At 44.8% G+C, this 61,296-nt stretch overlaps 1 protein-coding gene across 1 annotated transcript; it reads right to left on the reverse strand.

Annotated features, from left to right (window-relative positions):
- Positions 1-5,680: 5,680 nt before the first annotated feature.
- Positions 5,681-59,832, reverse strand: LOC122924214 (aminopeptidase NAALADL1-like; the record flags this gene model as incomplete). Its single annotated transcript, XM_044275133.1, has 18 exons — positions 5,681-6,469; positions 8,121-8,213; positions 16,813-16,900; positions 20,699-20,869; positions 22,626-22,707; positions 30,425-30,515; positions 34,101-34,189; positions 34,624-34,691; positions 37,754-37,817; positions 40,612-40,697; positions 40,782-40,901; positions 40,978-41,063; positions 44,617-44,715; positions 46,635-46,728; positions 47,125-47,314; positions 50,808-50,927; positions 53,582-53,703; positions 59,660-59,832. Coding segments are annotated over 18 exons (2,023 nt in total), but the record flags the coding sequence as incomplete, so codon positions are not given.
- Between the last annotated feature and the right edge of the window lie 1,464 nt (positions 59,833-61,296).

The following is a 61,296-nucleotide window of genomic DNA, read 5'->3' on the forward strand; positions in this document are numbered from 1 at the left end:
CGTAATATTCTAAAACAAGAATATATAGCGAATATTCGGAAAAAAATTATGAATGTAGAACAATTTAGCTAATATAGTGCTATAATCTTTTTTTTTTTATAGTTGTAATTTTTTTCCAATCTGAACTTCAGGTGACAAAAAATTACAACTATTAGACAAAGAAGATTATAGCAGTATATTAGCTAAATTGCTCTATATTCGTTTTTTTCGCTATATTGCTAAAACAAGAATATATAACAATATAGCGAATTATTATATTACGAAAATTCGCATTACGAAAATTCACATTACAAAAATTTGCAATCAACACTACTCCTAAAGTCAAAGGTATTGCAGCCTTCTCATTGGCCCACAAGCTAGAAGCAGGGAGGGATCATGTGTACTGATTTAAAAAAAATCTCAAAATCTCATAATGAGAATTTTCGTAATGCAAATTTTCATAATGAGAATTTTCGTAATATTATATTTTGCTATATTGCTATATATTCTTAGTTTAGAATATTACGAATATTCTAAAAAATGAATATATAGCAAAATAGCGAATAGTCGAACAAAAAACGAATTTAGCTAATATAGTGCTATAATTTTCTTTGTCTAATAGTTAAAAATTACAACTATTAAAAAAAATGATTATAGCACTATATTAGCTAAATTGTTCTACATTTGTTTTTGTTTTGTTTTTTCGAATATTCGCTATATTGCTATATATTCTTGTTTTAGAATATTACAAATATTCTAAAAAAACAAATATATTAGTTTTTTTGAATATTCATTTTTTTTTTTTTTTATCTGTACAGTTGTTCCACTTTGGCATACTCCTCCCCGACAAGGTCCCTGTCACCATGGGAACGCCTGGGGGTTAGAATATACCATTGGATCTGAGTTTTCACGATCTCTTTGATTCTCATTACAATAGCAGGGAGGGATCATGTGTACTGTGTACTGATTTAAAAAAATCTCGAATATTCGGAATCACGAATATATATCACTATATTCTAAATATTCGCGAATTCTCGAAGTGCCGATATTCGCAATAAAAATTCGCAATTCGAATATTCGTGATCAACACTAATTATCACCACATACTGAAAGCAAAGGTTCACATACTTTTACCACTCACAGATATTGGATTATTTTCCTCATTAAATAGATGACCAATTCAAAAAAAAAATTATTCATTTGTTTTATTTGGTTAGCTTTATCTACTTTTGGGACTTGTGTGAAAATGTGACGTAGATTTAGGTCAAAAAAGGTCAGTCAGCCTCTTGTGGAATCAGAATGCTTAAAAGGGTTCAACAAGAATAGTCACCCCTTTTGATACTGCCAGGCAGGTTGCTGGGGTTAAAAAAAAACTCACTTGTCACCAGTGGCGTAGCTATAGGGGTCGCAGCGGTCGCAATTGCGACCGGGCCCCTAAGTCAGGGGGGCCCACGGGGCCCCCCAGGAGATAAGCAGTACAGCCCTGGCACGGGTAGTTTACAACACTTGCGCGCTGCAGGCGGCGCCGGCGGCTAAGTTCACAGAGGGGCGGAGGCTCAGCCAGAGGAGGGAGGTCCCGCTCCCGTGGCAGTACTGGCCGGACGTGGAGGAGAAGATGCGACTCGCAAGTGAGTGAGGTGAGGGTGGTGGCGTGACGAGAAGAGACTTGGAGATCTCTCTAGGTCACGGTCAGGACCTGTGTATGAGGAGCGTAAGGGTCAAGTTGGCGGCCTCCACTGCTCAGTGTCGATGGAACGTCACCTCAACCACTGACACTGGGAGGTGAAGATCGTCTACCTGATAATTTACTAGCTTTGGGCAGGGCCGGTTCTAGGCGAAATGGGGCCCTGGAGCGGAAAACAATAAGGGGGGCCCCCCCCTTCATCATGGCAGCACACTTCCTATCCTCCACCCCCCCCCCCCCCCGCCCCCCCAAATGCACATTTCTCCAGTCCAATTGACTCCAAACAGAACCAGGGCGGGCTAGTACACCACTGGCACGGGTGAGATGGTGCCTGGGATGGATCCGATCCAGTTTAATCAACCAACTTACCAGACTGGGATGGATCACATTCCAGTTTAATCAACCAACCAGTTACTGGTAGGTTGGTTGATTAAACTGGATCGGATCCATCCCAGGCACCATCTCACCCGTCCCAGTGCCAGTATACTAGCCCACCCTGGTTCTGTTTGGACAGTTGGACTGGAGAAATGTGCATTTTGGGTTGGATGGGGCAGTTACTGGCAGTACCAGTAACTGCCACCCCCCGGCCCCCCAAATGCACATTTCTCCAGTCCAACTGACTCCAAACACAAACAGAACCGGGCTAGTACACCACTGGGACGAGTGAGATTGTGCCTGGGATGGATCCGATCCAGTTTAATCAACCAACCTACCAGACTGGGATGGACCACAATCCAGTTTAATCAACCAACCAGTTACTAGTAGGTTGGTTGATTAAACTGGATCGGATCCATCCATCCCAGGCACCATCTCACCCGTCCCAGTGCCAGTATACTAGCCCGCCCTGGTTCTGTTTGGAGTCAGTTGGACTGGAGAAATGTGCATTTGGGGGAAGGGGGGGCAGTTACGGGTAGTACCAGTAACTACCCCCCCCCCCCCCAAATGCACATTCCTCCAGTCCAACTGACTCCAAACACAAACAGAACCAGGGCCGCAGGCCGGGCTATTAGTACACTGGGACGGCCCGGACGGGTGAGATGATGCCGGACAAAGTAAGTCAGTGAGTGGGAAACACTGAGAATGGATGGATGGATCATGGATTCATTAACAACAACAACAAAACAAGGCTACTTTCACACTTGCGGCAGGACGGAGCCGGCAGGCTGGTCTCCCTGTCGGATCCGTCCTTCCGCTGTTTCGCTGCTCCGTCCCTATTGACTATAATGAGGACGGGGGCTGAGCTCCGGCGCAGCACGGCGGTGCACGGCGAAAGCCGCCGGACTAAAAAGTCGGACATGCAGGACTTTTTAGTCCGGCGGCTTTCGCCGCGCACCGCCGTGCTGCGCCAGAGCTCAGCCCCTGTCCCATTATAGTCAATGGGGACGGAGCAGCGATACGGCGAAACAGCCGAAGTACGGATCCGACAGGGAGACCAGCCTGCCGGATCCGTCCTGCCGCAAGTGTGAAAGTACCCTAACCAATGAATTATGAACCTAGCAGACTGGGACTTGGCTGGGGGCGGCAGGCCTTCTGACTGTGGGCGGCGGGCCTTCCCTGGCACTGCTGTCACACTGGGCTTGCTGGGCTGTGGCTGGCAAATGCCAATGGTATCCAACAATCTGTATCCGCTTGCTTGATTTTCTTGCTTGCTTTGCTTTTTAGTTGCTCCTTCTCCTTGCCTCATTGCTAATGCCTCCTGGCACTGCTCAGTGCAACTGCTCTGGCCTCTGGGCGAGGGGGCGGAGCCTGTGGCAGACGTGCCTGCCTGTGCCGTGCATGCCGCTGCTGCTCCAGACAGTCTTGAATCTCTTAAAGAGACAGAAGCAGCGGCGCAGGCACAGTCAGCAGCCACCTGCGCCCAGCGGGGCGGCCCCCTCCCTCCAGACCACACTGCAGTCGTAAGTGAGAGACACTCCAATCAACAAGCCGCGGCCGCCTGCGCCCGGCGGGGGGCCCCTTCAACACTTGGCTGCTCACTGCAGACTAGCCGCCCACCCCAGTGAGTAACTTAGTTAAATGTATTTTAATTACATTACATTAGGCCTGGCTGCCTGAGTGTAGTGTCAGTGAGTGTGACAAGTCACTCACAACTGTCTGACAATAAGATAATAGGCCGGGCCGGCGCTAGGGGCCCCCTAAGGAGCGGGGGCCATTGCCCCCCTTGCCTCTATGGTAGCGCCGGCCCTGGCTTTGGGCTCTGAAACTAACGGCACCAATTGCGGGCAAACATAGGGGGGCAAAAATAGAGAATAAAGAAAGCACTGGAACCAGTGATGAGCTAGATCTGTAAAGGTTTACAGTTACAGTTCTGTGAGGACACGGCAGGTCCTCTTTATGTAAACTATTGTCTTACCATAAGACAGGGGCCGAAAGATTCACCTCCGGAATGTCATGCTCCAACATTGATGCTGCTGGACAGTGCAGCCATGTTTAATAGTAGGGCGGTGTGCCGCTCCAGCACGGAAGATATAGAAGTGTCCTCTCCTCTCATTATAAGGCCTCATGCACACAACTGTATGAATTTTGCAGTCCACAAAACGTGTATCCGCAAAATACGGATGACTTCAATCGGCCCGTGGTCCACATTTTGCAGCCAAGAATAGCCAATGTTCTATCTTTTGCAGACTGAACATACAGATGCACAAAGCACACAGATCATTGGTAAAAAAGATAGAACATGTCCTATACTTGGCTGCAAAATGTGGACCACAGGCCCATTGAAGTCAATGGGGCCACAAAAAAAAAAAAGATGCAACATGGACATCATTCGTATTTTGTGGATCGGCAATTTGCAGACCACAAATACATACAGTCGTTTGCATGAGGCCATCTCAGAAGATGGAAGGAGGAGCCCAGCAGGAAAGATAGAAGGAGGGGTCCAACTGAGAAGATGGAAGAAATGGTCCAACTGAGAAGATGAAAGGAGGGGTCAAGCTGAGAAGATGGAAGGAGGGGTCCACATGAGAAGATGGAGGGAGGGGTCCAGCTGAGAAGATGGAAGAATGGGTTCAACTGAGAAGATGAAAGGAGGGGTCCAAATGAGAATATGGAAGGAGTCGTCTGACTAAAAAGATGGAAGGAATGGTCCAACTGAAAAGATGGAAGGAGAGGTCCAACTGAGAAGATGGATGGAGGGTTCCAGCTGAGAAGATGGAAGGAGGGGTCCAACTGAGAAGATAAAAGCAGGAGTCCAATACAGTATAGAATCAGGGGGGTAGCTATAGGGGGTGCAGAGGTAGCAGTCGCTACCGGGCCTGAGGGGGCCCAAAGACCCTTGTGTCGCATAAGAAGATACAGTATAATAGAAAGTGCATGCTGGTCAAAATACACCTCTGACTGGAGGGAAGGGGTTAGGTCAAGAATTAGGCATGGGGGGGCCGTTTCAATTTTTGCCTTAGGCTACTTTCACCCTAGCGTTTTTACTGGATCCGGCAGGGTTCAGTAAAAACGCTTCCATTACTGATAATACAACCATCTGCATCCGTTCTGAACGGATCCGGTTGTATTATCTGTAACATAGCCAAGGCGTATCCATCATGAACTCCATTAAAAGTCAATGGGGGACGGATCCGTTTTCTATTGTGGCAGATTGTGGCAGAGAAAACAGATCCGTACTCATTGACTTGCATTGGGGGTCATGCCGGATCCGTCTTGCTTCGCATCCCAGGACGGAAAGTAAACTACAACATGTTGCGGTTTGCTCTCCGGTATGGGAACGCAACTAAACGGAACGGAATGCATTTTGGAGCATTCCGTTCTGTTCAGTTCAGTTTTGTCCCCATTGACGATGAATGGGGACAAAACTGAAGCTTTTTTTTTTCCGGTATTGAGCCCCTATGACGGATCTCCATACCGGAAAACTAAAACGCTAGTGTGAAAGTAGCCTTAGGCAGCACAAAGGCTATGTGCTTACCTGCCCCTGGTCAGAAAGCACTGAGGGAAGGGGGGCCCAAGCTGAACTCTTGCACCAGGGCCCATGAGCCTTTAGCTACGCCCCTGCTTGTCACCAATAATCTGGTTTCAGCGCCAAGCTCCATTCTTCTCCACTTCCGATCCTCGCTGGAATGGAATGTGATGTGAGCTTGGGGCTGGAAACAGAGTGCCGGTGACAGCTGAGTCTTTTTCTATTAAAACCCTGTACCCTGCATGTGCATATGAAAAAGGGTGCCTGGTCTTGAAAAACCCCTTTAAGCCCTTAAAAGGAAAGTTCTTCATTTTTAGGGCCAAAATTTTATGAAGATTGATTTCTTAGTAGATTTTTAAAGCGCTTGGAGTTCTGTGTTTCTGATATAGAGCTCCTAACCTCCTTTACAGATATACAGTAAAACTTTCCGCCTGAAGTCACCACTAGGGGGCGCTTAGGGGATTACTGCATACAGTGTTCAATGTATAACCAGTTTGCAGTAAGCTCCTTCTATTGGTGGCTGCAGAAAGCCAGAATTGTCATGTAACTCCATGTGTTTGCAATCTCTACCAGAAAAATGATGCACTACCCTAAAAGACAAAGGATATTTATATTTAAAATGTGCATTTAAGGAAGTCTATATATGTATCAAACCAAATCAGAAATCAAAATGTGGAGGGAGAGGGTTTTCAGTTGTACTAGATCCTTTCCCATATTATAGTTTGGTGACAGTCTCAAGGGTTGATGCAGCGTTTTCCACAGCCTGGATGGCGATGGTTAACTGGTGATGGACAAGATCCCAGTCATGTTTGTGGTTGCTTTCGATGGCTGTCTGATAGGCATCTGCAAGACCTGGGAAGGTTGCCACAGAAGAAGAAATCCGGGTGGCCCAGAGGACATGGCTACATATGAAAGACAAACAGGGAACTTTTGTGATTATTACAGTCAGGGAAAACAGATGAAAGACAAGCATGTAGAGCCTTGGTCACAAATTAAAAAAATCCTATCAGGTTCATTACAGTAAGTTTTCAGGACTAGGTCGCCATTGTGCGGCATAATGTTAGGTACACGGAAACCTACTGTATCACTGGAGTGAAACACAGTATGAAAGCATGGTGAGGAATGAGGAGTATTGGTGGACGAAACTAAAAAGCCTGGTGATGTCAATTAGGACCCATGGAAACGGCATGGTGGAAAGACATCTTAACCAGGTTTTGTGAGTCCTTTACCAGGAGTTATGGTGGTCTCGAACTGTAGGCAAAGTGAGCTCAATCCAATCTTATGATAAGATTAACCACAATTCATGGAGATCTCAATCAGTTTAATGGTGATTTTAGTCCGAACACATGGTCTACTCTGCTAGGAGTCAGCACCAACTCAAGTCCTACTGAGCAACTCCAATAAGTTACAAATGAAAAGAGAGATGCTCACTTAAAACAAGCCCTAAAACTCTTTATGTAGCTAGGATCAGGTTGAGGGACGTAACTTGGGATACGCCGCAGTTGTTGTTGGAGGTGACAACAAGCAGCACGTTTTTGGATGGGTATATAGATACAGACCTAGAGCAGCAAACTGAATCCACATGGCTGCTATGTGACCTGTAGAGAGGGCTCTTGGTTGGTCGCATGTCCTTTTGCTATGGGAGCACATTACTTATGTATGACACAGAAGAAAGCCTAGTTACAACTAACCCCTGGCAATTAGCCTGCAGCCGACCATATACCACCAAGGGAACCCATGGCTGTCCACATACCACCAGGGGAACCTGCAGCCATCGACATACCACCAAGGGAACCTGGAGCCATCCACATATCACAAAGGGAACCTGTTGCTGCCCACATACCACCAAGGGAAGCTGCAACTGTCCACATATAACCAAGGGTACCTGCAGCTGTTCACATACCACCAAGGCAACCCGCGGCAGTCCACATACCAACAAGGAAACCTGAAGCTGTCCACATACCACCAAGGGAACCTGTGGCCGTCCACATCCCACCAAGGGAACCTGCTGATACCCACATACCACCAAGGGAACCTGCAGCTGTCCACATACCACCAAGGGAACATGCTGATATCAACATAGCACCAAGGGAACCTATGGCTATCCACATACCACCAAGATATCCTGCAGCTGTCCCCATACCACCAATAGAATCTTAGGCCATCCAAATATTAACCTAGATCAAGACCATCTCCATAGAGTAGTTTACTGCCTGCATGTGACCAAAAAAATTATAATGTACTTAACCAACATTTAAAAAGTAAAAATTGGACCATTCAAGCCCCCCTGAACCCCTAAAACACCCCAGAACGCCAACTTACATAGGCCCTCACCTTTTTTCAAGGCCCAATTCTAAGAATTGTCCTAGGAAAATCAGGACTATTGCCAAGTGTGTTATAGTAATATAGTAATAGTAACTTTAAGCCATAAAAAGCCATAAAATAATGTAATGTCTAGGCAGAAGTGCTAGTGAATTAGAAATAATATATTTATATATAAATAAGGACAATTAATTAGTTCACATGCAGAAGCAGTTGGATAAAGCGGTCTACCTGAAGTACAGTCGGTCTGGAAAAGCAAACTGGTTTAAGAAGGCTCTGTCCAAGAGCATAAGCTGGTCATTAATCATCCGAATCTTCAGTGGCCTAGAAATACAGATAGATCACGTGTACATTAATATATACATGTTACAGCTCCAAAGGCCAAAAAATTATATTTCACAGGTCAACCTTGAACATGAATCGACTATCAGTGTCTAATAGTGGGAGTCTGACCCCTGAGGACCACCACCGAACAGCAGCCAGCTTCCCATTGTCATGGTCTTACCTTCGTTTGACATGTGCTGGCGGCCATCTTGGTTTCTGGGTTTCTTGTAGCCTCCCACCCTGCGGCTTCTCCTTCCCACTGGGAGGAGCTGGATGCCTAGCTCATATATATAGAAGGTCTGTGGCTTCAGTTCCTTGCTTGGTCCTCCTGTGTTCACATGCTTCTAAGACTGCTGCTGCTTCTGGTTCCTGATCCTGGCCTCGTCTGACTACCCCGTTGGTTCCTGATCCTGGCTTCGTCTGACTACCCCGTTGGTTCCTGATCCTGGCTTCGTCTGACTACCCCGTTGGTTCCTGATCCTGGCTTCGTCTGACCACCCTCCTGGTTCCTGACCTCTGTCTACGCAAGACCCTGCTTCGGTTTAGCCATCCGTTTGGACTTTTGCTACGGCTTGATTTCCAATAAAGCCTTCTTATTTCCACTCATCTCTGTTGTACGTCTGGTTCATGGTTCCATGACATTAGGACCAAGCCATGAATTCTGACGGTACAGGGCCATCCTCGCTACCTACGCTGGTTGCCAGACTTGATCAGCAGGATCACCTGTTGGGTCGGTTCGCTGTGGCGTTGCAAACCCTGCTTGAACGCACGGCTCATTTCGCTTCCGTTGCCGATGGGTCGGTTGTCGCTCCTGGGCCCGCTCCTACTGCCGCCCCGGTTGTTGCGCCAGAGTCTACCCCGACACCTGTTGCTGCGCCTGCGGTGTCTCGGGGTATGACCGGTTCTGCCCCCCTTCCACAGCGCTTTGGGGGAGAGCCAACTCAGTGCCGAGGTTTCCTTAACCAGGTGGGCATTTATTTCGAGTTGCTGCCACATGCCTTTCCTACTGAGAGATCAAAGGTGGGCTTCTTGATCTCGCTGCTCTCGGACAAGGCCTTGGCCTGGGCCAGCCCTTTATGGGAGAACAACAATCCGGTGGTTGCCGAGTTTTCCGGTTTTGTTGCTTCTCTTCGGAAGGTATTCGATGTGCCGGCTCGTGCTGCCTCTGCTGCGAAGCTCCTTATGTCCATCAGACAGGGTTCACGATCCGTAGCTGAATACGCCATTGAGTTTCGTACCCTGGCAGCAGAGGTGGGCTGGAATAATGAGGCTCTGGTCGCTGCTTTCTCTCATGGTCTCTCGGATGCCTTGAAGGATGAGGTTGCAGCTAAGGACCTACCAGTGGAGCTCGAGTCTCTTATTTCTTTCCTGATTTTGATTGACACCAGACTCAGGGAGAGACCTTCCTTTAAGGAGAGCCTGCGGAGGTCTCCTAACAGATTGGCGCCTACGTTTGCTGTCCCACCCGTGCCTCCCTCTCCTCCCACGCCTCCTGGGGATGACTTGTCTGGGGGTGAACCCATGCAGCGGGGGTTTGCTCGCCTGTCCGAGGGGGAGAGGGCACTCCGGAGACGCGAGGGCCGATGCATGTACTGTGGTCTCGGTGGGCATTTTCGGTTGGCATGTCCGAACCGTCCGGGAGAACGCTCGCACCTGAGGTCCTGTCGGGGGCAGATCTTGGGTGGAGTCTCCTCGTCCCCGGTTTCCCGTGTTGACAAACCACTGATCACGGTTGTCCTCTCCTGGGTCGGGGGCTCGGTGACGACCCAGGCGTTGGTGGACTCTGGTGCTGGTGGTTTGTTCATTGATAGAGTGTTCGTTGCCGCCAATTCCATTCCTCTGCAGCCTCGAGGTTCCCCACTGGCTCTTGAGGCGATAGACGGCAGACCCCTTCTGCCGCCACACGTGACTCATGAGACCCTTCCAGTGGGGATAGCCATTGGTGCCGTTCACAGAGAGTCGGTCTGTCTCCAGGTTATTTCGTCTCCACACTACTCGGTGGTCTTGGGGTACCCCTGGCTCCAGAAGCATAATCCGACTTTCGATTGGAGATCGGTCGAGATCCTCTCGTGGTCACCGCAGTGTGGGGTTAGTTGCATCCATGGGCCTGTCAAGTTGCTGTGTACTTCCTCGGACTCTCTGTTGCCTCCTGAATACGAAGAGTACCGGGATGTATTCGATAAGGTGCGCGCGGTTGCCCTACCTCCGCACCGCCCATACGATTGTGCCATAGAGTTACAATCCGGTGCCGTTCCTCCTCGTGGCAAAGTCTATCCACTGTCGGTAGCGGAGAATGAGGCCATGGAGGAGTACGTGAGGGAGGCGCTTTCACGCGGACACATTCGCAAATCCTCGTCCCCGGCAGGGGCTGGATTTTTCTTTGTGAAAAAGAAGGGCGGTGAGTTGAGGCCTTGCATCGATTACAGGGGTCTCAATCGCATCACGATCAAGAACGCTTACCCGATACCCTTGATTTCCGAGCTGTTCGATCGCCTCAAAGGGGCCACGGTCTTTACCAAACTCGACCTGAGGGCGGCATATAACCTGGTAAGGATCAAGGCGGGCGATGAGTGGAAGACCGCGTTTAACACCAGGACCGGTCATTATGAATCCTTGGTTATGCCCTTTGGGTTGTGCAATGCGCCCGCAGTCTTCCAGGAATTCATCAACGATGTTTTCCGTGACCTGTTGCAGCAGTGTGTGGTGGTCTATTTGGATGACATCTTGGTATATTCTGAATCCATGGAGGCCCACATTATGGATGTCAGACGAGTGTTGCAACGGTTACGAGAGAACAGGCTGTTCGGTAAGCTTGAGAAATGCGAATTTCACCGATCCCAGGTAACCTTCTTAGGTTACATCATTTCCGCTGAGGGGTTCTCCATGGATCCTGAGAAGGTTTCGGCTGTCTTACAGTGGCCCCAGCCCAGGTGGTCTCCGTGCCCTGCAGCGCTTTTTGGGCTTCGCCAATTATTATCGGAAGTTCATCAGGGACTTTTCCATGCTAGCCAAGCCTCTCACGGATCTGACCAGGAAGGGCAGTAATTTCCAGGTCTGGCCGCTCGAGGCCATCCGAGCTTTTGAGGCTCTAAAGTCCGCCTTTGTGTCGGCTCCGATTCTGTCGCATCCCAACCCTGGGTTGCCCTTTGTCCTCGAGGTGGACGCGTCTGAGACGGGAGTAGGCGCCCTTCTGTCTCAGCGTAGAACACCAGAGGGTCCTCTGCTTCCCTGTGGGTTTTACTCCCGGAAACTGTCTTCCGCGGAGTGCAACTATCAGATTGGTGACAGGGAGTTATTGGCCATCGTGCAGGCCCTTAAAGAATGGAGGCACTTGCTCGAGGGCTCGGTGGTTCCGGTTCTCATCCTGACGGACCACAAGAATCTGACCTACCTTTCTGAGGCCAAGAGATTGACACCACGTCAGGCCAGATGGGCTCTGTTCTTGTCACGTTTTAATTACGTGGTCTCCTACCTACCCGGTTCCAAGAACATCAGAGCGGATGCCTTATCACGGCAGTACTCCGAGCTGTCCGGGGAGGAGTCGATTCCGACTTCGGTCATACCTCCGAATCAGATCCTGGCCGCCATTCGCACCAGCCTGACCTCTCCCCTGGGTGAGCAGATTTTGGCGGCTCAATCTGGTGCTCCCTCTGGGAGACCCAACGGCAGGTGTTTTGTGCCTGAGGAGTTGCGCACTCGGTTGTTGCGAACCTACCATAACTCCAAGGCCGCGGGGCATCCTGGAAAGAACCAGCTGTCCTGGGCTGTTTCACGTCTGTTCTGGTGGCCTTCTCTACGTTCCGACATCGCCGCATATGTAGCGGCATGCTCCGTTTGTGCCCAGAGTAAGTCCCCTCGGCACCTTCCGTTGGGCCTTTTGCAACCCATAGCCACCGGGGAGCGCCCATGGTCACACCTGGGGATAGATTTCATTGTGGACCTCCCTGCATCCCGAGGCCATACGGTCATTCTCATGATTGTGGACCGGTTTTCCAAAATGTGCCACTGTGTTCCTCTCAAGAAGTTACCCTCTGCACAAGAGTTGGCCACGATTTTCGCCAGGGAGGTCTTCCGGTTGCACGGTTTGCCCAAGGAGATTGTGTCGGATCGGGGGAGTCAGTTTGTGTCCAGGTTCTGGCGCGCCTTTTGCTCCCAGTTGGGGATTCATCTCTCTTTCTCCTCGGCCTACCACCCTCAGTCCAATGGGGCCGCAGAACGATCTAATCAGGCCTTGGAGCAATTCCTTCGTTGCTATGTCTCCGATCACCAAGACAATTGGGTTGACCTCCTGCCTTGGGCTGAGTTTGCCAGGAACACGGCGGTGAACTCTTCCTCTGGGACGTCTCCCTTCATGGCCAATTATGGGTTCCAACCTGCCGTGTTACCGGAGGTATTCTCTCCCCAGGATACTCCGGCTGTGGAGGATCACCTTTCCGTCCTACGTGCTTCTTGGGTACAGATCCAGAGGTCCCTTGAGGTCTCTGCGCAGCGCCAGAGACTCCAGGCTGATCGCAGACGAGCGCCCGCTCCTTCCTACCAGGTCGGAGACCGTGTATGGTTGTCCACCCGCAACCTCAACCTTCGAGTGCCCACTCCCAAGCTGGCGCCTCGCTTTGTTGGTCCCTTCCGAGTGCTTCGCAGGGTAAACCCGGTAGCCTATGCCCTTGCGCTTCCTCCTGGCATGCGGATCTCCAACGTGTTTCATGTCTCCCTGTTGAAGCCGTTGGTGTGTAATCGTTTCACTTCCTCGGTTCCTCGGCCCCATCCGGTCCAAGTGGGCAATCGTGAGGAATATGAGGTGAGCAATATCCTGGACTCACGCCTGGTCCGCGGTCGGTTGCAGTTTTTGGTCCATTGGCGTGGTTATGGTCCAGAGGAGCGTTCCTGGGTTCCCTCCGCAGATGTCCATGCTCCTGCTTTGCTCCGAGCCTTCCACGCACGCTTCCCTCAGAAACCGTTCCTTACTCCGCGGAGGAGGGGCCCTTGAGGGGGAGGTACTGTCATGGTCTTACCTTCGTTTGACATGTGCTGGCGGCCATCTTGGTTTCTGGGTTTCTTGTAGCCTCCCACCCTGCGGCTTCTCCTTCCCACTGGGAGGAGCTGGATGCCTAGCTCATATATATAGAAGGTCTGTGGCTTCAGTTCCTTGCTTGGTCCTCCTGTGTTCACATGCTTCTAAGACTGCTGCTGCTTCTGGTTCCTGATCCTGGCCTCGTCTGACTACCCCGTTGGTTCCTGATCCTGGCTTCGTCTGACTACCCCGTTGGTTCCTGATCCTGGCTTCGTCTGACTACCCCGTTGGTTCCTGATCCTGGCTTCGTCTGACCACCCTCCTGGTTCCTGACCTCTGTCTACGCAAGACCCTGCTTCGGTTTAGCCATCCGTTTGGACTTTTGCTACGGCTTGATTTCCAATAAAGCCTTCTTATTTCCACTCATCTCTGTTGTACGTCTGGTTCATGGTTCCATGACACCCATTTATTGTTTACACGCTGTGCCTGGTACTGAAGCTCAGTCCTATCCAAGTGAAAGGGACTGAGAAGTAGTACCAGGAACAGCCACACTGGTATGTGCACTACTGTGCCTGTGTAATCAATGAAGGCCGGGGGGGGGGGCATACATAGAAATCATACACAGATTACACATACATTGTACTGGTATAGATGGTGTATCTGTAGATACCAGTACATTATGAATGGAAAAAATATTATTGAGGCTTTTAGAAAAAATCCTTCCATGGACTATAGTTAAGCCTGTTGCTTAACTGGTACGGGTTCTGCTTCCTTATACAGTTTGAGACTGGGTTGTGACAATCTGGGAAAAAAGATCATGAAAGTTTAATATACAAGGGTATCCTGAAGGCCTATCCCCCTTTAAGTCAGAGTTCCAAGACTCCAAAGGAGAGGCTCAGAAATGGAGAGGGGCTGAACGGTAACTCTCTAGAGAAGAGCAGGGACTCATCCTTGTCCTAGGTGGGCTCTACAGCAACTGTGTGGTCTGTCTCCATTGACAGTATGGCACAATGCAGCCTCTCCATACAGTGATTGGTAAGGTTAGACTGATGGTCTAAGGATAGGACATCTGTGTTTAAAGGGGTTGTCCACCTTTGAAATCCTTTTGGGCAGCCTCCCTACCAGACATGTGGAGCAAGGTATGCTTCCCTCCTCAGGTCCGGCAGGGTTGGGGGCTGCCCAAAAGGGTTATGATAGGGAATAAGGGTCTAATTGGCAGGGGTCCGATGGCTGGTGTCCTTGCTCATCACGAGGACTGGGTTCTCCTATTTGAATGGAGTGATGGACACATGAGCATGCTGCTGCTTCATTCAACTTTGTGGGGTTGTCGAAGATAGCCGAGCTCTTGTACTCGGTCCCATAGTCCTGAATGAAGCAGAAACATGCATGTCTACCACTCTTCAATCAAAGGGAGGAACACATCCCCCATTCTCTTGACTGTCGGGTGCTCATGTAGTCAGACTCCCACCCCTATCTTGTAATGGGACAACCCCTTTAAGTGAATTGGATTGAACTGCAATCTCAAGCTAGGCCACTATACAATAGATAGTACGAAGAAGCTAGAGCGCTCTTCCCAGCACCGCAGACCCTTCAAACAGCTGATCGTAGGGGGCCCTCACCAATCAGATATTGTGACTTATCCTAAGAATAAGTAATTCATAGTTAAACCCCAGAAATCCAATTTAAATTTTGTATATACAGTCATGTGAAAAAATTAGGACACCCTTTGAAAGCATGTGGTTTTTTGTAACATTTTTAATAAAAGGTTATTTCATCTCCGTTTCAACAATACAGAGAGATTAAAGTAATCCGACTAAACAAAGAAAACTGAAGAAAAGTCTTTTCAAGATCTTCTGTAAATGTCATTCTACAAAAATGCCTATTCTAACTGAGGAAAAAGATAGGACACCCTTGCCCCTAATAGCGAGTGTTACCTCCTTTGGCTGAAATAACTGCAGTGAGACGGTTCTTGTAGCCATCTACCAGTCTTCGACATCGGTCTGAGGAAATTTTACCCCACTCCTCAATGCAGAACTTTTTCAGCTGTGAGATGTTTGAGGGGTTTCTTGCACGTACAGCCCTTTTCAAGTCACCCCACAGCATCTCAATGGGATTCAAATCTGGACTTTGACTTGGCCATTCCAGGACTCTCCATTTCTTCTTTTTCAGCCAATCTTCGGTTGATTTACTAGTATGTTTTGGGTCATTGTCATGTTGCATGGTCCAGTTCCGCTTCAGCTTTAATTTTCTAACTGATGGTCTCACATGTTCTTCAAGCACCTTCTGATACACAGTAGAATTCATCGTGGATTCTATGATGGTGAGCTGACCAGGTCCTGCTGCAGCAAAGCAGCCCCAAACCATGACACTTCCACCTCCATGCTTCACAGTTGGTATGAGGTTCTTTTCTTGGAATGCTGTGTTTGGTTTACGCCAAACATGTCCTCTGCTGTTGTGTCCAAATAATTCAATTTTGGACTCATCTGTCCAAAGAACATTATTCCAGAAGTCCTGGTCTTTGTCAACTTTATTTCTGGCAAATGTCAGTCTGGCCTCGATGTTTCTCTTGGAAAGCAAAGGTTTCCTCCTTGCACACCTCCCATGCAAGTTAAACTTGTACAGTCTCTTTCTGATTGTAGAGGCATGTACTTCTACATCAACAGTAGCCAGAGCCTGCTGTAGTTCTCGAGATGACACTTTAGGGTTTTTGGAGACCTCTTTTAGCATCTTGCGGTCTGCTCTTGGGGTGAACTTGCTGGGGCGACCAGTCCTGGGCATGTTGGCAGTTGTTTTGAAAGCCCTCCACTTGTAGACTATCTTCCGGACAGTGGAATGGCTGATTTCAAAATCTTTTGAGATCTTTTTAAATCCCTTCCCAGACTCATAGGCTGCTACAATCTTTTTTCTGAAGTCCTCTGACAGCTCTTTTGCTCTCACCATGGTGCTCACTCTCACTTCAACAGTCAGGAGCACACCAAACTAAATGTCTGAGGTTTAAATAGGGCAAGCCTCATTCAACATGCAGAGTAACGATCTACTAATTATGTGCACCTGGTGTGATATACCTGTGTGAGATCTGAGCCAATTTAAGAGGGAATACATGTGAGGGTGTCCTATCTTTTTCCTCAGTTAGAATAGGCATTTTTGTAGAATGACATTTACAGAAGATCTGGAAAAGACTTTTCTTCAGTTTTCTTTGTTTAGTTGGATTACTTTAATCTCTCTGTATTGTTGAAACGGAGATGAAATAACCTTTTATTAAAAATGTTACAAAAAACCACATGCTTTCAAAGGGTGTCCTAATTTTTTCACATGACTGTATTTCCATTGCAAAACTGAGATAAAATAAGAGTCAGTACCGTGGTGACACAGTGCCCCTAGTGGCCACCGGAAATTAGTCCTGTGTGTAAATGTAATCTTAATACTCGGTATTTCTGTCAATGTGCATTTGGTGACGGTCTAACCCCCAAAAAAAAAAAAAAAAGGACATAAATATTTATTCCCAGATTGTCCCTTTAAAAATAATTCACGTTTATTTAAAGGAAAGGACTCATATAAATCAGCGCATTACATTCATATGACACTTACGTCTTATTTACATCTGCTAGACTTTTAATGGACTCTTCCAAAGACTCGGCTGCGGCCTTAAATCGATTAGTGGCCCGCTTTAACGGCTCTGTAAAACATAATGAATCGTTTTAGAGGGGGATGAACATGAAAAATAGCAACACTCACATTTTTTATTTTGGTTTTTTAACACTTTCATGCGAGATACATAATGTGAAAATTTCATAGTTTGGATGCAGAGATACTAATTATGTGTAGTATTTAAAAAAAATCTTTTTTCAATAAAAAAAATACATTTGGTAAGATAATTTTTTTTTTACTTTCCTACAAAATTTATTGATTTGTTTTACAATTATTTTTCATTTCATTACAGGACTCAAACATGTGATAGTTTAAACCCTACTATAGTACCCTAACATACTTCTCCATTGCAGTGTAATAGGCCTGTCAGTGCTTTACTGACAAGCAGCTTATTGGGTCCGACCTTAGGTAGGACCTAAAAGGCTCCAGTACATAGCAGACAGTGGCTTTTCTTAGTCTCTCTGATGACAACCTATTAGCATTAGAGATTAGCAAATTTCTTGAAATTCATTTCGGGTCTTATTCTTAACGGATCAGTTAGAAAATTTGACGACAAAGACATTCAATGCAAAGACAGCAATAGTATATGTAGCTATGGGTAAACGAGTGGTTGACTTTAAAAACACTGCTTCATCATATTTATGCTTTTTCAAATTAAAAAACATTCCAAAAAAGGGTTCCTTATTCAGGGCAGATGCCTGCCCATGTTTAACCCCTTAATGACCGGGCGATTTTCCATTTTTTTCCATCCTTCCTAAATCTGGGAGTAAAACTTTTTTATTTTTCCATTCACAAAGGGGGACTTGTTTTTTTCAGGACAAGTTGTACTTTCTAATGGTACCATTTACGGTTGCACACAATGTAGTGGGACGCAGGAAAAAAATTCTAAATGGGAAAGAATTATAAAAAAAAAAAAAACACAATTCCATCAAGTTTTATGGGTTTTGCTTTTACAGCGTTTCCTATGCGGTAAAACTGACCTGTATTTTCATTATATGGGTCAGTATGATGACGATTAGAGATGAGCGAATTTCATATTTTGAAATTCGTTCACACTTCGTTTGGTGGTAAAAGGTGAATTGCGTTATGGATTCCGTTACCACCGAGTCCTCTCCTGCATAACGGAAACGGGACAGATCTGTTTTGCAACCCATAGACTTCTATTATGGCGGAATGAATAACGGAATGCCTCTAAAGGCATTCCGTCATAGAATTGCGTTATGGTCCGTGGTAACGGAATCCATAATGCAATTCACCTTTTACCACCAAACGAAGTTTGAACGAATTTCATAAGAGGAAATTCGCTCATCTCTAATCACAATAATACCACATATATATATATATTTTTTTGTGTTTTAATACTGAAAAAAAATAAAAACTGAAAAAAAGGTTTTCTTTGCATCGCCATGATCTTACTCCGACGCCCATGATGTTTATTTTTTAATTGTTTATGTATTTTATTTTAATGTTGGGGAAAGGGGGCTGATTTAAATTTTAATATTTTTTTTATATTTTTCTAAACATTTGTAACTTTTTTAAAAGGGAACTATAACAAGCAATCATTAGATTGCTTCTCTCATAGACTCCAATGCATTAGCATTGGAGTCTATGAGAATTGCACCAAGTTCCTATGGACACATGGCACACAGGCAGGCTTTACATAGGAACTAATGTGCGGCAGCCTCGTTTTACTCAGGAGGACTGAGGCTGCCGCACACTACATCCAGCTACCCCGATCCTAGGGGGAGCCGGTGCATGGCCAGGAGTGCACGCTCCCGGTTTTTATCCTCACAGATGTCGTGGTCACATTTGACCACGGCATCTCAGGGGTTAAATGTGTGCAATCATTGTAATTGTTGATCGCATACATTAGCTCCGAGTGCCTGCTGTCTAAATACATACACAGTGGTAACAGAAAAAAACAGTGACTTGTTTTGAAAAAAACTATCCAAAAATAATACCTTAACGGGGCAGATGCCTACCTCTTTTTATACACATGGTAGTATCGGAGGAAACTTTTTAACCCCTTAGATGCCACTGTCAATAGCGATCACGGCATCTAAGCTGTGGCATACAATTGGCATCTGTCCCCCGTTGGCACCCCATGAATGAGATTGCGGGGTGCCGATGTCTGTACACGTCAGCATGGGGTCTAATGAAGGTCCCGGGCCTGCCTATAGGGTTTCCCTTTAGGCTTCGACTCTCTGGCGCACCCTTATGGTGCCTGTCTGTATAACACAGACAGTGTAATGCATTGGACAGCATAAGAGTACAATGCCAACGCCGCAAAAGTCATAATGTTAAAAACTCAGTGGCAGTATTGCTGTTTTTTTCCTTCCTCCAGAAACAGTTAATAAAAGTTAATCAGTAAGTTATGTGTACCCTAAAATGATGCCAGTAAAAATCGACTGAAAAATAAAAAAGTGTTATAGCCCATGGAAGGCGACACTGAAAAAATTAAAAAAATCTCTTGGTCATTAAAAGGGTTTTTCCTAAAAATGTTATTGATGACTTTGCTCAGGTTAGGTCATCAATAGAGATGAGCGAATTGACTTCGGATGAAACATCCGAAGTCAATTCGCATAAAACTTCGTTCTAATACTTTACGGAGCAGGAGCTCCGTACAGTATTAGAATGTATTGGCTAAGATGAGCCAAAGTTATTGCTTTGCAAAGTCTCGCAAGACTTCGCAAAATAACTTCATGAATTAATTTGTACTGTAAAAAAACATTTCCCGAACTCGGGTTCGGTTCCAAGTGGTACCTCCAAGTGGTACGAAGCAATAACTTCGGCTCATCGGAGCCAATACATTCTAATACTGTACGGTGCTCCTGCTCCATACAGTATTAGAACAAAGTTTTATGCGAATCGACTTTGGATGTTTCATCCGAAGTCGATTCGCTCATCCCTAGTCATCAATATCAGATCGGTGGGATTCTGACTCCCGGGACCTCCTCCGATCAGCTGTTGGGAGAGGCCGGGCATTCTGTAAATGCTGCAGCCTCTTCCTGTCACCATACATCGGTCACGTGGCCTAGTTTCAGCTCATCCCATTGAAGCGATGCAATACCAAGCATAGCCACTATAAAATGTACAGCGCTGTGCTTCTAAAGCTTCCGGGGAGCCAGCTACACTCACCAGAGCTCAGTTGAGAGTGGCGGTTCCCTGTAACAGCTGATCGGGACTGTCGGGACTCAGACCACCGCCAATAATGACGACCTATCCTGAGGATAGGACATCATTATCCATTCCTGGATAACCCCTTTAAGACCCAAAACAGGCTGGTTACTAAGGGGTTAAAATAGTTGTCTTGTGTGTCTTATTACTGTGTCACATTTGTGGCTAAGCTCACAACGGCGGTTCTCCTTCACAGCTAGCACACAGCCTGATAGACCTGCCAATATTCTCACTTCTGATTGGATGTTGGGCTCACTGCAAAGCATTGTGGGCAAGACCGCTGGGCAGGGTCCCGCCGGGGGTCATGTGATCCTCCCTGCCCTGTTTTCCTCACTACGGTACTGAATTTTAAATGTAAAATGGCGGGAGCTGTTTTGCTCAATTCATCAGAAGCCAAAACTTGAGATTCATTTTGGAAGAAGAATTTTTGTGAAATAGATGACGGATCCATTTTGGATCACAGGGGAACAGTGGGCTTACAGAGGGAGCTCAGTGTGTACTGGAACTGGATCACATGGGTAAGGTCTGGGACTTTGGACCACCATTGACTTTGGCAATAAGGCTACGTTCACATGGGATGTAAGTCTTCTGTACTGACACATACGGTAGTAATGATAATGTGAGTATTATAGGAGTATTAGAACCTTACCTAGAGACATGCCATGCTTGTTGAGATTGGTTTGGAAGCTCTCCGCTTGCCTATAAAACTCATCCAGAGTTTCTCCATAGTCTCTCGCCCCCAGTGGCAGGATGAGGCTGTCTGACAGCCGCAGCAGGATGTTCCCGGCAGTACGTGCCACCGTCTGATGGCTTGTAAAACCTACAAGTGAAAACCAGACATACCTGGTGACATTTTCCCTAGATTTGGATATAAAAGATGATGTCTCACATAAAATATTCTACAGTTTTCAAACCAGCACCTAGATCTGAATACTTTTTTAATTGCATGTAAATAAAACTGAGATGGCCACACATTTTCAGTTTCATCGTCAGGTCTTTAAAGGCTATGGACACCTTCTTAGGATTTTATTCACTTTGGGTTAAAAAAAAAATTTCAAGTATTTTTTCTTTATTTAAAATATTCAGCCATTTCTGAGTTACATGGGTTAAACATCAGTTTGTTTGCAAGCTGTGTAGCTCTTATCTCCGGCCTCCTGACCTCATAAACACTCATTATAGCTAATTTCTTATCAAACTAAGAATATAGCTGGAATAAGTGCTTATGAGGTCAGGAGATCAGAGATCTGAGCTACACATAGGTTGTCAGATAGAAGAAAACAGACTGTGACAGCTTGAAAACAAACTCATTTTTAACCCCTATATCTCAGAAACGGCTGAACATTCTTAACCAATTGAAACTGTACAGGCAATCCATTGATTTCAGTCGGACCCATGTAGTGAACTACCTGTGGCAACCCCTTTAAGAGGCTCTGTAAAAATAAAAGCTGCACTTTGGTTGCTACGGGTAGAAATACCATTATGGCTACATCCAATGACACTGCCTGCATCACAACCGATGAAAGTGAATGTAATCGCATGGTGACATACAAAACAACAGTCGCCACAGCTCCAAGCCTGCTGGTCACAACAAACATGATCATGCTTACTTGCATCAGCTACACTGCAGGCAGCATCGCTGGAGCTTAAAGGGGTTGCGTCATCTCAGACAATGGTGGCATATCGCTAGGATATGCCCCCACTGTCCTATAGGTGCGGGTCCCACTGTCGGGCCCTGCAAAGTGGTGGCTGGAGGACTCAGGTTCGGCCACCACCAAATGCTCTCCCCATAGAATTAAATAGCAGCGTGCTGGGTATGACTGGCTGCCGCTCCCATTCACTTCTATGGGCCTGATGGAAATACCCGAGCCAGCGCTCTGCTATTTTCGGCAGCCCCATAGAAAATGAATGGAGGGCGGCTGCGCATGCACAGTGCACCCTCCGCCACTTTCGGGGCACCGTTCTCAATATAGGTGTGGGTCCCAGCGGTGGGACCCGCACTAATCAGACAATGAGGACATATCCTAGCGATATGCCCCCATTATCTGAGATGACACAACCCCTTTAAGGAGTACTCTTCGCTTCTAGTTGGGCACTGGGAAGTGACAACCCAACTAGGGGACACAAAATGGTTATCACGCTTTGGCCTAAAGGTTTTCAAGGATCATGCACTTGAGTGTATTAAAGGGGTTGTCCAGAACGAATTATTATATATTTTTTTTAAAGGGGCCAAAATGGGTTAAAATTGCCTCATTAATCCCTCCCTCTGCCATTCTGACACTGCCACCTCAGCCAATCAATGGCAGGACACCTCGCAGGAAGGTGACAGCCTGTGCAGCCAGGACCAGGAAGAGGACAGCAGTGGGAAATGTAGCAGCCTCAGAACAACCCTGGGTCTATGCTGAACCGAACACTGAACTTAACTATAGTGACCTACCTACAGACCCACTGTAGTGCCGAGGGTGGTCCAGGGTATGCAGTCATAACACCAATACCAAAATGTGGTGTATTATGGCTGTACAGCTTTAATTATGATATTTCACTGTATTATGTAATTCATAGGGAATGTATACATTTACCTGGGTCTATAAATTTAGATGCATAATCAAAAGTGTCGAAAGCTGTGTGGTAGGCAGGATATATACGAGCTGAGGTCACCCTCTGTAGGTTTAGGAGAGAAAAAATATATAAACTAGTGCAAAATATCCCCAGAAACAGACAGTATTATAGTAGTTATATTCTTAACCAAATTTCTTTTTATTCAAAGAATAAGGCATATCAATCGATCACAAACCATCGTAGCATCACTGGCAAAGCATAACCACAAATCGGCCATGGACGTGACCACAATTGCATGTCAGTGCAACACATGTTGTTCAAAATGAGACATCAAATGTGACAGACAATAAAAATCATATATAACACAAATAAGAGGAAAAGAGAGGGGAAGGAAGGGAACGGGAGGGAAGGGGGGGTTGTAGGGGAGTTTTCCCCAACTCCGTCAGGGGAACTTCCTATATGTCTTCCAGGGTGACCAGATTTTCAGAAAGCGGGAACGTGTGCAAGATTCCCAATGGGCCAGCTCTTCAAACCTGTAGATCTGATCCACCTTATCCCTCCACATCGAAACAGTGGGAGGTTCAGTATCCTTCCAAAGCAGCGGGATGAGCAGTCTCGCCGCCGTGATGAGCATAGTAGGAAGATCAGATCTACAGGGGGAAAGCGAGTCATTAGGGCACCAAAGCAGGATCAGTTTAGGATCCAGCTTAACCTGCTTAGCACACACCTCATTTATCAGAGCTTCTATACTAGTCCAGAACGCTTTAATCTTTTCACAGTGCCACCAAATGTGTGACAGAGAGCCTACGTCTTTTCTACACCTCCAGCACTCACTTGGGAAGTCTGCATTAAGCCTATGCAAGAACTCCGGGGACTTGTACCATCTCGTAAGCAGCTTATACGAGTTTTCTTGTATCTTAATACAGCGACTAAAGCCGTGAGAGTGTGTAAGGACAAAAGCCCTTTCCGGGTCTGTAAGGTGGCTGGACAACTCCCTTTCCCATGAAGTAAGAAAATGTAGCTCAGGGGGAGAAGCCGAAAGTAACTCCTTATATATGGTAGACAGCGGTTTAGGGATCCTACGGGCGTTTGATAGCCTCCTAAACAGCCAAGAGAGGGTTCCAGAGGTGATGGGGGGTGGAAGCTTAATCAACTTAATCTCCTTCTGCAGGGCGAAACTCTGTAGGAAGGAAGCTTTTTTGACTTTAGGGTCATTCAAGACCGTGGACCAATCCAGGGACCCGTCCGGGGACCTAATCTCACTTAAAGGGATCTTGGCCAAAAGAGGCCAGATACCCGGGGGCTTCTCGGCTTCCGGATGGACATAAAACTGTAAAGAGGAGAGTGGAGTACCCGGTATGGGGAACTCAAGTGTTCTATCCTTAAACTGCTTGGCCCACTCAACCAACACACCCTTCCATAGGAGTGGCAAAGAGGAACTATCCGGAGAACAAGGGGACAGCCCCCAGAGAATCCGCTTCATTCTGGTGGAAAGCATAGAGCGCTCAAGACACACATATGGAGCACTATAAGCGCTATTAAGGAGGGATAGACCTCGAAATAGTTGAAAGGCCATATAGTAGGAACGTATGTCGGGCAAACCAAAGCCGCCAAACCTTCTCTCTCTGGTCAGCACTGAATAAGCAATTCTGGAGGGTTTACTTCCCCACAAAAAGAGGGAGAAAACTCTGCGGATGTCTACAAAAAATGAGTGTGGCAACCAGATAGGCAATACCTGCAGAAGGTACAAAAATTTAGGAGCTATAAAGGTCTTAGGGCTCTTTCACACTTGCGTTCTTTTCTTCCGGCATAGAGTCGGGGCTCTATGCCGGAAGAATCCTGATCAGTTTTATCCTAATGCATTCTGAATGGAGTGAAATCCGTTCAGGATGTGTTCAGTTCCGGAACGGAACGTTTTTTGGCTGGAGAAAATACCGCAGCATGCTGCGCTTTTTGCTCCGGCCAAAAATCCTGAAGACTTGCCGCAAGGCCGGATCAGGAATTAATGCCCATTGAAAGGCATTGATCCGGATCCGGCCTTAAGCTAAACGTCGTTTCGGCGTATTGCCGGATCCGACGTTTAGCTTTTTCTGAATGGTTACCATGGCTGCCAAGACGCTAAAGTCCTGGCATCCATGGTAAAGTGTAGTGGGGAGCGGGGGAGCAGCATACTTACCGTCCGTGCGGCTCCCGGGGCGCTCCAGAGTGACGTCAGGGCGCCCCACGCGCATGGATGACGTGATCGCATGGCACGTCATCCATGCGCATGGGGCGCTCTCACGTCATTCTGGAGCGCCCCGGGAGCCGCACGGACTGTAAGTATACCCCTCCCCCGCTCCCCGCTCCTACTATGGCAAACAGGACTTTAATAGCGTCCTGGCTGCCATAGTAACACTGAACGCATATTGAAGACGGATCCGTCTTCAAATGCTTTCAGTACACTTGCGTTTTTCCGGATCCGGCGTGTAATTCCGGCAAGTGGAGTACACGCCGGATCCGGACAACGCAAATGTGAAAGAGGCCTTAAGGTAGTTCCTCTTGCCACACCAAGAAATAAACGTCAGTTTAATAGAATGCAGTTGCTTCCTAACTGAGGATAATAAGGGGGCATAATTTAGAGCAAATAAGTCCTTTGCCTGAGCCGGGACGTGCACTCCCAAAAATACTATGTCTTTTGTAGCCCAGTGGAAGGGGGTATTATTCTGAAGAACCTCTTTAACCGAATCTGGACAAGTGGCGTTAAGGGCCATTGACTTGCTATAGTTGATTTTAAAGTTTGACACATAACCAAACTCCTCAAAAAGAGACAAAAGCCTGGGGAAGGATGTTTCGGGGTTGGAAGTCATGATAAGTAGGTCATCAGCAAATGCGGCTGTCAAGTGGGTCCGAGAATCAATGGTCAGGCCCCTAACTGCAGGATCCTGCCGGATCTTACACAGCAAAGTCTCCATCACTATGACGAATAAAGATGGGGAAAGAGGACATCCCTGCCTTGTCCCATTGGATATAGAAAAGGAGGGGGAAAGCGTACCATTTATTTTGAGTTTGGCAGACGGGGCTGAGTACAGAGTGAAGATCGCAGATATAAACGAATCTGGGAAACCAAACCTCGACAGGGCCTGCGACATATAATGCCAACCGACCCTGTCGAAGGCCTTCTCCGCGTCCGTGCTCAGCAAAGCCAGAGGCGTGGAGGAGCTTCTAGCCCAATCCATAAGATGGAGCAAACGTATCGTGTTTTCACAGCCCTGTCTGCCACGCACAAACCCCACTTGCTCGCTATCAATAAGATCCGGCAGGATCAGCTGTATTCGCCGTGCCAAAATCTTGGCCCACCACTTGACATCCGCATTTAGCAGTGAAATAGGGCGATAACTGCCACAGTGGAGGGGGTCTTTGTTTTCCTTATGGATTATAGTTATGTGAGCCTCTAACATTTGGGGGGGTAGAGAACCTCCAGACAGGAGGAAATTACAGAGTGCCTGAAAATGAGGAGACAGAACATCTTTGAAGGTCTTGTAATACGATATAGGGAGTCCGTCCGGGCCAGGACTTTTGCCTGAAGGAATGGAGGAAAGGACCTTGCCAATTTCCTCGCTTGATACAGGGGCGACTAGTTGGGAAGCTTGTAGGGGACTAATAGAGGGCAGCCTCAGAGTGGACAGGAACTCATCTGTGGCTTGCTCAATAGAGGCTGAACCAGGACGTTCTGGGGTGGAGAGATTATATAGATTCGCATAAAAAGCACTAAACGCTTTTGCTATATCGTGAGTCGACTTGTGCTTATTGCCTTTTGCATCCAGAATAGCAGGGATAAATTAATCCATGTGGAGTTGCTTAGCCATGGCAGACATCAGTTTATTCCCTTTGTTTCCATGCGCATAAGCTTTAAACTTGGAGCGGAATATAAGTTTCGCTGATTTGGCGTTGAGCAAGTTTTTCAGTCCCGTCCTGGCCTCCGCCAATTCAGCAGCCACAACCTGAGCCTGAGTTTGCTTATGAGTCAGTTCAAGACTCGGTATGCGGGACAGCAGGTCATCTACAGCCTTGGAGCGCAACATTTTAACATGCGAGCCCAGGGAAATTAACTCTCCTCTGACCACAGCCTTATGAGTCTCCCACAAGAGGGAGGAGGGTCGCCCACTGCATTAAGAGTGAAGAATTCAGACATAAGCCGGGAGATTCTAGCTGCATTGGTAGGGTCGGAGATCAATGTGTCGCTAAGACGCCATATTCTCTCACGTTTAGGAAGAGCTGTCATAGACACCCGGAGAAATACTGGGGCGTGATGAGATAGCGTGATGTTCCCAATCCTCGTGTCTACCACCTGAGAAATATGGGGGGAGGATAAAAATAAGTAGTCCAACCTATGGAAGGACTTTTTTTGCGTTGGAATAAAACGTATAATCCCTACCAGAGGGATGCATAGTGCGCCACACATCAATAACCCTCAGCTTCTTCAGCGCAGTCTTCAGACGTCGCAAAAGTTTGTGGGACAACTCAGACCTCTGAGAGGACGAGTCAAGGCCTGGCTCCATAGTCACATTAAAGTCACCTCCTAGTATAAGCATGCCCTCACTAAAAGCCTGTAGTTGCTCAAGAGTCCGAACGAGCCAGGGGATCTGACCCCTATTAGTGGCATATATGTTAGCCAAGGTAACAGGCGAGTTAGCGATGTGCCCCTTAACAAATAAGAAGCGACCGTCTGTGTCCGCAATGACAGCGGAGTGTTTGAAGGGTAGGCGCTTGTGGACGGCCACGCTGACGCCCCTGCTAGCCGAGGCAAAAGAGCTATGAAACCATTGTGGGAATGCGTTTGGGGACAACTTCGGGATTTTTCCCGATTTAAAATGAGTTTCTTGGAGGAATACAACGGAGGCTTCATCTTTCAGTAACAAAGAGAGCACCTGAGACCGCTTACATGGCTCGTTCAGACCCATGGCATTCAGTGAGGCAACTACAATAGAGGCCATAGTAAAGACAGAGGGGGCCTGTCGGCCCAGAGCATAAGGACATCCAGTCTGGAAAGCAACGGACGGACCTGCGTCTCATGCAGGCAAGGTAGAAAAGTAAAAAAGTAAAGGGTCAAGCCCAAAGCCCATGAGAACGGGGCAGTGGGCTAAGACCCAAAATAAGTCCATAACCGATGGACAAACGAGAAAACTTCAGCTCAGACAAAGCCAGACAGAGTTCCTTCGTCTTGAGACCTAGCAAAGTCACAGAACATTGAACTCAGTGGAGAGTGAGCAAAGGCGACTTCAGCGCCTCCTGGAACAAAATCACCTAACAGGTGCTTGCGACCGGCCTTTTCCTTGTTTCCCAGCTCTGGAAGGTGAAAATTGCTGCCACGAATCTACACCCGGAGGGGAGGGCAGGGGATCCCCTTGATCAGCCGGCATCCACGAGGGAACTGTGATGGGTTCAATCCCAAGAGGGCCCCATACTGCTTTCAGGTCTCCCGGGGTCCGCACCGTACACTGCCTCCCATTTTTCAAGATGGCCAGACCGAAGGGATAGAGCCATCGGAATGGCGTAGCTGTGGCTTTAAGGGCCTCTAGGAGTGGCTTCACGATGCGCCTTTTGGCTAAGGTGGAGGGAGCCAGATCCTGGAAGAAAAGGACTAGGGTCTCACCATACATGATGCGGTCAGCCTCCCTTCCCGCCTTGAGCAGTGCAGCAGTGTCCACATAGCTTAGTATGCCGCATACTACATCCCGCGGCGGCTCACCAGGTTTTGGCTTGGGCCTTAAGGCCCTGTGAATGCACTCGATCACAATCGGAGCTGCTCTTTCAGCTCCCAGCAGGTAGGAGAAGATTTCGCATGCGACTGAATGAAGCGCGTCAATCGCAATATTTTCGGGTACGCCGCGGATGCGAATATTTCGCCGCCGGCTCTGGTTCTCTTGATCCTCTATGCGCAACAGCGCGTCGTTTAGCAAGTCTCTGTGGGTTTGCAGGGCTGCGCTGGTCTTACCCTCATGCACCAGGATGGCTTCCTGTGCTAGCTCCAGGGACTCCACAGGATTCCCAATCTGTCGCAGGTCTCCTTTTATCTCCTCCAAGTCCTTTTTAAGAGGTGCAAGAGCAGACTCCAGTATGTCCCGGAGGACTGCTTTGGAGAGTGAGGAGCTTTTCCGCAGTGGTCTGCGATCGGAAACATCGGAGGCGCTTCCCGCCTCGGAGCAGTCCTCTGCCTCAGAGAGCTGCCGCGCCATCTTGGACGCTTCAGCAGCGGGAGTCCTGGATTGCTTCTTGAGGTATTTATCCATCTCTGGTTGCCTGGAACGGGCCCCTGTCGGCTCTGGAGTCTCAGAGTGACGATCCTTGCCTGGTTTCCCCATTGGCACCGAGTAAATTGCTAATAAAAGGGGCTATAATAGCTGCCAGGGAGAGGAGCTCAGGAACAAGCAGCCATTCAGCTCCGAGGTCAAGCTCCGCCCCCCTATAGTAGTTATATTCTTGTACATAGGAGGCAGTATTATAGCAGTTATATTCTTGTACATAGGAGCAGTATTATAGTAGTTATATTCTTGTACATAGGGGGCAGTATTATAGTAGTTATTTTCTTGTACATAGGAGGCAGTATTATAGTAGTTATATTCTTGTACATAGAAGGCAGTATTATAGTAGTTATATTCTTGTACATAGGAGGCAGTATTATAGTAGTTATATTCTTGTACATAGGAGCAGTATTATAGTAGTTATATTCTTGTACATAGGAGCAGTATTATAGTAGTTATATTCTTGTACATAGGAGCAGTATTATAGTAGTTATATTCTTATACATAGGAGCAGTATTATAGTAGTTATAGTCTTGTACATAGGAGCAGTATTATAGTAGTTATTTTCTTGTACATAGGAGCAGTATTATAGTAGTTATATTCTTGTACATAGGAGCCGTATTATAGTAGTTATATTCTTGTACAAAGGAGCAGTATTATAGTAGTTATATTCTTGTACATAGGAGGCAGTATTATAGTAGTTATATTCTTGTACATAGGAGCAGTATTATAGTAGTTATATTCTTGTACAAAGGAGCAGTATTATAGTAGTTATATTCTTGTACATATAGAAACATAGAAACATAGAATGTGTCGGCAGATAAGAACCATTTGGCCCATCTAGTCTGCCCAATATACTAAATACTATGAATAGCCCCTGGCCCTATCTTATATGAAGGATGGCCTTATGCCTATCCCATGCATGCTTAAACTCCTCCACTGTATTTGCAGCTGCCACTTCTGCAGGAAGGCTATTCCATGCATCCACTACTCTCTCAGTAAAGTAATACTTCCTGATATTACTTTTAAACCTTTGCCCCTCTAATTTAAAACTATGTCCTCTTGAAGCAGTTTTTCTTTTTGAAATATTCTCTCCTCTTTTACCTTGTTGATTCCCTTTATGTATATAAAAGGTTTTTTCTATCATATCCCCTCTGTCTCGTCTTTCTTCCAAGCTATACATGTTAAGGTCCTTCAATCTTTCCTGGTAAGTTTTATGAGACAGTATTAATATATTCTTGTACATAGAGTCAGTATTATATCAGTTATGTTTTTGCAAATAGGAGGCAGCATTATAGTAGTTATATTCTTGTACATAGGAGCAGTATTATAGTAGTTATATTCTGGTACATAGGAGGCAGTATTATAGTAGTTTTATTCTTGAACATAAGAGTCAGTATTATAGTAGGTATATTCTTGTACATTATATTATGGTAAGTATATTTGTGTATTATATCAGTTATATTTTTGTACACAGCATATACAAAACACATATCAGAAATTGTTTACACTTGTCTTGGTTTAACTTGCATATTTACCCTGTCATAGGTGTATGACATGTCCATGCATGTAATTCCCAGGTAATGTACAAACGGAGCATAGTCGCTGCCAATTCCCAGTGTTCCAACTCTAAAGTGAAAGTAATATAAATGTAAATAATAATAAAAACATTGCATGTTATCTCCGATCCTGGCAGTGAGAACTGAGTGCCAGCTATATAATACAATACCTCTCAACCGTCCCAGATCTGGTTGGACAGTCCAGAATTTCTGTGGCTCTCCCTTGTCATTGTAAATAAATAATAATAATAACATTGCAAAAGAAAAATGCCGTAAGCATTTTGGGCCATAGTGATCAAGCCGATTTTTTATTATTCTGTAATGTAGCTGTTTGGGTGCTTGTTTCTTTTTGTTTGTTTTTTTTGCAGGACAAGTTGTAGTTTTTAATGGCATCATTTTAGGGTAAATATGGGGGATTCAGCCCGCACAACCCCTAGCAGGTGCAGATTGCTATGGCGAAATACAGATACAAACGCAAAAACACAAAATGCAATCGCACTCTGCAGCCAGCACTCTGCCCTGCCTTTATGCTGGATGTTGAATAAGGCATTGGTGTACATTTTGGCCAAAGCGTAATAAGCCACTCACCACGTCAAGGTCGCCTTAATGAGTGGTCCCTAACACTAGTTCCTACCTTTTATGGGCCATGACAGCCACACAAAGTCCAGGGAGCGCAGGTACAGCATGCACGCCAAGCACACTCTGCTTTTAACCCCGTCCGGTGCCATTACAGCTTTCATTGGATCCAGGGATGCAAGTACCATAGCAATCTGCAATCTGCCATAGCAATCTGCACCTGCTAGGGGTTGTGCGGCTGAATCCCCCATATTTTTTCTTTGTAGTATATATTGAAGGCGTGACGATCTCCAAGCAGTCATGCACACCTGACCAGTTACTATGCCCTGGAGGCTGGTTTTAAAGTCAGTATAAAACTTAGTCTGCTTATATAGCACCTACCAGTAGCCATTAGGCTCCAGGAGAAGTACATAGTGGGCTCAGCATGCATGTTGGTACTTGCATCCCTGGATCCGATGAAAGCTGTAATGGCACCGGACGGGGTTAAAAGCAGAGTGTGCTTGGCGTGCATGCTGTACCTGCGCTCCCTGGACTTTGTGTGGCTGTCATGGCCCATAAAAGGTAGGAACTAGTGTTAGGGACCACTCATTAAGGCGACCTTGACGTGGTGAGTGGCTTATTACGCTTTGGCCAAAATGTACACCAATGCCTTATTCAACATCCAGCATAAAGGCAGGGCAGAGTGCTGCTGCAGAGTGTGATTGCATTTTGTGTTTTTGCGTTTGTATCATTTTAGGGTATACAGCAATAACACCATTGTCTTTTTATGTAATAAATTTTGCTACGTTCACTTTGTGGCACAACTAGCATGATGACTTTACTCTTTAGGTATTTATATATTTGTATTTGTTTTACTTTGTTTTTCTATCTCGTGATTTGGTACTATGATTTCCATCTGGTTCTGACTACGGTTTGGCTTTTCTGAGTACCCTCTGTATTCTGATTTTGTACTGTTTTGTCTGCCCGGACTACCACATTTTCTGTCTTGTATGTAGCTGTGTGTCTGCTTTGCACTTAGCAGCGCAAGGAACGTCGACCAGATGCAGATTTGCCACTTAGGGCTTGCACTGCAAGTAGGCAGGGAAAGCTGGTTAGGTGTCAGTCAGGGCTCACTGTCTGTGTGTTTTCCAGCCTACTGTGCTGACATTATAATCTTGCCGTAGATTTTTCCCGATGACTTAGTGTGATGGATCCTTTGGCAGCACTAGTCATCCAGATGGAGGGTATTGTCCAGCTAGTTCAGGACTTGGCAGACAGGGTACAGCAGCCGAAATCCCATCTCCCTCTCAGTTCAGCTCACTCAACTGTAGAGCCCAAGATACAGCTCCATGACAAGTTTTCTGGGGCCCGTAAATGTTTTACCATCTTTAGGGAGCACTGAGTCATTGACCTATCAGGGTCTGATCCTGTGACTTGATGCTCTATTTAAATCCCTTGCTGGTAATTCACCTTTATAGGTTTACTCCCTCTTCAATTTTGTGCTTGTTTGGATTGCTTATTATTATTAACCTAGACTTTCCTTTGAGCACCCTCTTGTCTAGTGATTTGGTGCTGTGATTCCCATCTGGTTCTGACTACGGGTTTGACTTTTCTGACTACCCTCTGTCTTCTTATTTTGTACTGTTTTGTCCGCCCAGTTCTGACTAATTCCCATACAACCACGTTTTCTGTGTTGTTCAGCCCAGTGTGTCCATCTATTTTGCACTTAGCAGCGCAGGGAATGTCGACCAGTTGTGGACTTCCCGCTTAGGGCTTGCACTGCAAGTAGACCAGGAAAGTGGGTTTGATATCAGTCAGGGCTCACTGTTTTTGTGTTTCCTGCCTACTGTGCTGATATATTACTACAAAATAGCTGACAACTGTACTTTATAGTGATTCTGTCAGCAGTTTTGACCATGCTAAACTGTTGACAGCACCAGTTAGGGTTGGGGAGAGCAGTATGAACATAACTTTTGAGGGGCTTTTCTCATCGGAGCAGTGAGAATATGATGTTTTATTCTGCCAAATTTTTCTCTCCGCATTGTGGTTCTTAGCAGCCTCTCGCCTTTATTTTGAGTGACATTTGTAGTGGTCTTGGATGCTACAGCTGTCAAACAGAACAGAGGGGAGGGGCTGTAAAGCAGGTCAATGCAGAGAGCACTTTCCAGTGAAGCTCCGCCTCCTGGGCCAATGTAAGAGAAGAATCTGACAGTTTAAAACTTCATATTTACACTACTTCTGATGAGAAAAAAAAAAACTGTTGTTCTGCTCTTTCCAGCCTTTTCCTCGTGCTGGCAGCGGGTTTGTATGATCAAAAATGCTGACTGGCTCCATTTAAATAGTTGCAAAGCAAATACAGTGGAATAAATTTATGAAGTCACTTGTGCCATTTTCTGTTGAGACTTTTTTTTTTTCTTTTGTAATGCCACTTTTGGCTTTTTTACAAAAAGTGGGTTGTGCTCAGCAAAGGGCGCATGGCCAGCCACAGTCTGACAGATTTACTATTATTTACTCCAGTATCTGGTTTAAATTGTAGCTCTGCTCTATTCCGTCTGGTGTAGATTTTATTTTTTTGGTGCAGGGGCTGGCAATAGATGTACCAAATACGGCGTATCTTATGCCATCTGAAATTTGACTAAGGCCTCTTGCACACGACCGTGTGTCCCCAGTGTCTGTATTGCGGCCAGCATATGGCAGGTCCGCAATACACGGGACCCCGGCCGTGTGCATTTCGTATCACAGATGCAGACCCATTCACTTCAAGATGCGGTGCGGAATGGAACCATGGAACGGAAGCACTACGGAGTGTTCCGTGCTTCCGTTCTGCAAAAAGATTTTGTCCTATCTTTTTGCAGAACAGACGGATCGCGGACCCCATTTAAGTGAATGGGGTCGCGATCCGCACGTGGCTGGCCCACGGTCGGTGCCCATGCATTGCGGACCGCAATGTGCGGTCCGCAGCACGGGCACAGGCAGCACACGTTGTTGTGCAAGAGGCCTAAGACTGACATGTGAAAGCCAACCTTTGTAATTCTGCCCCATTAAGGTTCTCAATGAAACAATTCTTCATGTCAGAGATGCATGAGGATGGAGAACTCACTGGGGGATGACGCCGTACTGTGAACTGGTGCGGTTGAAGTGACTTATCCAATTGTCGTACACTGTGAGGTCATTCGTTGGGGTTTTTACCTGGGGCAAAGAAAAATATAAGACATAAATGATGTTACAATACTGTATAAATCACTACATTTTGTTATTAAAGTGTGGGCATTATACATTATAATTTATGAGTCACCGCTATATGGTCTCCACGTGGCACTGCTTTGCCAATACCACAAAGCATTTTTGTCTTTTGTACTAATTTTTGGGTCACGTCTTTCTCTTTATTTTAAAAGATGCTTTCAAAAAGTTATTGGTTGCCCCTGGAAACAGACATCGGTCAGCTCCACTCTGTTGACAGTCATGTGACCTAACAGCTCTTCTCACTGCGTAAGGCTTTGTTCTCATTGCTTTCCCTTACTAACTGAAACAAGAGCCGAGCTGTCACCTGACCTCCCACAATGCACTGCACAGCAGAATTCTAAATTTAGGTTTAGGCGTCTCTCATTAAATAATAGAGTTACCTGCTTCGATGCAGCAAAGACCACACCTTGTGCCGGAGGAGTCCCCTGAACCCTCAATGTTGCGTTGGCTGAAAGAAGAAAATTATTTGTCACATTTCTGTGTGGTAAAACCAAATCCTATGCGCTCACTGGCCGCCGTGGACAGGCAGAACTTAGTCATGGCATGCGGCCGTGCCGTGTGGTCTTACCAGGGTTGCCAACCGTCCAGAAATTTCTGGACAGTCCATAAATATAGGCAACTTTTTTTCCTGGTAATGAATTATTAGCAGCATATTGAGCTATAGACATGTATTACTCACAATCTTTATCATTCATTATGGTTTTCCAATTTGTCCGTAAAAATGTTGGCTGTCCATGATTTTGGGATAAGTTGTCCAGAAAAAAAGAAAATTCTGGTTGGCAATCCTGGGTTTTAGAGCTCTATCTATCAATAAATTATCTGACAGATTTTCTGACCAATCATTGGCCAATTGGCCGTTTACACAGACAGATCTTTTGTTATATACGCCAACCATTGGTCTGATTGGACAGAAATTGGTCAGATAATCTGTTGGTGTAATGGGTCATGCCTTACCCTAATTGCTGATTATCTTCTTTTATTATTAGATATTACTCTTGTAGAAGATGGCTGATGTGTTGTATTAGAGAACATACAGACGTGGACAAAATTGTTGGTACCCTTTGGTCAATGAAAGAAAAAGTCACAATGGTCACAGAAATAACTTTAATCTGACAAAAGTAATAATAAATTAAAATTCTATAAATGTTAACCAATGAAAGTCAGACATTGTTTTTCAACCATGCTTCAACAGAATTATGTAAAAAAATAAACTCATGAAACAGGCATGGACAAAAATGATGGTACCCCTAACTTAATATTTTGTTGCGCAACCTTTTGAGGCAATCACTGCAATCAAACGCTTCCTGTAACTGTCAATGAGACATCTGCACCTCTCAGCAGGTATTTTGGCCCACTCCTCATGAGCAAACTGCTCCAGTTGTGTCCGGTTTGAAGGGTGCCTTTTCCAGACTGCATGTTTCAGCTCCTTCCAAAGATGCTCAATAGGATTGAGGTCAGGGCTCATAGAAGGCCACTTTAGAATAGTCCAATTTTTTCCTCTTAGCCATTCTTGGGTGTTTTTAGCGGTGTGTTTTGGGTCATTGTCCTGTTGCAAGACCCATGACCTGCGACTGAGACCAAGCTTTCTGACACTGGCTAGTACATTTCTCTCTAGAATTCCTTGATAGTCTTGAGATTTCATTGTACCCTGCACAGATTCAAGACACCCTGTGCCAGACGCAGCAAAGCAGCCCCAGAACATAACAGAGCCTCCTCCATGTTTCACAGTAGGGACAGTGTTCTTTTCTTGATATGCTTCATTTTTTCGTCTGTGAACATACAGCTGATGTGCCTTGGCAAAAACTTCGATTTTTGTCTCATCTGTCCACAGGACATTCTCCCAGAAGCTTTGTGGCTTGTCAACATGTAGTTTGGCATATTCCAGTCTTGCTTTTTTATGATTCGTTTTCAACAATGGTGTCCTCCTTGGTCGTCTCCCATGTAGTCCACTTTGGCTCAAACAACGACGGATGGTGCGATCTGACACTGATGTTCCTTGAGCATGAAGTTCACCTTGAATCTCTTTAGAAGTCTTTCTAGGCTCTTTTGTTACCATTCGGATTATCCGTCTCTTAGATTTGTCATCAATTTTCCTCCTGCGGCCACGTCCAGGGAGGTTGGCTACAGTCCCATGGATCTTAAACTTATGAATAATATGTGCAACTGTACTCACAGGAACATCTAGTTGCTTGGAGATGGTCTTATAGCCTTTACCTTTAACATGCTTGTCTATAATTTTCTTTCTGATCTCTTGAGACAGCTCTTTCCTTTGCTTCCTCTGGTCCATGTCGAGTGTGGTACACACCATATCACCAAACAACACAGTGATTACCTGGAGCCATATATATAGGCCCAATGGCTGATTACAAGGTTGTAGACACCTGTGATGCTAATTAGTGGACACACCTTGAATTAACATGTCCCTTTGGTCACATTATGTTCTGTGTTTTCTAGGGGTACCATCATTTTTGTCCATGCCTGTTTCATGAGTTTATTTTTTTACATAATTCTGTTGAAGCATGGTTGAAAAACAATGTCTGACTTTCATTGGTTAACATTTATAGAATTTTAATTTATTATTACTTTTGTCAGATTAAAGTTATTTCTGTGACCATTGTGACTTTTTCTTTCATTGACCAAAGGGTACCAACAATTTTGTCCACGTCTGTATGGCACATTTAGGGTGCTACTACACGGTCATTAGTGGCTGGGGTTCGTTTTTGAAATTTACTGTTAATTGCCAGGGAGGGACCTGAAACAACAGCAAATTGTGCAGCCAGTAATGAACGCATGTAATAACACGTAACATAAAATAGGCGTAAAGCTCTCTATTGATTTAAATGCTGATAAATCTGCTGCAAAATTTGTTGCCGATTTTGCTGCAGGGTTGCCCTGGATTTCACCTTGTGCATTGCGAAGAGTGAAATCCACTATGAAAATTGTAGACACAAATTTACATGCTGTAGATATAAAATCCGGTATTCAGACATGCGGCCATACCCTATAGAAGAATGCAGGTTCTTTAACCATTTCACGTTTGAATAAAAAAAAATTTTATTTGGTCAAATTATTTTTGCATCCTTTTTTTAGCAGTACGTGATACAGTCTGTTTTTCATTTTTTTTAAACTTTTTTTAGAAGCACAATATGCTTATTAAAATACTTTTTTAAAATTGTGTCCCCTTTCAATTACGGTCATTTTTCTATAGGAGATATATAGTTTTTAGTCATTGTGGGCAGGACTAGAAGCTGCCGTGTGGGCTAGTTGGATCTTTCCTTCCTTACTCCCTCCCTCTCTCACTACAGAGCTGATCTGGGCCTGCTAAGATCCAACAGCTCCTGCAGTTACAAGGCACTCAGTGATTACATGATCGCCAGGATGGGAGCAGAACTGTATACATCACATGCGTTATACAGCAATGGGAAAGGCAGGGATGGTAATAAATTCCGGAACCTTGTTTGTCTTTATACTGAGGAGATGTGCAGATGACACTTTTGCCCCAAAACTCACCAAACACAGAGATGTCTACATTGATATAAGCCACAGTTCTGTCCCTTAGTTTGCTGTAGTAATCCTTAAATACATAAAAATGGAAACATTGTAATTATACATGATATATTATAGTGAAATTGTGCAGTTTCACACTAGCGATATAGACTTTATCAGGCTGATCTTTCTACTTTACCACATTGCCAAAAGAATAAATGTCTCTGTCCAACCTCATTAACTATAACAGGGACCGGCAGAGATCCCGCCGCAACCCGACAAATATGCCGGGTGGAGACTTTCAAGCTTCTAATAATGCCAGAATGCAGCCTGCCGGATCCCTAACGCTAGTGTGAAACTAGCCTAAGGCTCCATTCACATCTGTGCCAGTTTTCCTGTTTATTATTTTGTTTCATTTTAAGAATAAAACGCCAGCGCCACATCCATCATATGACAGAAATTAATGGTAAACCCCATTGACTATGAGCATGTTGCTGTATTTTGTCTGAACTGTTTAGCGGAATCTCCAACAGATGCCCAAAGCAGATATTAACATAGCCTTATATAAAAAAAAATATATATATATATACACTCATTGAAAAGTAATGCAACTTCCCTACTATACTTTGGGGGAATTTATCATGAAGGGAATCTTTAAATTGTCACTAACGTTTCACATAACTTTGCATAAATCAATCTCTGTAGGAGGATAAAATTATACATGTCAATGCAAGTCTATTGAGAGGGGAAGGAGGAGTGAACACGAGCTGAGGAGACAGGCACAGACAAGAGTTACTGTGCAGCCATGGGCATGGGCAGACTGGCAGACATTTCCCAGTGGGCCGATGCTCAAGGGGCTGCCCAAGCCCACCTCTCTGCTGCTGGCCAGGTACACAATGAGCTCTCAGGGGTAATTAATGCTGTAAGAATCAGGTACTCATGTACCCAGCCAGTGACCACACATGCCCTCTAAATTCAACTGCTGTGGCCCACATCTCATCTCCTAAGCCCTATGCTTCATATCTTAATCAGAGACAACTGGAGGATGACAGAAAATGGCAGATATTGATGGCCACAACAGAGGGACAGCTTTTGGTAAATATAATGTGGTATTTGGTTCTGCTGTGACGGTATTTTGCACTAGTGTGTTGCCCTGCTTTCTGTCAATTTTTACCCCCCTACAACATGTGGTCACTTTTAGGTTTTTTTCCCAGGGCCATTTTAAATTCCCAGTCCGCCCCTGTGTGCAGCTACATAGAAAGTTTATAGCTCAGCACAAGTGCTTTATCCACAAGCATACAGGTCAATACTTTTCTGTAATGTCCTCCATTATCCTAGGACTGCTTCTGAGTGATTTTGAGACAGTTAAGAAGGAGACTCTCCTCTACTTTGTGTGTGCAGTAGATGGCAGCTAGTCTCCACCTACCATGTCTGAGAGAACTTCAAACTAGATGTTCACTATGCACAGAGGAAAACTGCTAAAAATGCCAGATACTAGTAATACAATGGCCATTAATGTTAATCCTCATGTATGAGCACGCACTGTACTGATTAAGGGCTCATGCACACAGCCATAGCCGTTTTTGCGGGCCACAAATTGCACCTTTTGCGGAATGGTACGTCCTGCGCTATATAGAACTGTCCTATCCTTGTCTCCAAAAAGTACAAAGAATAGGACATGTTTGTTCTTTGTTTTTTTTAAGGGCCACGGAAGGGGCATACAGATGTGGACATTAAAGCGAATGGGTCCGCATCCAATCTGCAAATAATGCAGATGCGGACCAAAACCATTGTGTGCTTGAGCCCTAATGCAAAGTTTGTTGAAAGCTCTCTCATCCTTTAATTGGGGTAAGATTGTGACAGTTCTTGCAACTTTTTAAAAGTCACAGTTGATAACTCTGGCTATTGGCTAGACAGGTTAACCATGCCCTATTTTCAAAACATTTTTCTGGGTTGTCAGGTTACCAGTCATTTCGACAGAAATACTTACAAACCGTACTGTGCTATATTGCCCGTCAAATATAATGGACTTTCTAATGAAATGTGAACAGACCCAAGGCTGCCCACAAAACTAAACTTTGTATGTGCTACTTCTTTGTTTATTTCATAGATGGCTTCCTAGACATAGACTAATACAGTGTAACAAACCTACACGGAAATTCTGAATAGTTTTACAGCCTCTGAATGGAAACAAGAGCTGACTGCAAGCAGAGATTTTGGAAATGGTGATAAATTCCAAAGCTAATTAAAATAAAAAGTTGTAGAGCCTTTCAAAATACAATGATTGGTACCAGGCACTGTACTGTGCATTTATGGCACTAGAAGACTCTTTATTTTTCAAGATTTTTAAACAGTGTTTCCTGTACAGCTTTCACTTTCAATGTATCTGCAGACTATAGTATCCTCAGTGAAAACATCAGAGAGCTTCTCTGATGGCTCAAGCTGTAGCCCTTATCTATGAGCTCCTGACAACTCATAAATACTCATATAAGCTCAATTCTTATTAAACTGAGGAATGTACAGCAGCTCTTTGACAGATTCATTGTGAAGCGGAAAGCAACATTCTGCAGATATGCAAAAAATGAAAAAGGACAGCTACACTCCAGAAGTAAAAACCAGCTTTGGAGAAGGTGTCCATGCCCAATCCTTGTTTTGCCCTAACTTTAATGGACAGTCGTTTTGCCCCCATACACAGTTCGTTGATCAATGAGATCTAATAGGTTACTTGCGATATTCCCATAAGAAGTTGAATCTAGTAGAAAGTTTTGATAAGGTTGGGTCTTTGATGCCCATTATTGTCTTGGAGCCTGGGCCCACCGGAGGATCCTCTGGTACACTGTTTGACCAGTGTACCAGAGGATCATTTAATACCATTAAATCACCTCAGCAAACTCAGTTGAGCCAACAAGTCCAAACTCTTCTGCTCCCCAGCTGCCAAAAATGATGGTTCTTCGAGGACGCCATGTACCTAAAACATGTCATAGTATCAATACAGGACCACTATTACTATTAAGAAGTCAATAGTCGTTGAGCTACACTTGAAAAAACCTACCACTTTTTAGCTTGGTGCCCAAAATTCTGGCTATCTCCAGCATCACTGCAGTTCCACTACTTGGATCGATGGCACCATGTACCCAGCTATCCCTGTGGTTGCCATACATAATGTACCTGTCTGGATACAGAGAAGTTGCATTCATAGCAGAAGTTGTTATCACCAATCTAACATATCCACATTATGATGACCTCACCCGGCTCTACGGCTCCTCTGATAAGCCCCATCACGTTTGCTGAAGATCGTATTGTTCGCTTGTTGTAAACATTAACTTGAACTTCACTGAAACAGAAGTTCAAGGTGATGAAATGATTATATTGATGTTATGTAACATGTTTTTTTGCCTCAAAGAAAAGGGTCTCCCATCTTATAGCATGATGGTTTATCGCTATGCCTCGAAAATCCCTTTCTGAATGAATCAGAAGTGGGCATGTCAGTCCACCATTCTACTCACTTCTGTGGGACAGGCATAGACTGTGCACCTTCGGTCTCATAGAAATCAATAAAGTGGTGGACCATTGAGCACTACAGATCCATTCAGTCAGGAAATTTTGGGACTCTAGTTTTTGGGATCAATTGGGTCCAAGGGGTCGGACCCCCAGTGATCTAGCATTTATCACCTACCCATTGCATAGGTAATAAATACTGTTTACGGGATAACTCTTTTTCCCATTTCTGTCTCGTCACACACCAGGGAGAATGCTTACTTGTGCCAATGCTGCTGTGATCACAGGACTTAGACATACATATAGCTTCCAAATTAGGTTACCACATGTAAGTTATTTTAGCTAGAAGTTTCTCAATATCTCTTAATAGTGAGGAAGTAAAGTGATGCAGTAAGTCTTCTCTACACTGCCCAATATAGAAATGAATGGAACATGCAGCCTGCAAATTAGTAAAGCTAATAAACAGTATGGAGCACCCATTTCTTAACAGTAGGATTAGAAACCTGAATTTACAAACTAAAATGCAGATCCTAAAAGAGGTTTTTAAGTTAACTGAAGTTAAACTTTAATTGACGTTAAACTTTAATTGTTTAGCCTTAAAGCCAATATGGTGACAAGCTATTACCACAGTTGGTGACAAGCTAATACCACAGTAAGCTGCTGGGAAACATAGTAATACTTTGTATACAGGGCCCATTCTAATGAATGTGTGAACACGGTCATGCAAAGTCAGAAGCCAACCGCAACTAATAGAGGGGCATCCAATATGGGTGACTCCCCTCTATGATGTCCATTCACTTTAAAAGCAATATGGACAGAGGTTTTCCAGGTGGGACAACCCATTTAAAGGCCAAGTTATATAAAGACAATTGCAGATATTAGAGGTTTGTGATGTGACAGCCCTTTAGTTCCTTCATAGTGTTGCACAGTTAATTATTCAAAGTTTGTATGTTTTAGTTATTTGTTTACAGAACAGGAAATCATACAATTTTCTAATATACATGTATTTAAAATTCTGAATACATATAAATAAGGCAGTTGACCACTATATGTACAGTAGAATGGTAGAGCCCATGGATCAATCCTGTGTAATGTATCCATGGTCTATGTGAAACATGGCATCATGTGACACTCTTCTCCTAACATTCGGTAAGCAACAGTATTACATGACACATGTAACATAACTAACTATGAATAATGGTGGAATAATTTGTATTGTGGCCATTACAATAAAGTACATCGCTGTGTCTATTGACATGGCTGCCTGTCTCTAGGAGAGTTGTAAAATGGCTGCCTATCTCTAGGTGAGTTATAAATGGCTGCATGTCTCTAGGTGAGTTGTAAAATGGCTGCCTGTCTCTAGGTGAGTTGTAAAATGGCTGCATGTCTCTAGGTGACTTGTAAAGTGGCTGCATGTCTCTAGGTGAGTTATAAAATGGCTGCATGTCTCTAGGTGAGTTGTAAAATGGCTGCATGTCTCTAGGTGACTTGTAAAGTGGCTGCATGTCTCTAGGTGACTTGTAAAATGGCTGCATGTCTCTAGGTGACTTGTAAAATGGCTGCATGTCTCTAGGTGACTTGTAAAATGGCTGCATGTCTCTAGGTGACTTGTAAAATGGCTGCATGTCTCTAGGTGACTTGTAAAATGGCTGCATGTCTCTAGGTGACTTGTAAAATGGCTGCATGTCTCTAGGTGACTTGTAAAATGGCTGCATGTCTCTAGGTGACTTGTAAAATGGCTGCATGTCTCTAGGTGAGTTGTAAAGTGGCTGCATGTCTCTAGGTGACTTGTAAAATGGCTGCCTGTCTCTAGGAGAGTTGTAAAATGGCTGCCTGTCTCTAGGAGAGTTGTAAAATGGCTGCCTGTCTCTAGGTGAGTTATAAAATGGCTGCATGTCTCTAGGTGAGTTGTAAAATGGCTGCATGTCTCTAGGTGAGTTGTAAAGTGGCTGCATGTCTCTAGGTGAGTTGTAAAGTGGCTGCATGTCTCTAGGTGACTTGTAAACTGGCTGCATGTCTCTAGGTGACTTGTAAAATGGCTGCATGTCTCTAGGTGACTTGTAAAATGGCTGCATGTCTCTAGGTGACTTGTAAAATGGCTGCATGTCTCTAGGTGACTTGTAAAATGGCTGCATGTCTCTAGGTGACTTGTAAAATGGCTGCATGTCTCTAGGTGACTTGTAAAATGGCTGCATGTCTCTAGGTGACTTGTAAAATGGCTGCATGTCTCTAGGTGACTTGTAAAATGGCTGCATGTCTCTAGGTGACTTGTAAAATGGCTGCATGTCTCTAGGTGACTTGTAAAATGGCTGCATGTCTCTAGGTGACTTGTAAAATGGCTGCATGTCTCTAGGTGACTTGTAAAATGACTGCATGTCTCTAGGTGACTTGTAAAATGACTGCATGTCTCTAGGTAATGTCATGTTAATAAAGTTAAGTGTAAAAAGCAAACACATACACACAATCAGGAGACACAGGGAGAAAACTGTTTGTACACAGACATGGACAGACATGATGGAAGCTGTAGGCAGTAATACTGTATATACTGTATATGTTTTGCACCTCAATACACTACTGTTCACCTGTTGGATGCCTGGATAGTTAACTGAATACTGGAGGTCACATGAGAGGTGTGAAGGTCACATGACTAATGCCATGTTTAGTCCAGCTCTCCAATGGCTGTGTCACACAGGACTAAAATGGGCCATACCATTTATTTTTTTCTTTAAAGAAAGGATACTGCACAGATATAATAATGGTCTGTGAGCAAATTTTAAATAAATATATATTAGAAAATTGTTTGACGTCCTATTCTCTAAACATTAAAACTGGAATACCCCTTTAAAGGGCATCTGTCAGCAGACTTGTACCCATGACACTGGCTGACCTGTTGCATGTGCGCTTGGCAGATGAAGACATCTGTGTTGGTCCCATGTTCATATGTGCCCGCATTGCTGAGAAAAATGATGTTTTAATATATGCAAATGAGCCTCTAGGAGCAACGGGGGCGTTGCCATTACACCTAGAGGCTCCCCTTTCTCTGCAACTGCCGCATCCTCTCCAATTTGATTGACAGGGCCAGGCAGTGTAAACTACATCATACCTGGCCATATCAATCAAAGTGGAGAGGATGCAGCAGTTGCAGAGAAAGGGGAGCCTCTAGGAGTAACGGTGACGCCCCCGTTGCTCCTAGAGGCTCATTTGCATATAGTAAAACATCATTTTTCTTAGCAATGCGGGGACATATGAACATGGGACCAACACAGATGCCTTCAGCTGCCAACAGGTCCGCCAGTTTCGTACGTACAAATCTGCTGACAGATGCCCTTTAAGGATAAAGGGTCAAGTGTTTGAATGACTTGGATCACTATTATTACAATGTGCAATACCTGTTATTGAATTCACCTGTTCGGAAGCCAGGTCCTACTTTGTAGGGACATCCGAGAGCTCCTTGCCAGTTGTCCGGTGCATCTGGTCCACCCAGTTCACTAAGGAAAGTATAATAAAAACAGAATGATAATGAGTGGTCACAGTACTGAAGCATACTAAGGGCTCATGTACACAAACGTGCGCCGGACAGACCCGTATTTTTGCCCGCAAACAGGGGTTCCATAATATATGGGCCCCATTCACCTGAATGGGTCCACAATCCGGAAGGAGCGGTGCGGAACAGAGGCACGGAACCCAACGGAAGCATTACAAACTGCTTCTGGGGGGTTCCTTTTCATGCCTTCACACCGCAAAAAAAATAGAACAGATCACGGAACACGTAACAGCCGGCACATGTTCGTGTGCATGAGCCCTTCTATAAAAGCCAATGGAGGCTCCCAGGACTCAGCAACGGTGGATGACTATTTCAGGGAAATATCGCAGGTTCATAGAATGGACTGCTCTTACCCAAGAGACTACTACCCACTAAACCCCCCCCCCCCCCCTAGGGGCACTGGATAACCCAATCCTTGTTGCCCTACTAGAGGTATAGCTTTAAAGAAAACCTGTCACCGCTTTTGATATGCCTGTTTTAATAGCTTCATGCATTCCCCACATACTAACAACTCTGGAGCATCTATTCCTATGACTCTATGTTGTGCCATTCTGTCACGGTCTCTCTTGTGACAGGGGTCAGAAGATCTAAGAGACTGGCTGCACGTGATGTGATCTGACAGCCTCTCTGGTTTCACTTGTTTCTGTGTTGTTGCTGGGTATGACCACACCTCTGGTCTCAGGTGTAGCTTAAGTGGTCATTCCAACTCCTCTATTTAGTCTGGCCTAACCCATCATGCTATGCGGTTGATAGCTAATTTCTGGTTGTGAAGAGCTGGTGTCTGGTTCTCCTCTGAGTTCCTGCTCGTCTGCGTACCTTGAAGTTAAGTGTCTTTTCCCTATTTCTTGTTCGTTGCATTCCCCTACCTTTAGCTGACACTATTTCCAGAGCCCTTTAGGGTCATATAGGGCCCTAGGTTACAGCGTATGAACATTCCTACCATCAAGGTCTGTTCATACTTATAGTAGTCAGGGCTCGGTTTAGGGATACACTAGGTGGCCACCTTTTTCCCTTTTCCCTGCTTTCCAGGCCTAGTACCTTTTCCCTTCCCTCTTGTGGTCGGTGTGGAGTGATCTACCCACACCGCGCCGTGACACATTCCTTTACTATTTCTACCAGAAGTTATAATTGAATTGCTATTAGCCTTCAGTAAGGTTACAGAGGGGAGGTAACCAGTTGGGGGGGGGGGGTGTACCTGCACAGACTGAAAATGGCAGCACTGATTGGATAGAGTATATAAATAGAGTATAAGTAAGGGAACAGAGGGGGGTGTACCTGCACAGACTCACTCTATCCAATCAGTGCTGCCATTTTCAGTCTGTGCAGGTACACCCCCCCCCCCCCACAACTGGTTACCTCCCCTCTGTTTCCTTACTGAAGGTTAATAGCAATTCAATTATACCTTCTAGTAGAAATAATAAAGGAATGGCACAACATAGAGACATAAGAATAGATGCTCCAGAATTGTTATTACATGGGGAATGCATGAAGCTATTAAAACAGGCATGCCAGGAGTGGTGACAGGTCCTCTTTAAGTACCTAAGCCCCAGTGCAAATTTAGTTAATTTAGACAGTCCCTTATGCTTGATATTTGGAGAACAAGATGGATCATTTTCATTTCCAAATGGAGAAAGAAAAGCTCAACATTAGCTCCATATTAATTCTGTAAAGCTTACTAGAAGTAATACCACATTTCAAACCATGAGATGGCCCAGTTTGGAAGATTGGTGGCGAAGCTAAAGAATATCTCAACAATGAGTTGTATCTATAAAATATGTTATGCAGGGTTTATTATTGTATATACATCTGATTGGCTATTTTTCCACATATCTAACTATGAGGTATCATAGGTTATCATATTACCATATCAAGGTCCGAGCATCTCCAAAACCAATTGGTTGTGCCGGTATATGGGAAATGCCTTTTATCTCAGACTCGGGAATTCGGTAAGTAAATTCTAAAATAGACATACGATAAAGTGAGTAATAAGAAGTGAAGCACTGTGGGTAAGGTGCTTTTACACGGTACAGACAATTAAAATTGGCCACTTTATGAATAAGACAATGACTCTATTAAATGGGTTTTCAAGTTTTTTGTACTGATGTACTGATGGCCTATCCTCTTACATCCCGCACCCATGCCGGTCAGATGTTCTGCAGTAGCTCCAGCTCCATTGAAGTGAATGGCTGGAGCTGCAGTTCCATGTTGACTTCTGAAGCTACTGCAGAACAGCTGATTGACAGAGGCGTGGAGAGTCAGACCCCACGGGTAAAATATTCATGGTCTATACCAAGGATAGGCCATCATTGCAAATGGACCAGAAACCCCTTTAAGAATGAAACCAACACATTACCTTTAGCTGGATAGTAGGGAGTCAGCTGGTCTCCAAAATTCTCCTTGAATGAACCCCGTTCTACGCCAGATGGGGGCATATACCAGGAGTTGGGGTAGGTTTCAACAGGATTGCTCTTTCCGTCATTTATATCTTTGGGATCAGTGTATATCACTACTCCAATAACTCCAAATTTGGCAGCATTTATTGCCTGAAAGTCCATAAAAAGATCATTTAAGCTTTGTTGCATGTATATATCTTCAGCCCAAGCCTTACCAGGTCAAGAGAGCTCAGTGCACATCCCCTGTGGTAAGGATGATGTTGTGCCTGTGGGGAAAAGGACCCGTGTGCAAATTTAAACCACGAAAGAAGAAGTCTGCAACCAAAATTGTACTCTTAAAGGGGGCGTTGTCCAGCTTCAGCACCAATTTTAGCTAGACCAAGGACAGCGCCGATGCTCATTCCAGTGCTGAGGGTACAGTCCAGCTCCTTATGATCCCAGGCATGTAAACTAGGATACTAGGGGACATGTTGAGACTAAGGCCAGTGATTGGCTGCAGTGGCATATGTGACCCCATCCAAAAGTTTACACACCGGGGGTAGGCTTCAGGTACAGCGTTGTCCAGGCTCTAGCTAAAGGGGAGAGAGGGAGAGACTGCAGGAATAATTGCCAATGCTGCTGTAATCACAGGACTTTATTAGCTAAGTTTCCTCTACAGACACACTGAGAGCTTGCTGTTCACTGCTGTGGTACTTACATATTTTAACTCCACCTCTCCCAGTCCTTTACTGTTTATCTCTTTCCCCACAGAAGAAGTTGCATGTGACGATCACGTACACTACACACAGGTGGAAGGATAGTGACCACTGCGCTCCACCCTCACCCCTGGCCCTGCCTACTTGCCTCGCAAGTCCTAATGACAGATGACAACTAGACGGCAGTCCCTAACTTAGGATACGTGCTGGGAAGACAGACAAGACAAATAACAGAATGTGAACGGACCGGGTCAGAACCAAGAGAACTACACAGTACAAAGGGTTAAATAAAGAATGGTCAGGAGAAGTCGGGGTCAAATGCCAGGAGAGTAGAGAAGTACCAGAGGAGTCCGCAAAGAGTAGTCAGCTGGGAGCCGAGGTCACAATACCAGGACGGATGCGCAGTACAGGAGGAGCAGGCAAAGGATCGTCAGGGAACAGGATCAGGTGAGTAATCAGTAGTCCAACAAATAGCCAGGAACCTAGAATTAACAGGCAACCTGTGGCCAGCAGGCTGTCTGTATTTATAGGGGGCCTGAGGGTCATGTGACGTGGCCAGCGTCACATGACCGACAGACAGACAAGTCAAGCACCGAGTGATCAGCTCGGTGCTCAAGGCAGACCTAGGATCAGGGAGCCTCTCAGCTAGCAAAGCCGCCCTGGGAACGAGGCGAAACACAGATCCTCGCTCCCGAAGCTAAGCAGCAGGTCTGCGGCTGATGGGAGACCGAGTGCACCTTTGGCGCCCCGTGACATTGCATGTGCGCTTGGCAGCTAAAGGCATCTGTGTTGGTCCCATGTTCATATGTATCCCTAATTGACAGGGCAAGGCGTTATGACGTTTTTACTGCCTGGCCCTGTCAATCAAAGTGGGGAATGTGCGGCAGTTGCATAAAGAGGTAAGCCTCTAGGTGTAACAGCAACGCCCCTGTTACACCTAAAGGCTCATTTGCATATATTAAAACATAATTTTTCTCAGTAATGTGGGCACATACATACAGTCAGGTCCATACATATTGGGACATCAACACAATTCTAACATTGTTGGCTCTATACATCACCACAATGGATTTGAAATGAAACGAACAAGATGTGCTTTACCTGCAGACTGTCGGCTTTAATTTGAGGGTATTTACATCCAAATCAGGTGAACGGTGCAGGAATTACAGCAGTTTGCATATGTGCCTCCCACTTGTTAAGGGACCAAAAGTAATGGGACAGAATAATAATCATAAATCAAACTTTCACTTTTTAATACTTGGTTGCAAATCCTTTGAAGTCAATTACAGCCTGAAGTCTGGAACGCATAGACATCACCAGACGCTGGGTTTCATCCCTGGTGATGCTCTGCCAGGCCTCTACTGCAACTGTCTTCAGTTCCTGCTTGTTCTTGGGGCATTTTCCCTTCAGATTTGTCTTCAGCAAGTGAAATGCATGCTCAATCGGATTCAGGTGGAGGTGGATTAACATTCCACTTCTTTCCCTTAAAAAACTCTTTGGTTGCTTTTGCAGTATGCTTTGGGTCATTGTCCATCTGCACTGTGAAGAGCTGACCAATGAGTTCTGAAGCATCTGGCTGAATATGAGCAGATAATATTGCCCGAAACACTTCAGAATTCATCCTGCTGCTTTTGTCAGCAGTCACATCATCAATAAATACAAGAGAAGCAGTTCCATTGGCAGCCATACATGCCCACGCCATGACACTACCACCACCATGCTTCACTGATGAGGTGGTATGCTTAGGATCATGAGCAGTTCCTTTCCTTCTCCATACTCTTCTCTTCCCATCACTCTGGTACAAGTTGATCTTGGTCTCATCTGTCCATAGTATGTTGTTCCAGAACTGTGAAGGCTTTTTTAGATGTCATTTGCCAAACTCTAATCTGGCCTTCCTGTTTTTTAGGCTCACCAATTGTTTTACATCTTATGGTGAACCCTCTGGATTCACTCTGGTGAAGTCTTCTCTTGATTGTTGACTTTGACACACATACACCTACCTCCTAGAGAGTGTTCTTGATCTGGCCAACTGTTGTGAAGGGTGTTTTCTTCACCAGGGAAAGAATTCTTCGGTCATCCACCCCAGTTGTTTTCCGTGGTCTTCCGGGTCTTTTAGTGTTGCTGAGCTCACCGATGAGTTCCTTCTTTTTAAGGATGTTCCAAACAGTCGTTTTGGCCACAACTAATGTTTTTTCTATCTCTCTGATGAGTTTGTTGTGTTTTTTCAGCCTAATGATGGCTTGCTTCACTGATAGTGACATCTCTTTGGATCTTATCTTGAGAGTTGACAGCGACAGATTACAAATGCAAATAGCACACTTGAAATAAACTCTGGACCTTTTATCTGCTCATTGTAATTGGGATAATGAGGGAATAACACACACCTGTCCATGGAACAGCCGAGAAGCCTATTGTCCCATTACTTTTGGTCCCTTAACAAGTGGGAGGCAAATGTGCAAACTGTTTTAATTCCTACACTGTTCACCTGATTTGGATGTAAATACCCTCAAATTAAAGCTGACAGTCTGCAGGTAAAGCACATCTTGTTCGTTTAATTACAAATCCATAGTGGTGGTGTATAGAGCCAAACATGTTAGAATTGTGTTGATGTCCCAATATTTATGGACCTGACTGTATGAACATGGGACCAACACAGATGTCTTCAGCTGCTGGGCGCACATGTAACAGGTCAGCCGGTGTCATAGGTGCAAAACTGCTGACAGATGCCCTTAAATATTAATGGAGAATGCAGACCGCGAGTTAATGAAATAGTATAGATGACGTATCTTTTAATTCTAGATTAGAAACTAGTGTAAATAATGTTTATACCCTGAGGTTGTTAGGTGGATCACTGATCACATATGATATCTGTGCCTCACACTCTGCACAGTAATTTCTTTATGACATATCACTTAGAAAATATATAAATACATTGAAATCTAGCTCACCTTATTTACTCTGCCTATTCCTCCATAGCGTACAATTGCAATGGTGCCGTTCAGATTTATAATATTAGCCAGGTACTGAAAATCACTTATCTTGCCTTCATTGGCGTATACAAGTTGTCCCTGAAGAATAAAGTCAAAGACAAAGTTTAGAGAAGATTAGCCATGAGCCTTGTAATGAGAACTGCAGGCAAGGAAAATTCATGGAAAAACAGAAGCATTGACCATGTTGAAGATGCCTTCAATCAGGGCTGATTATGTTTGCTCAAAATCAATAGTAACCCAAGGGTTTTATGTGCATGGAAGAAAATAACTCTGACACACGCACTGGGGTCACAGCAAATTCTCATTTATTACAGGAAGTACAGCAGTTTAAAAAGACATCAGAGGGGCATTCCCCTGAGGCATGTGGCATTGTTTTACTAACTCTAGTATGCAAACATCTAAGTCCAAGCGCCATATTGTAATGGCTTCACTCTAACAGCAGTACAGCATACGTCATACAGTATATGACACATCATGGAGGAGGGTCCTCTTGGAACTTAAGGTACTTTCACACTAGCGTTATTCTTTTCTGGCATACAGTTCCGTCCTCGGGGCTCAATACCGGAAAATAACTGATCCGTTTTATCCCCATGCATTGTGAATGGAGAGCAATCCGTTCAGGATGCATCAGGATGTCTTCAGTTCAGTCTTTTTGGCTTTCCAGGATGGAGATAATACCGTAGCATGCTGCGTTTTTTTTTCCATCCAAAATTCCGGAACGCAAAACGGATCAGTTTTTGCGGTCTGCGCATGCTCAGACCGCCAAAAATGTGAAAAAAATATAAGTTCCGAATCCGTTTTTCCGGATGACACCGGAGAGACGGATCCAGCATTTCAATGCATTTGTCAGACGGACCAGGATCCTGATCCGTCTGATAAATGCCATCAGTTTGCATACGTTTTGACATATCCGGCAGGCAGTTCCAGCGACGGAACTGCCTGCCGGAATCCTCTGCCGCAAGTGTGAAAATACCCTTGAGCAGGGCTTTTTTTCTGGCAGAACGCACCGGAACGGCGTTCCGCCACCTTTTGACATCGCAGCCTGCCATGCTCCAGCATGTATCAGCGGCGAGGGACTGGGAGGAGGAGCTGGGGGCCGGTGCGTTCACTGTGCTCCAGCTCTGCCGCTCCAGTACAGTTATAAAATGTGTAATTCAATGAATAATGATTCATGCTGCCCCCTCTGTAGTATAACATTCAATATATCCTACTCACAGGGCTACTGTTATCGTAATGCAGGCCGGCCGGGCAGACGAGCGGCAGCGTCACTGACTGACGTCACGTGCCTGCCCGGCCTACTTTATGAATGAAGCAGGCGGCGCAGGCACGTGACGTCAGTCAGTGACGCTCCCGCTCGTCTGCCTGGCCGGCCTGCATTACGATATAACAGTAGCCCTGTGAGTGCAATATATGGAATGTTATACTACAGAGGGGGCAGCATGAATCATTATTCATTGAATTACACATTTTATAACTGTACTGGAGCGGCAATGGGGGGTCTGTGGATGACACTGTTAAGGGTTGGGGGGGTCTGTGGATGGCACTGTTAAGGGTTGGGGGGTCTGTGGATGGCACGGTTATGGGGTGGGGGTGTCTGTGGATGGCACTGTTATGGGGTGGGGGAGTCTGTGGATGGCACTGTTATGGGGTGGGGGAGTCTGTGGATGGCACTGTTATGGGGTGGGGGAGTCTGTGGATGGCACTGTTATGGGGTGGGGGAGTCTGTGGATGGCACTGTTATGGGGTGGGGAGTCTGTGGATGGCACTGTTATGGGGTGGGGGAGTCTGTGGATGGCACTGTTATGGGGTGGGGGGGTCTGTGGATGGCACTGTTATGGGGTGGGGGGGTCTGTGGATGGCACTGTTATGGGGTGGGGGGGGTCTGTGGATGGCACTGTTATGGGGTGGGGGGGGTCTGTGGATGGCACTGTTATGGGGTGGGGGGGTCTGTGGATGGAACTGTTATGGGGTGGGGGGGTCTGTGGATGGCACTGTTATGGGGTGGGGGGGTCTGTGGATGGCACTGTTATAGGATGGGGGATCTGTGGATGCCATCCACAGATCCCCCATAACAGTGCCATCCACAGATCCTCCACCCCATAACAGTGCCATCCCCAGATCCCCCATTAACAGTGCCATCCCCAAATCCCCCATTAACAGTGCCATCCCCATCTGGGGGGTTTCTTTGCTGGGCTGGACTTTTATAGCCCCCCCAAATTTTACTTGCATCCCTGTTCTCTAAAGGGGCGGTTTTAGGGGGCGGTCCTAGGGCTGGGTAGGGGCGTGGCCAGGGGAGGGGGGGTGAGTTCCACCACCTTTTCTCTGAGAAAAAAAAGCCCTGCCCTTAAGTGAATAAGGCGTTAGCTGAGAGCTGGAGGATATGGGGGCCATCTTACTTAATCGAGAATTATATCCACATCTCTATCACCATATACAAATCATACCCCGTTACTTTCACTAGTTACATTAAGATTACCTAAAAATGTAAAGTTTATATCCACCTTGCTACTATTTGCCATTACTCTAATACAAATAAAAAAAAGAGAAAAAAAGACGCAACTTTGCAAAAAAATTCTATTCTGTGCATTCAGCTCCCATGGACAGCTGTGCATCACTATGGTTACAGACTACAAATAAAGCCTGTCTGTAGTCTGATCCTTCAGTCATGTGCCTCTTTTTATGTCTGCAGGATAGCAAGAAGCCCAATAGCTAAATTTAAATGCTAAGCATACCTTAACTGTACCATTGGGTGCAAAGGCAAGAAATGGCTGCAGAATGTTTGGGTCTTTCTGGTCTTCGTGGAGTTCGGACTCTGTTTTTTGTGATACGAACTTGACGTTACCTTCTGTGTTCACTGTACAAACAAACAAAAAAGATTATATTTTACGCACTTATATAGCGCTAAAATATTCAACAGCACTTCACAGACATTAGCATTGAGCTGTCCCCAACGGGGCTCATAATCTAAGGTTCCTATCAGTAGGTCTTTGGAAGAAACCCACGCAAACATGGGGAGAACAAACAAAACTCCATGCAGATGATGTCCTTGGTCAGATTCGAACCCAGGACCCCCAAGCTGCAAGGCAACAGTGTTAACCACCGTGCTGCCTTTTAACTGACACATAGGATGTATTGTTCCTTAGGGAACCTCTGTGCAAATTACCAAGAGCGCCACTGGAAGAAAATGGGGCCTAGTGAAAAAAGGTAAGACGCAGAAGGCCAGGTAGGGGGATAGATCGGCAATTAATGGCAACCACCTGTCCCATGCCGTGTCGTTGATGCCGTGTTTAACGTATCACAAGGGAGGTGGATTTCTGTACTTTTGCCAACCATGATCGTCATCTCGGCAATAGTGATTCACATGTTTAAGGGATAGCCGAGAGTATTTCATTGCATTATAATATAAAAATACAACAAAACATTTAAAAGTGACCATGTAAACAGTGAAGTCTAATAAAATAACAATCTAAAAAATTTAGACGAAAAAGAGAAAAAAATTAAATAATTTTCAGTAACTAAAATCATTAAAACCTATAAAATAGACTTAACACGTTTTTCCCAGATCGCTCAAAAAAGGCTTCAAAAGTCATGGTGTACCTACGATGATATGAAAATGAGTTCATAAAAAAATCATTATTTGCCGATAGCCTTGTTACCATTGCATGCTGTATGTCTATCCCACAGAGTACAGCGGGGACTGTACATGCGCATTGTCTGCTGCTAAACCGATTGAGATGCTGTGGCATGACCTCAAGAAAGCGATTCACACCAGACATCCCAAGAATATTGCTGAACTGAAACAGTTCTGTAAAGAGGAATGGTCAAGAATTACCCCTGACCGTTGTACACGTCTGATCTGCAACTACAGGAAACGTTTGGTTGAATTTATTGCTGCCAAAGGAGGTTCAACCAGTTATTATATCCAAGGGTTCACATACTTTTTCCACCTGCACTGTGAATGTTTACATGGTGTGTTCAATAAAAACATGGTAACATTTAATTATTTGTGTGTTATTAGGTTAAGCAGACTGTGATTGTCTATTGTTGTGACTTAGATGAAGATCAGATCACATTTTATGACCAATTTGTGCAGAAATCCATATCATTCCAAAGGGTTCACATACTTTTTCTTGCAACTGTATATATCTTTTAGGCTACATTCACACGACCATATGTTTTTTGCTGTCAGCAAAACACTGATCTGCAAGAAATACAGATGATGTACTTTTAGCATCTGCATTGCATCCGTTTTTTTTTTTTTTTGCAAATCTATTGTAACAATGCCTATCCTTGTAAGCAAAACGGACAAGAATAGGATATGCTCTATATTTTTTGCGGGGCTACGGTACGGACATACAGATGCAAACAGCACATGGTGTGCTGTCCGCATTTTTTGTGGACCCATTAAAATGAATGGGTCCTCATCCAATCCGCAAAAAAAACGGAACGGACACGGAAACAAAATACGTTCGTGTGCATGTAGCCTTATATTTATTTTTCTTTTATACTATGACCTTTACACTTACTTTTCACTTCTGAGGCATTGCCCTCTGCTTGTACTTCTTTTATTGTTTTAATTGTTTTTAATGATTTATGTGCAATAAATTACAGTTTTATTGTCCATCCCCCCAGAAGACCATGTTTTGTTAGTTTTTTTTTTTTTTACTTTTCTGCTAAACTGACCCTTCTACAGCACATCAACAATAACGACTCATATAATGGGGAGTTAACAACAGCTTCTTTTGTAGCGCCCTAGAGCAGGGAATACTTTGACATTTGGACATTTTTAGACATTTGCCTATTTCCCCTATGCAAAGTTAAAACTTCTTACTTTATTTCTCCTAAAAGGGTTAACTTGCACTGTTTAATACTGTGTAGCTGCATTTTATATGTATATATATATATATATATATATATATACAGTCATGTGAAAAAATTAGGACACCCTTTGAAAGCATGTGGTTTTTTGTAACATTTTTAATAAAAGGTTATTTCATCTCCGTTTCAACAATACAGAGAGATTAAAGTAATCCGACTAACCAAAGAAAACTGAAGAAAAGTCTTTTCAAGATCTTCTGTAAATGTCATTCTACAAAAATGCCTATTCTAACTGAGGAAAAAGATAGGACACCCTTGCCCCTAATAGCGAGTGTTACCTCCTTTGGCTGAAATAACTGCAGTGAGACGGTTCTTGTAGCCATCTACCAGTCTTCGACATCGGTCTGAGGAAATTTTACCCCACTCCTCAATGCAGAACTTTTTCAGCTGTGAGATGTTTGAGGGGTTTCTTGCACGTACAGCCCTTTTCAAGTCACCCCACAGCATCTCAATGGGATTCAAATCTGGACTTTGACTTGGCCATTCCAGGACTCTCCATTTCTTCTTTTTCAGCCAATCTTTGGTTGATTTACTAGTATGTTTTGGGTCATTGTCATGTTGCATGGTCCAGTTCCGCTTCAGCTTTAATTTTCTAACTGATGGTCTCACATGTTCTTCAAGCACCTTCTGATACACAGTAGAATTCATCGTGGATTCTATGATGGTGAGCTGACCAGGTCCTGCTGCAGCAAAGCAGCCCCAAACCATGACACTTCCACCTCCATGCTTCACAGTTGGTATGAGGTTCTTTTCTTGGAATGCTGTGTTTGGTTTACGCCAAACATGTCCTCTGCTGTTGTGTCCAAATAATTCAATTTTGGACTCATCTGTCCAAAGAACATTATTCCAGAAGTCCTGGTCTTTGTCAACTTTATCTCTGGCAAATGTCAGTCTGGCCTCGATGTTTCTCTTGGAAAGCAAAGGTTTCCTCCTTGCACACCTCCCATGCAAGTTAAACTTGTACAGTCTCTTTCTGATTGTAGAGGCATGTACTTCTACATCAACAGTAGCCAGAGCCTGCTGTAGTTCTCGAGATGACACTTTAGGGTTTTTGGAGACCTCTTTTAGCATCTTGCGGTCTGCTCTTGGGGTGAACTTGCTGGGGCGACCAGTCCTGGGCATGTTGGCAGTTGTTTTGAAAGCCCTCCACTTGTAGACTATCTTCCGGACAGTGGAATGGCTGATTTCAAATCTTTTGAGATCTTTTTAAATCCCTTCCCAGACTCATAGGCTGCTACAATCTTTTTTCTGAAGTCCTCTGACAGCTCTTTTGCTCTCACCATGGTGCTCACTCTCACTTCAACAGTCAGGAGCACACCAAACTAAATGTCTGAGGTTAAATAGGGCAAGCCTCATTCAACATGCAGAGTAACGATCTACTAATTATGTGCACCTGGTGTGATATACCTGTGTGAGATCTGAGCCAATTTAAGAGGGAATACATGTGAGGGTGTCCTATCTTTTTCCTCAGTTAGAATAGGCATTTTTGTAGAATGACATTTACAGAAGATCTTGAAAATACTTTTCTTCAGTTTTCTTTGTTTAGTTGGATTACTTTAATCTCTCTGTATTGTTGAAACGGAGATGAAATAACCTTTTATTAAAAATGTTACAAAAAACCACATGCTTTCAAAGGGTGTCCTAATTTTTTAACATGACTGTATATATATATATATATATATTGTGTTATATATCCCGTTCATTATCACTGTATTTACATGGCTCTGTGGAAAGGGTTAATGAATACTGAGAGACTGTTAGGGCTTTGAATGAGAAGCTGGTAATTTTCCACTGCTGCCATAGGGTTTAAAGAAGACCATGTTTTGGAGGGAAAAACCCAGACTTGTTTACCACCAAAAATCAGACAGCCTGACCTTTTAAATGTTTGGTTTTAGCTATGTTGTTATGTCTGAAAACTTGTTTGTATCTGGAAAATCTGCTGTGTCATTGCCATTGAGTATCATTGAATCTCTAATGTAAGTCTTTACCAGACGGGAGCTGAAACATTGTATCTGTTTGTGCTGAGTTTCTCCATTCCACCCCTCCCATTAGAAGGTTCTAGTCTAGTAAAAACTGTATATAAGGAAAGCAGTCAGAGCCCCTAGTGTGCTGCAGTTAGGGAACAGTGCTTGGAAGAGGAGACTCTGCCATACCAGTGAGTGACCAGAAGAAGACGCTGCCACAGACCCTGGACCACCAGCCTTGGACCAGGGTACCAGCCTTCTGAAGAGAAAGAGGGACAGCTAGCTCAGGCCTTTTCTCAGCATCAAACCCTTCTTCTGCCAGGGATGGGACTGGAGAAGCTAGCCCAATGCCTCACCTGTATTGTTTTGTACCTGAATTCCTCCAGTAAAGAAGCATCCTGGTTTACTGCAGATCCTGACTGTCTGGACTTATTTCCCATTGGGATGCATCACGCCTTACCACCCCTTCCAGAGAGCAGCAACATGTGGTGACACCTCAACGGTGTCCAGGGACCCAGCGTAGCGTTGGGGCCACCCCAAACCCGGCCACTGCACTTTACTATGTAATGAGCATACAGGATATCGCTGAACCGGGATCAAGACAGGAAACAGAGCCATGGTGTTGTCATGCCGGACGGGATAACAGACAAAGATAAACCCGCAAACCAGGCTCTAGGCGAGAAGCAGGGGAAAGGATCACCTCCTAGCAAATCCCTGACTTCTCTCCCTGCTCTGCTCAGCCCACATTCAGACCTAGATGGTAGGAATGAAGTGTCCTCGTGCCTGGGCTAAAACACCCTAGATTCCCTGAGATGGTGAAAAGGGGAATAGGAGCAGCCTGCTCGCACAGAACCTGGATGTGAGAGATGACACAAACACAACAAAGAAAGCAAACAACAAAAAACTGAAACCACACTTATCTCTGCAGAGCTGGAACAGACAATCTTCCTTCCTTGCTTGCTTCCAAGGCCAGAATGATTTCTATCACCCGCTCAGAGCACTTGGATGGAGTGCTATTTAAACTAATGACCCCACCCAGTACACCTGATGGGAGGCGGATCCAGCACGGCTCCAAAACAAACTACTAAACACGTGCTGCTATTCTGGCCGACCTCCGCACATAGTCAGAGCAGGGCATGACAGGTATGTACTGAAATAGAATAAAAAATACACACAAAAGAGAAAAACTAAACACAAAATCATCCCATTCAAGTGAGAAAGCCTGTCATTACCCTGCACCACCACAACTCTGTAGGCGGCGTGCAGGTAAACACCAAAGAGGCTGTACCACTCACGCAAGCAATGCGACCAACCAAGAATCAGATTCCAACCGATCTGCTATCGATGATTGATCTAAAGGATAGGCCATCAATATTCTGAAGCTGGAATACCCTTTAAGGGCTTAATATCTATGGCCACCATACAGTTCTTTCTTCTTATGTGGCATAGGATAGGTAATCAATATTAGATTGGTGGGGGTCTGACTCCTGGTACTCCCGTAGCTTAGCTGACTGAAGTAGCCACAGCATCACATCCCCTTTTGTTTACAGGGCACAGCCAGGGGTGCACCACCAATGAGGTCAGGTGAGTCGATGGCCTCAGGCTGCACCAGGTAGGTGCAAGAGGGGGGCAGCGGAAGGGCCATAGGCAAAGAGCACTTTCATTGTGGCAAAGGGGTTAGGTTAAGAAATTGGCATTGGGGGGGCGTTGTTTCAGTTTTCGCCTCAGGCAGCAGAAAGGCTAGGTGCACCCCTGGGCACAGCTCTGTAGTTTTGGCAGCGGCTGTGTCCGGTGTTGCTCCAGTTCCTTTCACCTGGGTGGGACTGACCTGCAGTGAGCTGTAATACCAGGTACCTTTTGTCACATATGGATGGCCTAGTTTAAGGATGGGCTATCAATAATGTAGTGCCAAAAAGTCATTTATGGTTATTGGTTGTTATATACAAAACAAATGTTGTTAGCACTTACAAACTTTGACACTGTTTGGATTCTTCTCATCTGGAAATGACAGGAAGACATTATACCGTTCCTCCTTGGCTTCATCTAGACCAGTCTTTGAGTCACTCCAGCGAGACAGCATCAGACGAACCAGCTCTTCGTCTGCCTCACTCGTGGCCGGATGAGGCTTCTTGGCCAGGATACTACAGAAAAAAAGATAATCGTGATGTATGTTTTTAAAATAAGCCACACTAACCAAATTGTACTAACTTGTGTATAGATTAGTAAGCGCTCCAGTAATGCTTGTGTGGTGCTTGGGTCTAGGGGAGGCGTCTCATAACACAGTAAAAGAAAAGAACGGCACTGCTGAATTGCAGGGTTTCCTGGTTTACAGCTACATTTTAGTATACATGTGACGCATTTCGGCTCTAGTCTGAGCGTTCCTCAAACGTGTGAACCCCATAGTGCAAACAATTGTGGGACACAAGCATTTCAAAAGGGTAATTCCTAAAAACATAAGAGAAATTTCTAAATCCTGCCAAAGACATAAATGTTGTCGCAAGCAATGTCTCTCAACCGCACCATTATCATTTAGGTCAACCATACAGAAGAGTTACTTCTCTGGAAAGAGCAGAATAAGCAGCTGACTGACATTATTACAGATACTCCATATGTACAAGAATATAACTACTATAATACTGCTCCTATGTACAAGAATATAACTACTATAATACTGCCTCCTATATACAAGAATATAACTACTATAATACTGTTCCTATGTACAAGAATATAACTACTATAATACTGCCTCCTATATACAAGAATATAACTACTATAATACTGTTCCTATGTACAAGAATATAACTACTATAATACTGCCTCCTATATACAAGAATACAACTACTATAATACTGCCTCCTATGTACAAGAATATAACTACTATAATACTGCCTCCTATGTACAAGAACATAACTACTATAATACTGCCTCCTATATACAAGAATATAACTACTATAATACTGCCTGCTATATACAAGAATACAACTACTATAATACTGCCTCCTATGTACAAGAATATAACTACTATAATACTGCTCCTATGTACAAGACTATAACTACTATAATACTGCCTCCTATGTACAAGAATATAACTACTATTATACTGCCTCCTATGTACAGGAATATAACTACTATAATACTGCCTCCTATGTACAAGAATATAACTACTATAATACTGCCTCCTATGTACAAGAAATAACTACTATAATACTGCCTCCTATGTACAAGATAACTACTATTATACTGCCTCCTATGTACAAGAATATAACCACTATAATACTGCTCCTATGTACAAGAATATAACTACTATAATACTGCCTCCTATGCACAAGAATATAACTACTATAATACTGCCTCCTATGTACAAGAATATAACTACTATAATACTGCCTCCTAGCTGTGAGGACGTGTGGCAGTGGCTCTCCTGAGGCTTTGAATGTCTGGAGAAAGCCCAGGGTGGGGCCACTCTCAGTGGGGATGCTCCCCAAGCAAGGCCCAGGCTTCAAGACCTATTCTGTGAAATAATTCCCAGACTTCTCACACCATGGATAAACATCCAAAAGTTTCTTTGGAAGGAAGGAATGTTCAGAGTGTTGCCAGTCCCAGTG

The sequence above is a fragment of the Bufo gargarizans genome, unplaced genomic scaffold (genome assembly GCF_014858855.1).
Source record: "Bufo gargarizans isolate SCDJY-AF-19 unplaced genomic scaffold, ASM1485885v1 original_scaffold_902_pilon, whole genome shotgun sequence".
Lineage (NCBI taxonomy): Eukaryota > Metazoa > Chordata > Amphibia > Anura > Bufonidae > Bufo > Bufo gargarizans.